Consider the following 72,089-nt stretch of genomic DNA (forward strand, 5'->3'; position numbering starts at 1 on the left):
AATTAATTTTTTTATTTTATTTATACCAAAATTTGCCCGTCAATGGTTCCATGCGAAGTTTATTGAATAAGCTTTCCAACGATATAAAGATTTCCAAAAACGGATAGGTTTTGGATATAATCAAGCACGTTCGAAACTATAAAACGGTGGCCGGGATATTTGGAAATAGTAAATGTGCAGGAAAATTTCCTGCACACAAACTACTGAGGCCAGCCGAATTTTTGGGTCAACTTCGAATGATCATAACTCCCTTAATATAATGAAGTGGGAGAGCTGCAACCTATGAAAAGAAAGATCTTTGAGTCTTCTTTCCAATGCAATTGGTTTCATCCAAATCAAACTCCTGAGTAAAGAGTTATACTCGTTTTACTTCAGCCTATCAAAACAGATTTTTAGGGTCAACTTCAAACGACCATAACTCCTTGTACAGGACGAACTGGGTGGCCTACTTTATATGAAATTAAATCCCTTTAAGTTATCTTTCCAGCGATACCAATTTCACTTCGATCTAATTTAGCTTATCAAAATAGTCCACCAAAGGACAGATTTGACATTATTTAAATTTTAAAGGCATTTTGGCCATTCCCTATTATATTATGGACGGGAATATGTGTATATATATACATGTATATGAGTTCAAAAACTCATTTTCATCATCAATCATTGAGAAAGAACAACCCTAGCCAAATTTGACCTTTAAATTACTTTTGATTCAATCGTAGAAATTCCAAAGTAATCTGATAACTGCGTTTGCCATCTCGAGAGCTTCGAACGGTACCTATTATTTGTGCAAACAGGATTGCATAATCAAGAGGCGAATTCTAAGGTATGAATATTGTTTGCCTTTGTTCTCTTCCATATGTGCATGGTTTGGTTGTATTGAATTGTGGAAGGTGGATATGGTAATTGAGTTATGGAAGGTGGATATGGTGATATACTATTGAATTGATGATTATTTATGTCTATGGCTCAATTTGGTTTAATGGATTGGTTGGAAGGATAAATGAATCCAAACTTGATATTGGAGGATATTGTATGAATATGCATGGCATGTGAATGTAATTGGAGTATAAGAGGGTTAAAGTGACACCCTTTATGGTGTAATTAAGGCTTACTACTTAACCACTAGTTTGGTGAATTCAAATAATTGAATTGTGATGTTTGGTCGCTAATACTAGATTGCTATATATGTTCATTACAGATAAGTAATCCGAAAAGACGAGAAGTCCATTTGGGACTAGTATTGAAGGTTGACAGTCAGGTATGTAAAGCATACTCTATACCATATCTTTGGCATGAAAGTGAACAATTGTTCTATTAAGAAAGTTTCCAAAGTTATTCAGTAACATGTGATCCATAATGGTTTTGTATGATGTCCTACGTTACCAATGAACTTGTTTTCACCCTACAAGATGTCAAGACATTCCAATACTTACTTGTTTTCCAAATCTTACATGTTTATTGTACTAATGAATCTCAGAAGGTATCCGTTTACTCAAACAAGATCCATGTGCTATTAATGACTCCAAAACGTTTCATTGATATACCAATAAGTTCCTACTTCATTGTTATGGCATTGATGACTCCAAAACACTTCATTGATGTGCCAATGAGTTCTTACTTCATTTTTATTGCATTGATGGTCTATTTATATGTCTCTTATTGATGTATCATTGTTTCAAAGTATCAAAAATGCGGTGGCAACCGAAATAACAATCTCAAAGATTAATTGAACTAAGTGATGGAAGTTCTCTCTTATCGGGTGGTATCCCAGGGGCATAAGCCTATCATGGGTCGATCCCTATTTATGTGTTTATGGGTGGTATCCCAGGGGCATAAGCCTATCATGGGTCGATCCCAGTTGATATGTACTGGAGGCAGCCTAATGGTCACAGTACAGTACAGTAATGATTACAAAAATGATAAGAACGAAGGTAAAGTGATTGAATAAATACAATGTACAGGTTGTCACAAGTTTTAGTAAGTATGGTCCACTCCTATTACGATTTATTCACTCACTCCTATTACGATTTATTCACTTGTTTCTGATTTCTATTGAGCTCCTATATCATATGTGATTATCGACAGCTTTACATACTCACTACATATTTCGTACTGACGTTCCCCACGGGGGACCTGTATTTCATGCTGCAGGCACAGGTACCTCAGTTCATACACCGCACAAGTAGGAGCCAGGATATCCAGCTATTTTTGGTGAGCTCCAGTTTGCTTCGGGGCTTTCCGTGTCATATCCAGTCACTTTTGATATTGTATAGAAGTTAGTTATATGGTGGGGTGTGTCCCGACCTTAGTTAAACTCTGTGCATTGTTTAGAGGCTTTGTAGACCTAATGTACAGTCAAGGTGGTGTTTTGTTAGTAGACGTGATGGCTCCAACGGCCAAGTATTGTATATACATATATATGTGTGCTCGAGCTTATACAGGTGATTATTTCCCTTTTTATGCGACATGATGTTGTCCGAATTTTGGGTTGTCATAGAGGTATGCATGGGAAGTATAAGGTTATGAGTTGGTTCTCCCGGGCCTCCTCGGTTACGGATGCCAGTCCGCCCCAATAGGATTTAAGGCGTGACAATATGTCAGGTATTTATAGCCTTAATGTGCCCCTTCAGAATTGATGCATTAGTTCAGCAAAAAGGCACCTATTCAATATAGTCATGTCACCTGTACCTAGTCTGTGCTGGACCTGCGCCTGATTTTCGGCCGCAAGTGACACTGTCCAAATTTTGATAAGTACCTGCGCTGCACCTGCAGGTTATTGAGGTGCGCACACAAATTTCCCTATTGGACGAAACAGTGTGCCTTTTACCTCGAAGGGTTGCATCCCTTCAATGTGCATTGTGCATGCGTTTGCATGGCATCCAAAATATGCCCACACATGGAAAAAATATTTTTATCAGATTCTTTGAATTAAAATTTCACTTGTTCATTGATTTTCAGATAAATTTTATCTAAAAAATAGATCTCATTGATAGATAATTTTCCAAATTCAAATCCAAATCCAAATCCAAAGCTGAGCCGAGGGAGCAACGACGACAGCATGAGGCACCACCTTGTTGTTGCCTAACTATCCATGTGGAGATGTGTTTCTCAATATAAACAAATGAAAGCTTCTTTCTCCTACCAATGCGGGAGAATTTAGTAAGCTTTCCATAAAAGAGTATATTTTTCATTTTAGTGTCTCTCTTTCCCTCTATTTTCTATTCACACGTACATCTTGAACCCAACAATACTACATGAATGGAAAATGACTATTTTTTTAAGAATATACGGACAAGCATGTGATCATTTAACAAAGACTGATTGCATCTGGATAAGTGGGTTTCACTTTGAACTTTTAGTAGTGAACATGCATCGGATACACTCAGTCAATCGGTAGATTTGATATCTTTGAACCGTCGATCCTTAATGTACACCTAGATAACACATGTCACACAACCAGTTTTTTACCATTTATGATTTTTACGGTTTTATTCTTTTCAGCCATGAACACGTCCCTGTTTCATGAGAGCTTAGAGAATAGGCCTTTACTAACATTCTCCTCAAAGCGGCTTCCACTTTGCCCTCACATAGGTGATTTATAAACATTCAATCCTGTAGATTAACTATTTGGTCAAATATGTCAAATTTAGATAATCATTAAAAGACTTCACACCATAAGTTTTATCCTTATTTACTAAACATTGTCTATATCATGAGAATGGGTTGGGTATAATGACAATGTTGAACCTGTCAGACACAACTTTGTTTGATCTCTTTGAACCTAGCTCTTGGATTGCGGCTAGAACAACTTAGAGAATGGGTTGCAGAAAACCTAAACTTATTAGTAAGCCATTCATCATTTTCTTCAAGGTTCGGGGCTGCAGTTAGATTGAGGTGAATACGGGGGGCTATAGTTTGATGGATAATTCCATTCTCTACACATATTTATGCAAAGGGATATTTATATTCTCCGCCTCTATCACTTCTTATCATTTTGATCTTTTTCTCTAACTGATTTTCAACTTCAGTTTTATATTGCCTAAACGCATCGATTGGTTCATCCTTAATATTTAGCAAGTAGACATAACAGTACCTAGTGCAATCATCAATAAAAGTTATAAAATACTTTTTTCTACCACGAGATGGTGTTGACTTCATATCACAAATGTCAGTGTAGATTAAATCTAAGGGATTGGAATTCCTTTCAACCAATTTATACGGATGCTTAGCATTCTTTAATTCCACACATGTTTGACATTTTGATTAATTGCACTCAAACTTTGGCAAAGCTTCTAAGTTAATTAGTTTTTGCAATGTTTTGTGATTAACATGGCCTAATCATTCATGCCATAAATCATAAGACTCAAGAAAGTAAGAAGAAATTAAAATTTATTGATTTCAACATTCATTACATTCATTTTTAATAGGCCCTATTTGAGGTAACTTTTTCTTACATACACTTCTCCTTTACTAAGTATAATTTTTCCGAAAACAAATACACATTTGAATTCGTTCTTGTCAAGAAGTGATATAGAAATCAAGTTCTTTCATAACTTCGGTACGTACAGGACATTGTTCAAAGTCAACACTTTGCCTGATGTCATTATCAGGCAGACTTTTCCTGTTCCTTCAACTTTAGCAGTTAAGGAGTTGTCCATGTATATCTTCTCTTACCCTTGAGCCAGAGAAAAAGAAGCAAATAACTCCTTATTAGCACAAACATGACGGGTGACACCAGAATCCATCCATCATTCGCGAGAATTTCCTACCAAGTTGCATTCGGACAGCATAGCACACAGATCATCCACTTCTTTCTTGGACTCAGCAACATTTTCTTGGTCCTTCTTCTTCCCTTTCTTTGGGGCACGATAATTCATAGACTTATGGCCAACTTGCCACAGTTAAAGCCTCTTTTCTTGAATTTCTTCTTTGGTAGATTGCTTTCATGTCCAACTTTCTTACACTTTTTGGAGCTGTGGTCGTCTTCTACAATATTTGCTCCATTCAATGTAGAATTTCCTCTCGACCTTCTTTCCGCAACCTTATTGTCTTTTTCAATATGCAATCTTACGATTAGATCTTCGACAGACATCTTCTTACATTTGTGTTTCAAATAGTTCTTAAAGTCTTTCCACATGGGTGGTAGCTTCTCTATTATTGTTGCTACTTGAAATGTTTCATTCATGATCAAACCTACAATAAAGTTTATATTAATACTAAGAAGATTTTTAAACTTTTTAACAAAGGTATTTGGCAAAACTATACCGTCCGCAAGGAGATCATAGATGATCACTTGCAGTTCCTGCACTTGGGAGACAACAAACTTGCTGCCTATCATTTTATATTCCAGGAATTTTGCAATAAAGAACTTTTTAGTTCCTGCATCCTCTTTCTTGTACTTTCATTCCAACGCTCCCCACAACTCTTTTACTGTCTTTGTTCTACTATAAACATTACAGAGATCATCTTGGATACCACTCAAGATGTAGTTACTACAAAGAAATTTGGAGTGTTTCCAAGCCTCCACAATCATAAATCGCTCTTGTTCAGAGGTTCCCTCGGGTACCTGATACGGGTACGACCATGAGGATGCACATATGTAAGAATGCGTCAGACCCGTCCAGTAAAATGTCTAAGTGAAGTGTGGAGAAGGCCTTGTATCACACCAAAACCGACCCTAAACTTGTACTCCAAGGGCGCCCTTAGTCACATTTCATTAAAGATACCTTTTGGTCATTTTACCTATTATTTTTAATACACTATAAATAGAATGATGTAGGGTTTTAGTCATTAGTTTTTGTTGAATATGAAAGTGTAACACTTAGAAACATCTCTCTTGAGAGAATGTTCCTAGGGAAATCAACTTGAGTGTGGAATCACTCGTGTTGGATTCAAGCTTGGAAACGTTGGATGCTTGGGAGATCGAGTTCACTCTTGTTCCAATGTAAGAGTTAGGTATTTGTTGTGTGTATCGTTAAAGGTCAAAGAGTGGAATAGCTCTTGGGTTTTAAGATTACACCTTCATTTTGTCTAACTATTTATCTCCTTGTTTGTTGTAATAGTTGTTTCATGTTTTTGTTAATGTAACCCTGAGGTGTTGTTATTGTTACCACTTTGTTGTTGTTCATCTTGTCTTCTTAATTGTTGTTGTTGCTGTTTTAGTGTGATAAACACCTTCTTCATTTCATTATTGTTGTTGTCATTGTTGGATCCGAGTGAGATCTCCAATCGGTCCAAGAATCCTTTTGATTAGTGGACTATTTGGGGTGTGTTTAGTATTCTCGTATTTTTTATCGTATCATTTGGTATCAGATCCATCTTTGATTTTGTTCTAACAAGATCAGTTTTGGGCTTGAGAGTTGAAATTTTTTTAAAAAAAGTTGAAAACTGAAAATTCCAGAAAAGAGAGCAATCTTTCCATTTTGTGTTCTTGGCCAAAAATTATATTTTTGTTGCGTGTTGGCCGAGATTTTTACTTGTCTTTGTTGTCTCTAAGTGTTAGTTTTTTTCATCACTAACACATTGAGTCTATATCTTGAGTTGAACTTAAATTGTTGAGATTGTTGTTATGACAAGTTAATGGCCGTGTATAGATGTTGTTGTTCTTGGCCGTGTGGTGACGTTTCTTGTGGACTTGGACTGGACGTTGTTGGTGTTGTTATTTTCTTGAAAAATTGTTGTATTCTTATTGTTCATCACAATCTTCACCCCTTGTTAAGACCAAAACACCACACTAAAATACTAGGTCATTTGTTGGAAGTTTGTAGTTGACCTTGTTTTTATTCTTGGGAGATTGTTGTTGGATTTCTTGGTGATTGTTGAAGTTTTCTTGCTGTTCTTCATGACCTTCATACCTTGTTAAAATAAGGTGAAATTTAGATTAAAAAAGGTGAATGAAAAAGTATGAGAACTTTGTTAGTCTTGAAAGACTTACTATCACTCACCAACAAGTCAATCATATCTCAACCACTTTCCCATGAAACAAGGATCCATGTTTTAAGGAGGATTACAAGTCTAGTCCAAGACTTTGATTCTTGAAATTTTAATTGAAAAAGAAGCTCCAAAGACTAGTTTGTGTTTCCCTCCATTGAACAAGTTCCACCAAAATCCAAATTGAAAAATTGACCAAGAATTGAAATTGGACAACAAAAGTTGTGTGCAACTAAGACCAATACGTGGCTGCCACATCATCATGTTTTACTATTCACACAACATATTTAAGCTCAAATTTTAGATTTCTTAGTTTCCATTTATTGTTTCTTAGTTTCAATTTCGTTGGTTCCAATACTAATTGGTAAACTAGTACTTATCTACTAGATTGTTAGTTAGTTTTTGTGTCCGTTCATTCATGTTACGCATTTGTTGTGTGCTTTTATATTTTGTGAATTTGTTGTATCTTGTTGGTTCAAGTCCGTAACAAATTTTGCTTGAGTCAACTCAAATGAAAATCTGTTTTGGGCAAGAGTAGACTCGACCCTCAATCACTCGCGAAGTACAAGCCGACTTTCAAAACTTGTGAAACCAAGTGTGAGATGATCAAGTGTGAGACGATCAAGTGTGCGAGAGTGTGGTGAGGTTGTTTTGAACTAACTTCTATTTTGTTTTGTAAGTGTGTTCTTTTCTTTCTTTTTTTGGGTAAAATTACAAGGGAACCCGAAGCTTCCACCTCTCAAACCATGGATAATAATGCCACCAATGTCATTTTGGCCTACCTTGACACTATCTCCCGAGACCTAGCTATGACAAATGAAAGGTTGGATCGTATGGTAGGTCAAAGGGAGAAAGTGGGCTACACGGACACACGTCAAGAGGAAGGTCATAGCTCATGTGAGCTACGATGTAAAAACACTATTCCCTACACTCCTATAAACTTAGAATGTTGTGTTATGGCTAGTAGTGGCCAATTCGATATAGTTACAGATTTACCTAGAGTGGAGGTGTTTGAGTCTCCCTATGGTGATACTCTTGGTGATGTTAGGTTACGTGAGGACCAAACTCTTGTTGTAAGTACGCAAGCACTAGTTGATCCTTTATATGATGAAATTGATTCTTCTTGTAAGAATGATTTATGTCCATCTAGTGCTAGCCCTTATAACTTGAACATGGTTCTATTATCAATTAACAAAAGTACTCACATACTAGTTGACCCTTGTGTGAACCAAGGTGAGTCTATGTTGGTATGTGAGTTGCCAACAACTAGTGAGGATGTGAATGAAGATCAACTTACTCATGAATGTATTCTACTACTTGACCATATGTGTGGCGTGCTTTAAAAATCTCAAGTTAGTGATGGTGTTTATAGAGTTTATCTTGATGGTGAACGTGACTCTTTGAACATCTTGTGTGGTAAAAGCCTTGCTAGTAGTTTTGTTCATAGAGATCATGTGTTTGGAAATGTTGTAAATGATGGCATATGTCTTTTTGAGGTAGGACTTCTAGGTCGTGTCTCTCTATTCTTGAATGTTAGTCTTCTCTTAAAGGCAAATTCCATGCATGGTTGTGTGAGTGACAAACTAGGGGAAGGAAGGGCTAACCTCATCTTAGACCCTTGGCTACTTCTCCCATTTGACCCCGACACCCCCCCAGAATGTGGGAATTTTTGCCCTTCCCACTTGATTCTTAGTCAAGAAGACAAACAATTTTTGATTGAGGGTGCTAATAAAGGAAGGTAAGGTTCTTCCTTGTCTCTTTTTGTTGATGATGACCTCTTCCTTTATGCCATTTATACTAAGGTTTTCATGTTCAACACAAAGGACCCGTGGGTATACTCCAAGTTTGTCTCACCTTGGCATGGCATGTGATGTGTGTATTTTGCTAATACTAACCCTCATGTCATGAGGATGTTTTGCTTATTTATCCTTCTTTGATTTTGCAAGGAGCAGATTTGAGGTCGAATCCTTTTTCAAGAAGGGGGAAATAATACGGGTACGACCACGAGGATGCACGCATGTGAGAATGCATTGGACCCATACAATAAAACTTCTAAGTGAAGTGTGGATAAGGCCTTGGATCACACCAAAACCGACCCTAAACTTGCACTCCAAGGGTGCCCTTAGTCACATTTCATTAAAGGGACCTTTTGGTCATTTTACCTATTGTTTGTAATACACTATAAATAGAATGATGTAGGGTTTTAGTCATTAGTTTTTGTTGAATATAAAAGTGTAACACTTAGAAACATCTCTCTTGAGAGAATGGTCCCCCTTGGCCAAAATTGAAACTACGGAAATCGACTTGAGTATGGAATCACTCGTGTTGGATTCAAGCTTGGAAACGTTGGATGCTTGGGAGATCGAGGTCACTCTTATTCCAACGTAGGAGTTAGGTATTTGTTGTGTGTATTTTTAAAGGTCAAAGAGTGGAATAAGCTCTTGGATTTTTCATATTACACCTTCATTTTGTCTAACTATCTATCATCTTGTTTGTTCTAATCGTTGTTTCGTGTTTTTGTAAATGTAACCCGTGAGGTTTTGTTATTGTTACCACTTTTTTGTTGTTTATCTTGTCTTCATATTATTGTTTTTGTTGCTGTTTTGGTGTGATAAACACCTTCTTTATTTCATTATTGTTATTGTCATTGTCGAATCCGAGTGAGGTCTCCAATCGGTCCAAGAATCCTTTGGATTAGTGGACTATTTGGGGTGTGTTTAGTGTTCCCGTGTTTTTTATCGTATCAGTACCTCTGGAGCTTCCTCAAATGTGAACCTTTGAAGAAAAAGAGTTGTAAGGTAGAAAAATATTTTCTGCTACCACCTTTTGAAGTCAATACCCGCGAACTCTTTGGGTCTCTCCGCTGGTGCCATTGCTGGCAGAGCATTCGTATGACTAATTGTGGCAACACTAGTTACTTCCACAATCGTTTCAACATCATGCACTTGATTATCCGTAGTCATTTTTCTGTCACAACAAGACAATAACTTTAGTATATCAAAATACTATTAATAAAGTTGCAGCAACTTTAAACACCTCTTGTTTCTAGTTTAGCGATGAATTTTTTATTACTTCCAATCATAAACCAAGTATCTTTAACTTGTGATGAAGATTTTATATCTTCAAATCACTAGTTAAGTTCAAACGGAGTAGAAATCTTAAAGCTTTAATCTCCAGAAACCAAGATATACATATTCTGGATTTATTCCTTAAGATTGTTATCTTCAATATTTTCGGGTACACAAATCTGTATGTAGGCACACAACAACTTTAACACAAGTTTAAGTCTAAAACAAGAACACCTATAAAGTTACACAACACCTTCAACACAAGATTAAAAATAATCTATCCAAGAAGTGTGTTATTATTTCAGAAATAAGATGAAACAAAAATTTAAAGCCAAGTCCCCCAACTTCACGGAGTTTCCTTAAGGAATAATTCCCCTCACTGTACCTAAGGTTATGGAATTTTCCTCCCATGGTAAAATGGCTTTCAATCCAACAATAGCGGTACCTCAAATTATTGGATCCGTCGAACTCACTCAACGGCTAATGATCACATTGAGTTTTGTATAGAAGAAGAGTGTTTTTGCTGTCAAAAATCATGTCTATACCTGAGGAATATGTCAGGTATTTATAGCCTTAATATGTCCCTTCAGAAATGATGCATTGGTTCAGCAAAAAGACACCTATTCAATATAGTCACGTCACCTGCGCCCAGTATGTGCTGGACCTGCACGTGATCTGCGGCTGTAGGTGACACTGTCCAAATTTTGGTAAGTACCTGTACTGCACCTGCGCCCGCAGGTTACCGAGGTGCGCGTACATATTGCCTTATTGTGCAAAATAGTGTGCATTTTACCTCGAAGGTTCACATGGAGAAAAATATTTCTATCAGATTCTTTGGATTAAAATTTCACTTGTTCATCAAGTTTTAAATAAATTTTGTCTAAAAAATAAATCTCATCGATCGATTATTTTCCAAATCCTAAGTGTAATACCTCGAGTTTTCATGTCATAAACCTCTCATCCTTTCTCATGAGATCAGATACAGCGCAAAGTAATGATTACTCATAGGTTAACACTCTCGTTTCTATCTTAGCCATATAGTTATTTTTCTTGAGGATTCATGCACTTACACAACAGTTTAGTAGCTCATTATTCTTGAGATCCAGTGATTCAGTTCTATCAGTTACACATGATAGAATGAATGTTAATATTCCTTTGTGTTTCAAGTTAATTATCCACATTCGAGGACGAATGTCTCCAAGGGGGAGATATTGTAATGCCCCGCACTTTCCTAAGCTAGAAAACAAACCGTTGTTCGTTTATCTGAAAACTCCAATTTTGTGAGCCATATTTGGGCATCAAAGTTACCAAGAGTACCCTAGTTATAAGAGATCTTATGATGTGTTAAGTGTGGTTATATGAGTCACTTAAGGTAGAACAAACTAAGAGTTTCGAAATCCATCAAGTTTTAGTGTTTGAATTTGCAAGGGTCATCTTTGAATGAGAATAACTTGATAAATATGTGGTATTTCTGCATATTTCTACCCACAAAATTATAGATAATCGAATTAGCTTTCCAACGATACCAATTTCACCAAAATCCGACACCCGACCTAGGAGTTATGGCTTTGCAAAGTAGAGTGCGTCGCCTAACCAATCGCACATGGCCACTGAAAAGCATATGTGATAGCATATGCGGCGCCTATGTAAATATAGGCGTTATCATATGCGGCGCCTATGTAAATATAGGCGATATCATATACGGCGCCTATGTAAATATATGCGAAAATGATATGCGACGCATATCTTATGGTTTCAAGTTACTTAAACACTCCGTTTTTGGGTTATTTTGAGGGCAATTAAGTCTTTTGGCACTCCTTACACACCCCTAAACTTAACCTTATAAATTTAATAGATTCTAAACACATCATAACCCTGTTATCAGTCTATGTTCATCATCCAAGAGCACTAAAGGAGAAAAACAACTAGGGTTACACAATCAACATTGAGGGTCCAATCTTTCAACGAATCCATTACCATAAAGGTATGTGGGGTTATGTACAAGAACACCCTTTCGTTTTTGTGCCCAAAGTTTGCATTATTTTACAAAGATACATGATTTTTACATGTTTTATCATAAATTTAAAGTGATAAATCTTATCCTATGTAGTTGTTCAAGATACTATGATTATTTTGAATGCTTAGAAAATAAACTCCATGAGTTTGAGATTATTGTTATGATTAAAGGCTGAAATTTTTCAGATTTGCGTATAAATTAAGCATGCTTGTGATATAAAACATAAATGTTGAAATGTTTTGATTAAGTATTGCTATAAAGGTCATTAACCCACATTGAGATTGTTGTTTTGAGAATTTATGTGCTACATGCACCAATGTTTAGACTATTTTTGATGAAGTATAGAAAGATTTGACCTTTTGGTCACAACAGAGTTAAAATCCACTTTATGAAACGAGTTACAGATTTTATCATTTATTTAACTTAAGAAATATGAGATTACCCTTAAAGTGGATTTTTCTTGAGATTTTTGAGCATAGTATTGGGAGTAGTATTTAGCACCGAGTTGGGTATGTTACTACGATTTCATACCCCAGAACTATGTGCCACCGTAGGTTGAGACATTGACTTCCTCTATATGTGGAAAATTGAGATAATGATAACTGAGATGAGATTGTTCTACACCGATGGCAAGGATAGGACAGCCCTAACCTTACGGGGGAAAGTCGTGGGACATCATGGGTGCTCACATGGTGTACATGTCGGTTAGAAGAGCCTTCCAAAGAGTTGTCCCTCATTCTTAGATTGGTTTTACTTATTTAAAAGAGATTTGAAATGCAGATTTATGATGTATTCAATATTCCAGATTTCACTAAGATTGCTTTGATGATTTGGAATCGGGATGGAAGTAAATTGAGATTTATTATGATGACTCACATGTTTCACCTGATATATTTTACTCTCTTATGATTATGATGATTTTAATTTGAGCTAAGTGAGTCATATATATCAGCATGCATAATTTTATAAACTGTGATGAGATTAAGATATTATTTTATATATGCATTGTACCCCCATATGCTTGGTACGTTTCCATGGTACTAATCCACATATTCGTATATGGGCTACATTTTCTCAGAATGTAGGTACAAGGTATAGTGTACATCTTCAGATCCAGTCAGTTCGCAGCATCCAGTCAGCAGGTGATGAGTCCTTTTGATTCAAGTGCTTGAGTTAGTTATATAGTTTGAGAAGTTCTGTATTTTCTTTATTCAGTCGTATTGAGTTGGGTTAGTCGGGAGTCATGACCCAGCTACCTACAGTCAATACTAGTAGAGGCTTCATAGACAGTCAGTAGAAGTTGATGTATTCCGTTTCAGTTTTGGTTGTAAAAGAAGAGTTGTAATCTTGTAAATTTAGTTTTATATCTATCATGTTCAGAAAAGAGTCATTTTCCACAGATTTGTATAGATTTATACTTTTTGTTCAGTTGCTTATGAGTTATGCCAGTAGAAGGGTTAGCTTGGGGTCACTTCTGATCCTAAGCACCATGTGACATCTCGGGATGACGTCACTTGTTCATCAAGTTTTAAATAAATTTTGTCTAAAAAATAAATTTCATCAATCGATTATTTTCCAAATCTGAATCTGAAGCCAAGCCAAGTGACGACGATGGCGCGAGGCACCACCTTGTTCTTGCCTCACATTCATGTGGAGATGTATTTTTCAATATAAACACATGAAATCTTCTTTCTCCCACTAATGTGGGAGAATTTAGTAAGCTTTCCATAAAGGAGTACACTTTTCATTTCAGTGTCCCTCTTTCCCTCCACTATTTTTCCCTCAGTTTTCCATTCACATGTACATATTGAACCTAACAATCCCCACGTGAATGGGGAATGACTATCTTTTGAAGAATATACGGACAAGTATGTGATCATTTAACAAAGACTGATTGCATCTGGATAAGTGGGTTTCCCTTTGAACTTTCCATAGTGAACAAGCATCGGATGCACTCCGTCAATCCTTAGATTTGATATCATTGAACATTCGAGCTTTAATGTATACCTAGATAACATATGTCATACAACTAGCCTTTTACCATTTATTTTTCTCATGATTTTATTCTTTTCAGCCATGAACACGTCCTGATTTCATGAGAGCTTAGAGAATAGACCTTTACTAACATTCTCCTCAAAGTGGCTTTCACTTTGCCCTCACATAGGTGATTTCTAAACGTCCAATCTTGTATATTAAACTATTTGGTCAAATCTATCAAATTTAGATAATCATTAAAAGACTTCACAGCATAAGTCTTATTCTCATTTACTAAACATTGTCTACATCATGAGAATGGGTTTGGTCTAATGACAATGTTGAACCCGTCAGACACAACTTTGTTTGATCTCTTTGAACCTAGTTCTTGGGATCTCCAGTCTGTTAGGTAGAGTTACCGCCATGCTGACTTGTCCTAGGCCTTAAACCCATTCCTTTGGATGTACTTTCAACTCCTTCTCTAGACAGGCCTTTTGTAAGTGGATCCGATACATTATCCTTTGACTTCACATAGTCATCAATGATAATTCCCCTATAGAGAAGTTCTCTCACGGTATTATGTCTCTGTCTTATATGACTAGATTTACCGTTGTACATCATGCTCCCTGCCCAACCTATTGCCGTTTGGCTATCACAATGTATACATACTGGTGCCACTAATTTGGGCAAATAAGGAATATCTTTCAAGAAATTCTGGAGCCATTCTGCTTTTTCATTGGCTTTATCCGATGCAAAAAATTCAGATTCCATTGTGGAGCGAGCAATACATGTCTATTTGGATAATTTCCAAAAAAACCACTCCTCCACCGATAGTAAATACATATCCACTCATGGATTTTACTTCGTTTGATCCGGTGATCCAATTTGCATTGGATCACTATATCCTTCAAGTACCGCATGATATTTATTATAATGCAAAGCACAGTCTTGAGTGTATTTAAGATACCGTAAAACTCTTTTCATTACCATCTAATGAGTTTTGTTGGGATTACTCGTGTACCGACTCAACTTACTAATAGCGCATGCTATGTCTGGCCGTGTACAATTTATTATATACATTAAATATAGCAATAATCTTGTGTACTCCAATTGTTAGTCACTTTCACCTTCATTCTTTCGAAGTGCGAAGCTCACATCCAACGGAGTCTTGGCAATACCAAATTCCATATACTTGAATTTGTCAAGTACCTTTTTGGTACAATGAGACTGTGACAATGCCAACCCTTGTGGATTTCTATGGATTCTTATTTCTAAGATCACATCCGCAACTCCAAGTCTTTCATATTGAACTTGCTCTCGAGCATTTATTTTGATGCATTTATGTCAGAAATGTCTCTACTGATGATCAACATATCATCCACATATAAACAAACAATGACTTGGTGATTTGGAGTATCTTTAATATAAACACATTTATTGCATTCATTAATCTTGAACCCGTTTGCCAACATGGTTTGGTCAAACTTTGCATGCCATTGTGTAGGAAGTTGTTTTAGTCCATAAAGTGACTTAACAAGTTTACACACCTTATTTTTTTTTCCTGGAACCACAAAAACCTCAAGCTGTTCTATGTAAATTTCTTCCTCCAATTCTCCATGTAGGAATGCTTTTTTCACTTCTATTTGATGGATTTCAAGATCATATACTGCCGCCAAAGCAATTATTATCCGAATGGATGTTATCCTCATTACTAGCGAGTATGTATCAAAGTAATCAAGGCCTTCCTTTTGTTTAAAGCCTTTTACGACAAGTCTTGCCTTATATTTGTCAATAGTACCATCAACTTTCATTTTCCTTTTAAATATCCATTTAGAACCTAAAGGTTTATTTCCTAGAGAAAGATCAACCATAACCAACTCCCACGTATGGTTGCTTAAGATGGAATCAATCTCACTATTGACTGTCTCTTTCCAAAAGGATGAGTCTGAAGATGCCATCGTTTCCTTAAATGTTTGAGGCTCATTTTCTAAGAAAAATGTTACAAAATTTGATCCAAACAAAGTTGACGTTCTTTAACATGTACTATGCCTTGGATTCTCATCATTATATACATCCTCACTTAGTTCATTTCGAGGTCGTTTAGACCTCCACTAAATTGTTCATGTTTAGTTTTATATGGATAAATGTGTTCAAAGAATTCAGCATTATCTGATTCAATTATTATATTTTCATTGATACCAGTTGTTTGAATTTATGAACCAAAAACTGACAAGCTTTGCTACTTTTAGCATATCCTATTAACACGCAGTCCACTATCTTAGGTCTTATCCTTACTCTTTTAGGCATAGGAACTTGGACCCTCGCTAGACACCCCCACACTTTAAAATATTTAAAATTGTGTTTCCTTCCTTTTCATATGGAATTGATTGTGTCTTTGTAATGTCTTGAAAATAGTCCCGAGACGTCACACGGTGCTTAAGACCACAAATGATCCCAAGCTAACCCATGAACTGGCATACTGCTAAGCAACTGATTAAATATGTATAAAGTAACTGAGTTTACTGTGCATAAACATGATCATGATGGAATTTGTGAAAATAAAATACTGATACAATTGTACATTCTGATAAAGTCTGAAAAGAGGGACTGAAATTACATGACTGAATCTAACTGACATCTATGAAGTCTCTACTATACTGACTGTAGATAGCTAAGACGCAACTCCAACTACCACTAATCAATACATATGAGTAAGAAAGAAAAGTACATAAATAACATCTAACTAAAGTCCCCAAAGTAGGAGGACTCATCATCTACTGGCTGGAATCTATAACTGCCTGATTTTGATTGTACATACTAAAAATCGCACCTACATTATAAGACAACGTAGCACATAGACATATATATGGATCAGTACTTTAAGGATGTACTTAGTATATGGGGGTGAAATGCATACATAAAACATAATATCAATCATCATCAAAGTTTGTAAAATAATGCATGCTAAATGTAAATGACTCACATAAGCTGGAATATCTGAAATACTGAAATCTGAAATCGTGAGTAGCAAATCATACTTTATAAGTCTAGTGAGTCATAACATTTAGTTCTAAAAGTTGTATTAGTGTTCTTCCTTTAAATCATACTGTCTAAGTGTAGAAAGGACTTACTCTTAAATCTGAAATCTGAAAACTAAAATCTGTAGCTAATATCTTTCTGTAAAGTATAATCTGAATAAAGTTGCGAGCCTTTACACTTAGTTTTCTAAAAGCTTTTCTATTTTTCTTTTTTTGAAATCTATAGTCTGTAGGGAGGTTCTTCTAACTAACAAAAACCATATGAGCTAACATGGAGTCCAACGTCTCATTCCCCTAAGGGAAAAACCTCACGATGGGGAGAGGTGTCATACTCTTACCAAGGAGTATAACCTGAGTTAAGTGATCACATCTGTAACTTTCACCCATATTGAAATGGAAATAATCTGATAATCTGTACCTACGGTAGCTACGTAATTCTGTGGAAGATAGGGCACACTAATCCCACACTTTTCGCTCAGTGCTAAATACTACTCTCTTTAAGTCTGTGCCCATTATGTTGGAAATCCACTTTAAAATCTAGAATAATGGTCCATTACAAAATCAATAATGTTTTTGTCTGAGTCATTCTATAAATAAAGCTGATTTGAATTGTGTAATCTGTAATAAATCTGTAAAGTGGATTCCAAATCTTATATGAGGATCAAAAGATCATAGCTTTACTAAAAATCTATAATTAATCTTATCATAAGATGCTTAAAGAATCATCTTTCTTGAAATATTAACATTTAAACTTGGGTTTAACAACCCATTCATCAAATTCATGTCAAAACATCATAATAATCATGCTAGATAATGAAAACAATAATAATTCATTGCAAAATCTGGAAACTACTACAATAGGCATGAAAATGTGAAAATAGACATGCAATTCAACTCCAAAATATCTCAAAAACTCATAATCTTGAAAATAGCAATAATGGGTATGGACCCTAATTCAAATCTCATTTATATTCATTCGAAATCACATGTTGTAACTAAAACTTGGTTTTGGGCACAAGAATGAAAGAGGATCCTTGTACATAAACTCCACATACCTTGGTAGATGATTAGATGAAGAAATCTTAAATTTTGGATTCCTATTTGAGTTCTTGAAGACAAATTCTTGATTATCTTGTCTTGGAAATCCTTAATTTAGAACTTTCTTGGAGAAATAATGGTGGAATTTGATTTCTTGGAGAAGAATCTTTGACCCTTAGGGTTTTGCTTTGAGAGAGAATGGATGAAAATAAGCATAAAGTGCTTTGAATATGCTTAATCTTATGTTTGGGATGGATTGGGAGCTTGGGTATTAACCAAAATACCCCCTTTTAAACTTTAATCGGAACTAGAAAAGGGAACAAAATTTTGATTTAGCATGCCACCATGATGCGCCACTATCATGGTGGCTCACCGTAAATTGACACCTGGGACCTGGGACTTCAACGCGATGCGCCACCATCGTGGTACTCTATAGAAATGTCATTTAGGTCATCAACGTGACGTGGTACAATTGCGTTGGCCTACTGGAATGTGACAATTGGAAAATTGAACCTCTCCGCCACGCGAGCTTATTGCGGAGGTCCACTGAAATTTGACAAATAGGAATTTAACCCTCACTGCGATGCGGTGCTTGCCCAGATGGCATACTGTTTTACTAAAAATGCTCTAACTTCTCAACCGAGTATCAGATTTAGACGAATTTGGTGTCGATGGAAAGATAATTCAATTTTATACTCAGTGGAGGGTCCAAATCTAGAAAATCCTACATACATAAAAAGGTATTCATTTTTGAAGCAAACCTTTGACATTCTAGGAGCGAAATTAAGCTAAGAAAAAGTATGAGGTATTACAGTCTTACTATGGGGCACTCTATTGAGTATTCGGTTAGCTGTAAGGATAGCTTCCCCCCACAAGTTTTGCGGCAAACCTGAACTTATTACTAAGGCATTCATCATTTCCTTCAAGGTTCGATTTTTCCTTTCCACAATTCCGTTAGATTAAGGTCAATACGGGGTTATAGTTTTATGGACAATTTCATTCTCTACACATATTTGTGCAAAGGGAGATTCATATTCTCCGCCCCTATCACTTCTTATCGTTTTGATCTTTTTCTTTAACTGATTTTCAACTTCAGTTTTATATTGCCTAAATGCATCTATTGCTTCATCCTTACTATTTAGCAAGTAGACATGACAATATCTAGTGCAATTGTCAATAAAAGTTATAAAATACTTTTTTACACCACGAGATGGTGTTGACTTCACATCATAAATGTTAGTGTGGATTAAGTCTAAGGGATTGAAATTCTTTTTAATGAACTTATGCGGATGCTTAGCATACTTTGATTCCTCACACGTTTGATATTTTGATTTATTGCACTCAAAGTTAGGCAAAACTTCTAAGTTAATCGGTTTTTGCAATGTTTTGTAATTATAATGGCCTAATCGTTCATGCCACAAATCATAACACTCAAGCAAGTAAGAAGAAATTGAAATTTTATTGATTTCAACATTCATTATATTCATTTTAAATAGACCCTCATTGAGGTAGCCTTTTCCTACATACACTTCTCCTTTACTAAGTATAATTTTTCCAGAAACAAATGCACATTTGAATCCGTTCTTGTCAAGAAGTGATACAGAAATCAAGTTCCTTCGTAACTCCGGTACATATAGGACATTGTTCAAAGTCAACACTTTGCCTGATGTCATTTTCAGCCAGACTTTTCCTGTTCCTTCAACTTTAGCAGTTGCGGAGTTGGCCTTCTTCAACTTTTCCTATACCTGTCGACCTTCTTTCCACAGCCTTATTGTCTTCTTCAATGCACAATCTTATGATTAGATCTTTGACAGACATCTCCTTACGTTTGTGTTTTAAATAATTCTTGAAGTCCTTCCACATGGGTGGTCGCTTCTCTATTATTGCTACTACTTTAAACACTTCATTCACGATCAAACCTACAATAAAGTTTATGTGAATACTAAGAAGATTTTTAAACTGTTCTAAGAAAGTATTTGTCAAAATCATACCTTCCGAAAGGAGATTATGGATGATCACTTGTAGTTCCTGCACTTGGGAGACAACAGACTTACTGTCTATCATTTTATATTTCAGGAATCTTGCAACGAAGAACTTTTTAGTTCCTGCATCCTTTGTCTTGTACTTCAATTCCAGTGCTCTCCACAACTCTTTTGTTGTCTTTGTTCTACTAAACACATTGCAGATATCATTTTGGAGACCACTCAAGATGTAGTTCCAGCAAAGAAAATTGGAGTGTTTCTAAGCCTTCACAATCACAAATTGCTCTTCTTCAGAGGTTCCTTCGGGCATCTCTGGAGCTCCCTCAAACGTGAACCTTTGAAAACAAAGAGTTGTAAGGTAGAAAAATATTTTCTGCTGCTACTTTTTGAAGTCAATACCCGCGAACTTTTAGGGTTTCTCCGCTGGTGCCATTGCCGGCGGAGCATTCGTATGACTCGTTGTGGCAACACTAGTTGCTGCCACAGTCATTGCAACATCATGCACTTGACTGTCCGTAGTCATTTTTCTGTCACAACAAGATAGTAACTTTAGTATATCAAAATACTATTAATAAAGTTGCCACAACTTTAAACACCTCTTGTTTCTAGTTTAGTGATGAAGTTTTTATGACTTTCAATCGTCAACCGAGTGATCTTTAACTTGTGATGAAGATTTTATGTCTTCAAATCACTAGTTAAGTTTAAACAAAGTAGAAATCTTAAAGCTTTAATCTCCAGAAACCAAGCTGTACAGATTCTGAATTTATTCGTTAAGATTGTTATCTTCAATGTTTTTGGGTACACAAATCTGTATATAGGCACACAACAACTTCAACACAAGTTCAAGTCTAAAACAAGAACACCTATGAAGTTACACAACACCTCCAACACAAGTTTAAAAATAATCTATCCAAGAAGTGTGTTATTATTTCAGAAATAAGATGAAACAGAAATTTAAAGTCAAGTCCCCCGACTTCACGGAGTGTCCTTATGGAATAATTTTCCTCATTGCACCCAAGGTTATGGAATTTTTCTCCCAGGATAAAATGGTTTTCAATCCAATTATAGCGGTACCTCAAATTATTGGATTCGTCGAACTCACTCAATGGCTAATGATCACATTGAGTTTTTGTATAGAAAAAGAGTGTTTTTGCTATAAAAAAATCATGTATATACCTGCGGAATATGTCAGATATTTATAGCCTTAATGTGCCCCTTCGAAAAGGATGCATTATATTGGTTCAGCAAAAAAAACACCTATTCAGTACAGTCATGTCACCTGCGCCCAGTCTATGCTGGACTTGCGCCTGATCTGCAGCCGCAAGTGACATTGTCCGAATTCCAGTAAGTACCTGTGCTGCATCTACACCTGGAGGTTACCGAGGTGCGCGCATAGATTGCCCTATTACGCGAAACAGTGTGCCTTTTACCTCTAAGGGTTGCATCCCTTCGAGGCGTTGTGCATGGCATCCGAAATGTGCCCGCACATGGAGAAAAATATTTCTATCAGATTCTTTGGATTAACATTTCACTTGTTCATCAAGTTTTAAATAAATTTTGTCTAAAAATAAATCACATCGATTGATCATTTTTCAAATCCATCAAAGCCAAGCGAGCGACGACGACAACGCGAGGCACCACCTTTTTCTTGCCTCACTATCCATGTGGAGATGTGTTTCTCAATATAAATACATGAAAGCTTCTTTCTCCCATCAATGTCGGAGAATTTAGTAAGCTTTTCATAGAGGAGTACACTTACCATTTTAGTGTCTCTCTTTCCCTCCATTTTTCATTCACACACACCTTGAACCCAACAAAGCCATCACCTGTTATATCAAAATAAGGCTTTTCATATAGTTCTTTTACGTATACACAACTACTATTGTACTGAAAAATGAATGTAGCCACGATGTTCCAATGATTGTATATAAGATATATATTGTTTGATTTATGAATATTTTTCAAGTAATTAATTTTTCTATTAAATGTTCTTCATGACTCTTGAGTCATTTGATAGCTGGTTAGAATTAGACAAGTAATAGTTATGTGATTATTAGTTTTTTCATCTTCTATCATGCGTAAAAATACATAAATTTCCTCATAACTTAATGCATACATTAGTTAAGCGAGTTTCTAAATCACAAGCCACACATCTTATAATTTGATACATCAATAACTAATTAATGACTTCCTAATTAGCCATCCAACATTATATTGTATAATTTGTTCACAAATCAAAAAACATGTTTTGTTTTTTTGATGGAATACTTGTGGAGACTGTCCAACAATTACTTTCCCTTCAGTTGGATTTTAAAGCTTCACTTTGGTGATAAACCAAAAGTCAGTTATCAAAATAATAGTAGTAAAAATAATTTAAAACCCGTAAGTTTGGATTATAAATTCATCGAGAAATAGCCAAAAAAAAACTCCAACTTTTATCCCAAATCTCAACTACACACTTATACTTTGCGGAGGTCCTATGACCCCCCTGAACATTTTAAAAATAAAATTATTACACCTCTAAAGGCTTATGTGGCAAAGAGAGTGTATCTCATTCTCTTTGAGAGAGTGAGTAGTCCGAAAATCTTAAAAAAATTATTTTTGCATATCTTTTTAATATAAAAGTACATATAGTTTACCAAAAAAAAAGTACATAATATATATATATATATTATTTTTATTTCATTTTATTTTCTTTCTTCTTCATCTCCATCACTCTCTCTCATAAAAAGCTTCAACAACTCTTCAATGGCTATAGAACTATCTTCGTAAAAAGCAACATATTTACTTAATTAAATTGAATGTCCATTAATTAAAGAAGTAAATATGACAACATTTATGCTTTTCGTTTATCTCTTGCAACGTATGTAATGAAACAATTAAAAGGATGGCCATAACGCATAGGGTATAGAACTACAATTAAAACAATCTCCATTATTTCCTTAGCTGCTGCTGCTACCATTCTTTTCTTTTCAAGTTCCAAACAAGCAACACTTGCTCTTCGTCTTTCCATCTTTACCATTTTTCTCAGTTTCAAAATATCAAACACTTTGTCTTCATCATTACACTCTTCTTCAAACTCTTCCTTCTCATCATCCAATTCCAATAAACCACCATTTTTTTCATCTTCTAAGTTCGAATTCATCAACAACCCAGTCTTACAAGACTTTATTTTTTCACTTCATTTCCCATCAAAATCATTTTTGAAACAACACCCATTTCTCAATTCACTTTATTTCCCACAAAAATTACAAAGAAAACGGCTCCAACCCTTACAATACCAACTAAATTACAAAACCCTCAATCCCAAATCAAACAACAACAACAACAACCCCAAAACTTTATACAATTATCCAAACCACCCAAACACCAAAAACCCAAATCCCAAATCCCAAATCAGCATTCAAACTCAAATACTTCAAGGATTCAACACAATCCATGAAAACAAAATCCAAAAATATCTTATTGAATTCAAAAACTGAACACAAAATGAACAAGAAATATAAAAGATGAATAATCTGCATGTGGGTCTCAATTATATGTGACCGTTCCAAAATACATAAATTTAAGCAAAAAAACTAACAATGAATAATAATTCTTTTTTAGTTTCTAAAAAACAAAATTGTTGATTTTTTGTAGTATCCATTTGAGCTTCGCCGATCGGAGCTCCGAGAGACGACCGTTGTCGGTCTAAGTCGTTGTAGAGTTAAGAAAAGTTAGAGAGAAGCTAGAGAAAAGTTAGTGAGAAGATAAAAGGTATATTAGCTTATTAAAGATGTTGAGAAAGAGAATATATATATATATATATATATATATATATATATATATATTAAAGAATAATAATTAATTTTTTTAATATAAAAATATAATATTACGTGGCATGACATAACAAGTGTGTGTTGCTCTCTTTTCATTACATATTTGGGTGTGAGTTTTCGGGGGGAGGGGGGTGTAAAAATTTCATTTTTAAAATGTTGACCCCCACAAAGTATAAGTGTGTGGTTGGGATTTGGGGTAAAGGTTGAGTGGGTTTTTGGCTATTTTCTCTAAATTCATCCAAACAAGCTTGTGTAATATATTGATAAATCACTCTAGTCACAAACCTATTGAGATCATCTACCATGACTTTTCGGGGTAGAGCTTACAAATTTCTAAAAATAAATAAGCAAAGTAACTTAAGTGATTCATAATGAGTTTAAGTTATATACATTATCATTAATAATTAGGGAAAATTTTAGAAAAAACAATTATAGAGTCTTAATTGTAACTTTTATAGCAACAGTTTCATAATTGCGAAAAATAGCAAATTGTATTTTGTATTTAAGTAAACTGTTGCTATACAAATACACACAGAGGCGGATCCAGGATCCGGACTCTCTGGGTGCCAAGTAAACTTATCGACAGGGGCGGAGTCACCTTCGATAAAGGGTGGTCAGATTATAAGCACTATGAAATATGTTAAAAATTATCACCAGATCGTCATCCAAAAGACAATTCAAGTCAAATGCCGAAAGCATCTAATATTTAGCTGCATCTAATAAGTCTATGCATGCGTGAAGCATGATAGACCAATCGGTTCCAAATGAAATAATCCTAGAAAAGGATAAGGAGCAAATAATCATAATAAGAAAGTAATATGCGCTTGAAGAGCCTATGACATAACACTTCATGAAACCTTATGAGAGGTTCAGGTACCTAAAAATAATGAAGTGATGAGATCTCAAAATGTTATGTCGCATTGTGAACCGATACTAAATGATATATTACGAGGATCTTAATTCTATGTTAATTTAAGCATGCTGACGTAGAAACATTTATCAAGTGACATGAAATGATGCATCTTGGTAATTATAAAAATTATTTAATTTGCAGTCCAGACACTTGAAGATGTCACTCATGAAATATTAAATAGTGTCACTTGACAAAATTTATGTGAAAACATTTAAGGATTCAAAATGCTTGAAGCATATAAAAGTTTCTAGAAAACTTATTTATAATCTTTATATTGTATAAGCTTATAGCTTGAAAATCATTGGAACTCTTGGAGAGTTTTCAAAGCAATAGATTATTTGCTGAAATGAGAAATATACCGAATTAGATTGGTTATGAAGTACCATATCTTAGTGCAAGTGGTGCACTCATGTATCTTGCAAATACTACAAGGCCCGATATATCCTTTTTAGTCAATTGGTTAGCAAGGTATATTTTTCCTCTTATTAGGAGACATCAGAATGGGATAAAACATATGAGCTTGTTTTATTCTAAAGATTGCAGTTCCGATCTTACTGGTTATGCTGATGTTGGGTACTCATCTAAACCGCATAAATTTTGGTCTCAAACATGCAATGTGTTCACATATAGGGATACTGTCATATCTGGAGATATACAAAGCAGTCTATCATAGCCATCTCATTGAACCATGCGAGATTATAGCTATTCATGAAGCTAACCGACAAAATGTGTAGTTGAGGTCCATGATACACTGCATAAAGATCGGTATCAAATAGGCTATGTGTTCATATGTGGTGATACTGCCATATCTTGCAGATATACAAAGCAATCTATCGCAGCCACTTCATTGAATCATGCTGAGATAATAGCTATTCATGAAGCAAGCCGAGAATGTGTATGGTTGAGGTCCATGATACATCTCATTCAAGAAAAATGTGGTGTAAAATATGACAATCTACCCACAATTTTATACAGAGATAATTCAGCATACATAACACATCTTAAAGGAGGATTCATAAATGGAGATAGAACGAAGCACGTGCCAAAGCTTTTCTACATACATGAGCTACAAAAGAATGATAATATTAACGTGCAATAGATTCATTCAGCTGACAATGTGACTGATTTATTCACCAAATCTTCTCCAATTGCAACTTTCAAGAAGATGCTGCACAAGATCGAGATACAAAGGTTCAAGGATGTTCTCATTAGGGGAAGCAAATATACGTTGTACTCTTTTTCCCTTTCAAGATTTTGTCCCACCGAGTTTTTCTTGTAAGGTTTTTAATGAGGCAGCCTATATGCGTATTTTTAGAGATGTGTACTCTTTTTCCTTCACTATATTTTTTTCCCACTGGGTTTTTTCTAGTAAGGTTTTAACGAGTGACATTATCTGTCTAGACATTCAAGGGGGAGTGTTATAAATGTATTTACATTATAGTGAATGTCTATCAAGATCTATCAAGATCTACTTTGATATCACTACCAGAAAATTCCTATTTTTCGACTGAAAAAAGTAGTCGGAAATTTCTAACTACTTCAGTCGGAAAATGTACTTTTTTTTTACAAAATATTATTCCAATGGTATTTGAGACTACAACAGTCAGAATATTTGGTGAAAATTTGCAAAAAATGTATATTCCGACTACTGTAGTTGGAAGTAAAAATAATAAAATAAATATATTACTAAATATATAATCATGCCCTTATACGGAAATTAAATAATTAATATATAAATTATTAAATATTCATTTCCGACCATTGTAGTCGGAAATAAAAATAATTAAATAAATATATTATTAAATATATAATCAGACCCTTATACAAAAATTAAATAACTATTTAAATAAATTATAAAATATTTATTTTCGACTACTGTAGTTGGAAATATAAATATAATTATTTAAATAAATAATAAAATTATTTTCGACTACTGTAGTCGGAAATGTAAATAAATAAATAATTAAATTACTAATATATACTCAGAATGTTGGAGGGAAATTGCGGAAAATGTATATTCCAATTACTGTAGTCGAAAATAAAAACAATAAAATAAACATATTACTAAATATATAATTATTCCCTTCTACGGAAATTAAATAATTAAATAAATATATTATTTAATATATAATCAAACCCTTATACAAAAATTAAATATATATTTAAATAATTAGAAAATATATATTTCCGACTACTATAGTCGAAAATTGAAATGATTAAATAAATATATTGTTAAATATATCATTAGACCCTTATACAAAAATTAAATAACTATTTAAATAAATTATTAAATATGTATTTCCGACTACTGCAGTCGAAAAAATATAAATAAATAGATAAATAAATCACGAAATATATACTCAGACCCTTATACAAAAATAAAATAATTTAATAATAAACTTTCAAACACTTAATTCCGACTACCGTAGTCGGAAATATAATTAATTAATTAAATATATTAAATATAACTGACCGTTGTATTCGAAAAATTTAAATAATTAATTTTATTAAATTAGTTACCGAATGAAGTAGTCGGAAATCTTATTATATAATCTATAACCCCTCTCTCTCTCTTAACCACTTTCCCAATTCTCTCTCACTCTCTAACCCTCCTCTCGCTCTCTACTTCAACAGCGACAATGATGACGACGTTGGTCGAGTGGTAACGGCGACGACGATGTCTCTCTCTCACTCTCTACTTTATCTCTCTCTCAATTTGTACTTCGTCTCTTTCTCTCACTCTCTACTTGGTCTTTATCTCTAAGCTAGGGTTCCTGAACTTGACAACGTTCATTGTTCTCTCTCAAAAATTAACGATGGTGGGGTGGTAACGACGGTGGTGAAGCAACGGTATTGAAGGTCAATCAAGAAATTCCCATCTTCACGATAAAAATTTATTCCATTTTCTGCAAAAATTTATGAAATTTAAAAATCTGTGAATCTATGTTGGTGTTGGCTAAATCTATGAATTTATGTTTAGGCGTTTTACATGGAATCTCATTTTTGGCAAGTCTAAAATCTGTGAATCTGCGTTGGTGTTGGCATGTCTCCTTTTAGGTTCTTCAATATCTGGACACAACACCCTATTTTTCTGAATATTATTGCAGAAATTTGGAGGAAAAACTTGCACCAAACGAGACGACACACAACTAGCTTCATTCTGAGCTTGTGATTACACCAAATAAGATAAATTATAAACTAGTGAGATTTAGAGAATCCCAAATAATCTCAGTTAAATAATAAAGTTATTAACTATTGAAATTACAGTAAGTAGAAGTTCCAGGTGTGTGTTCTTTCTGAAACTGAAAGTACCAGGTGTGTTATTTCTCATAAAAATTTATGGTTGGAGATAAAGTTTCAGAAAATAGTTATCAATCACCGCAACTAGTCTAGAATCGTGATGTAGTTGTATATTTATGAACTTGTCAATCCTTAACAAAATGATGGTTGGCTTCTGTAATATAACTTCTTCAAATGATGCTTGCTGTTGGTTTGCGTCATAACATATTTGTGGTGCCTTCATATGAAGGCTTTTAATTATTGAATTGGACATTAAGTCATTAGTATAGTCCAGTTATATGGTGTAGAAACAATGAAAAGAAAATACAGCTACACTTGCTCAAACTATGATGCAGTAAATTTTAAACCAATATCTAAAACTATCTGAAGGTCAACCTAAATCTTACGAAAGCAAAGTGTGCATGCCTTTTTCCCTTTTCCCATCGAAATAAATTCTTCTTAGGTAAATAGATTGGTAGTGGATGTCCATTAGGAAAAAAAGGTTTTATGTAGAAGTGTAGTCATACATACTAACCATATGTTTCTTCGATGAAAGCATTTATTACAAGAAATATTTTTTATCCATGTGTGCTGACAAATATTACTGTTTAAGAGATGATTACTAACCATCTGAGTTGCATCTTCCTTTGTGTGTCTTTTTTTTCCCTTGCAACATATTGCCATGTATCGGAATCATTCCAGAGATCCTATATATGTTACTTTAACTAAGTTGATTGTCCTAATGTGTTGTCAAATATCAATATTACAATGCAATTTGGTGTTTGATGAATCATATGCAAATTTCTATGTAGCTTTTATTCAGAAGTACGAAGGAATGTTTTTATTTTACTTGAATGGCATTGAGAATAAGTTGGATAATGCAGTATCTTCTTTCTCATTTCTTCCTATGGACAGAAACTTCATTCTTACTTTTCTAGTGCTTATTACCACTTCTTTACTTGAAGCTAATTGCTTTTCGCCACATTTTGGCTCTTCACTGGCCTTGCATGGCTCCATAAGCTTACTCAACTTAAGAGGGATCCTCACAAGATTTTCAAAATATCAAACGTCATATTCTAGAAAGACATTTTGTTCAAAATAGATAACCTGCAACCTTGAATATAAGTGACACTTTTTTCATCCTTTGGTTTGTTTTTTACTTTTAGTGTAAGGAAACCTAGCTTATTGCGTAGGGAAGCTCCCCCGTTATATTAGAGCATGATCTGGGATAACCTGTCTGCTGAACATATATATAGGCGTGTAGCTCTGCAGCTGGTGGAGTCGTGGGAATCCTGTGTATAGTGGTTGCTATCACTGTATAATGGAGAACTCTTGAATCTTGATTAGCTGCTATTGCGTTTCTACTGCTAAAGTTAAGTAAGGTAGTGGAAAAGGGGATGGTTTGGAAATTTTGATTGGAGCAGTACATTTATTTTTCCTTCTCAAGATATAGAACTAGAAGTTACTGGTTTATGATAGAACTGAAGCAGATTAATGATGCCCAAGAGTGACTTTTGCCTTAACTGCAGCTACTTCTGTTGTTGTTTAGGACCATGGCCTAAATTTGTGATTTAACTACTGCTGCTATTGTTGTTTAGGACCATGGCCTAAATCTGTGATTTTTATGCTTGATTAGTGTCTAAATTGATGTTGTTTGGGATGGTGGTTGTTTTTGCTGGTGTGTGCATACTTAAGGAAGTCTTGAATATCCAAAATTATTCAAAATTAGTATGAAATGTATGTGCACACCAAGTATTTGGCGAAATTCTCAAATAAACTTCTTAGTAGTTTTCTATATATTTAAGGGCATGCTTTTATATTTAGGAATTTAGTTTCATGTTTTAGTGTCATTTACATGTTAAGAACACAATTTGGTAGAGAAATTTAGATTTTGGATCATGAACTAGCCTTGGACTACAACCTCGAGTACCACAATTGCAGACTTCTAGAGTGTGATCGCTGGTGTTACATCTAGAGACTCGTAATTGTGAGATCAAGGCCTGTCTGGCAGGACTCTCACTTGTCGTGACCGCGACCCAAATAGAGTGCAATTGTGACATCTAAGGCCTGTTTGATAGACCTATTCAAAATTCTGAATTCTTATTTTAAGCCCAAACTTGATTCATGAACCATTTCTTCCTACTAAAACATGGACTTGTTTTTCTTTCTTTTGGTGTTTTGGTAATCAATTACAGTGACACTCTCTTTTAGACTCATTCACTTCAAAAGTTTCTTAAATTTATTAGTCAATTTTTGGTATGAATATTGCATGAGTGTTGTACTATTTTCTAATCAATAACCTATATGATTGCATCATCTAGACTTAGTTCAGCACCATTAACACCATTGTCATAATCATGATTAGCACCATTGTCATATTCATCTAATTTTGCAGGAATATGAAAATGGGGGAAAAGGGTGCCCTTTTCTTGAGGTCTGCGAAGAGACGCATAGGAAGAAAAATAAGGACGGTACAAGAGGAGATTGGGTCAAACCACGTGCTAGGATTGCATATGTAAGATAATAACTTTTACATACATTATTTTATTATTACTCAACTTTGCTTGTTTATGTACTGAAAAATAATTTTTCTTTTAGGAATAATTTTAAAAAAGCATAGAAGAGTGGCGTCAAAGACAACCTATTTTAGAGGATGGTACCATGGTCCAACCATCACCTGCAGAAATATGAATAATATGTGGACAACTGTGGTAGGGGTCCAAAGAAAGGTAGAACCTACGGGACAGGAGTTCTCCAATCCTCGAGTACTCCTTCATTTTTTCCCAGTTCCTCTTCTACTTTGCAAACTGCGGAAGAAATGAAATCGATGAAATAGCGAATTGTGGAATTGACACAAAAATATGCAGCTAACGATGCTAGATTTGCTAAATTTGATAATTTGGAGGAGTTGGTTAAGAAGCACATGCCGCAACTATTTCATGACGAGGAAGATAATGAATCTGATGATAATTAGATTGTAGTTATTGTTCTTGTTTTTGGTTGTAACATTTAGATGCTTAAACTATTTGATTTGATGTTTGTTTCGAATGGTTTAAAGTGGTTGTATTTATAAAATTTTGCCATGTTTGATCCTGTTGTGAAAAATACATTAGTTATGTCATTTATAACCTGAAAGCAGTGTAAACGAATGCAATATAATAATTATTAAATAATTATTTAATAATTTTTCGACTACAATGGTCGAAAAAATAATAGTTATTAAATAATTATTTATTAAATTTTTGACTACTATAGTCAAAAAAATTATAATTATTATATAATTATTAAATAATTATTTATTAAAATTCCGACTACTGTAGTTGGAAAAATTATAATTATTAAATAAATATTTATTAAATTTTCGACTACAGCAGTCAGATTAATTAAAATTATTAAATAAATATTTATAAAATTTCTGACTACAGTAGTCGGGATATTTATAATTATTAAATAAATATTTATTAAATTTTCGACTACAGTAATCGAAATATTTATAATTATTAAATAAATATTTATTAAATATCCGACTACGTTTCCGACTAAAGTAGTCGGAAATTTCCGACTACAGTAGTCAAAAAATATTTTTCGACAAGCTATATTCCGACTACTACCATGTAGTCAGAAAGTAGTCGGAAATACCTTAATTTCCGATCACATTCCGACTACATTGGCCGTCGGAAAATAGCAATTTTTTAGTAGTATCTATTAGGATTTGAAGCATCCGTCTTTTACTCAGATTAAGAGTAAATTTTTCCTATAAATTGAGGGGTTTTGTTCATTGTATTTACAATCTTATGATCTCTCATTCCTCAAGAAGTAATAAGAATTACTTTCTCTATTCTCTCTACTCTTCTTCTTGTTCTTTCTTGTTTTATAACATTTAATACGTTCTACGTGGTTGCTCGTTAAGAAAAAAATAGTTCAGAGTTCAATAATGTTTTATTTCTTAGAACTAATTAAAGAAAATTATATCACGGATTAGGAAATCTTTACGAATAAAGTAGGTGAAAAAATTAATATTATTCTATGCTACTTGGTCTTAAGCCTTTGAAACTAAGTAGGCATTTGATCATGAACACTAAAATTTTTTGGGTGTTGGAGTTGCAATTGGTTTGGAGTTGGAGTTGTGTCTGATGACTCTGATCATATCTTTGTAATTTTTTTTAAAAGACTTTTTTAAATATAATTTTATATCTCAATTTTTTAAAAACTATCAAAATCACCAAACTTAACCAATTTACCTAGAAGATACAACTAAATGTGAAAGGAGATAATAATATTGCATTTGTTGTTGGTGTTGCATAAAGAATCGCAAGAATGGACGGATTAAGATTCCGTTATATCATGAGGAGATTTTGAGGAAGAAGAAAAAATTGAATTTGCCTTCAATTTTGAGGTCTTTTATCTGTGGAAGTGTGGAGAAGCGCATTGTGATAGTTAGACATTTAACTTTGATTTTTGGATGAAATTAATAGGCCAATGGGGCGACTTTGTAAAAATAAGAAAGATGGGGTAAATTGTAACAATAAATAAAGCTGAAATTGAAGTTGGAAAAAAGTGAAAAACTAGTTAAACTTGTTTTTACTCTTCCCAATACAATTTAGACTTGATTTGAAATTCTCAATGGCCAAACACTCCAATTTTCACTAAAGTGAAATAATTTTTTGAAAAAAATGAAAAATTCTAATGACCAAACAGGTGAAACTAAGCTTCTTTAATTTCTCCCTCGCCAAAATTATAAAGGAAAAAACAAATCGTCCATAACCATTTGTCCAAAATATGTCCAAACAATGTAAATAGAGATTGTTACCCCTTAACCCCTTAATCTTAATTGGGCGCCAATTTTTCTCCAAAATTCTAATTTTCTCTCCAAAAACCCTAATTTTTCCTCTAAATCATAATTTAATCATTCATTATAAGGAGAATATTTAGGTGATCGTGATTATGCTTGCCAATAATTAATACATTAAACATTTTAATAATTAATTTTTTAACTTATGTACAAGTTAACTTGCATTTGAAATTCTATCGGGAGCATGCTAAACATGTTGGTTTTAGCTTTATAAGAACATTTGTTTAGGGATGGTGGTGTTGGAATCAACTTGCGCACATCTGATCATTTCATCGGGTACTTATTACCTCCCATCATATAGGAACCAACTAACTTCACAGATGAGACGAAATCATTAAGTGGTTTTTGCTTCCGTTGAAACTTGCACATGGAATAGGAGACCTCATGGTTCTCCCATACTTTATTAATCCCTAGATCACACCCGTGGATGCCCGTGAATATTCCTTCCTCCACCATTTGCTTATCGAATTCGAGCAATTCTCTCATGGATCACCATTTTTCTGCTTCCAACAAATTAAACAATCATCCTTGAACACATTAATCAAAAGCATTGGACACAAACACTATAAACATATGACATTAGGATCATTGGCATACGAATCCTTATGTGAGCTTCCAACTTAGCACTTATGACATTAATCAAAGCTTATCCTCCAATTTGCGCTCTTGATGACTTGAATATGCAATCTTAAGATTGAACGTGCTTACTATTCGAGCAACCTATATTGTTAATTATTTTTTCCTTGTTTATAGTGGAAAATATGTATGGAAACATTTATATATAGTACTTTTCCCACTTAGCATGCCGGCCTATTGTGCAACATATCTTAAAAGACGTAATAAGAAATCCATAAATAAACTTTAAACTTCAGATCAGCTTGTGAAATTACTTAGGGAAAAAATAATATTGCACCATGCCAATATGCTAATACAACTCCTTCTCACAAGTGCAGTAGCTCAATGTAATAACATGCAATATCTCAGTGAATTTGATTTTTTATTTTTGCAGAAGAATGCACTTCTACCCCTTCCCAATAATATGCATCACAATTACAAGAATTTAGACATTTTGAGTTCAATGTATTATATTAGAGTAACTTTGAAATTTTTACGCAGCGTCTTGGACCACAAATACAAGTCTTCAATATTATTATACGTTCACACTTTATACCCGTGGAGACATGCACAATATATGTTGAAATTTATCATGATATTTTTATTACTATCTTTGTCCAATAGTTTTTAATATTCTTTATCATGATATTTTTCCATTTGATAGCGTATAAGAAAAGTATTGCTATCTTTGTCCAATAGTCTTTAATCTTTATCCATATTTATTTATCACCTAAAAGTCAAAAGTGGATTTGGCTAATGTTATATAAATTTGGTACAATATACACATTGAAAAGATTATAAAAACCCATCAATTTTCATCATTTACATTTTCTTATTAAGGTCTAGTTTGACCTCTGAAATATCAAGTCGGACAAACGTTTACGTTAATGACCAGAGTATTTGTTTAATCTTTAATTATGTTCGTATTATCCAATAATGCAGAGGAAATATTAAGTTTACTACACAAATTTTTCTTTAATAATAGCAATATAATATCTTGATACGTTATTCTAGTTGAACCTATCGATCCTCACCAACTGTATATGAAATGAGCTTACTAACTCTTTCTAAAAACAAAGAACTAAAGTAACTTAAGTTACTCCTAATGAGTTTAATTAAGTTACAGTAGACTTCACCGTAAAATATTTATACCATCAGATATTCGAATATGCTCATGTCAAAGTAGGTGTCATAAGAAGATATGTAAGATTTAAAATAGGAAAAATTTTCTTTTAAGTAATTTTATCGATCGTTATCACTGATAGAAGATAATAAATAATTATACACATGTTAACTACAACCATATTATAAAAATATAAACTAATAGCAATCCACATTAAGCTTGAGCAAGCGTGTGCGTCTTCTTCTATATGAATAAAAGTATTGGTATGCATATACTTTTCTTGCACGAAAAAAATTTCCACGCAGAGTTCAATTATGCTTTCTAAATCAATTATTCACTCTGTTTCAACTTATTTATCAAAACTTGAATCTTAGGAATTTTAAACTAAAAATATGTAAAATGCCTTGTGGTCTTAACTCTTAAGCATGTCATGTGAAAAGTTAGTTACCAAAAAGAAAAGAGAAATACTCCCTCCGTCCAACTAGGAGTGGAGCTAGCTTCGAAGAAAAATTACAACTATTTATACATGGTTAAAATTATTTTTTATTTATATATAGTAGATGTTGAACCCCTTTGGTTAGTTTATGTATGCACTTTTGAACCCCCTCAATGAAACTCCTGGCTCGGCACTACGTCCAATAATACTTGTCCATTATTGACTTGACGCAAATGTTAAGAAACAATAAATGATAAGGCAATTTTACTATATTACCCTTTAAATATAATAAATTTGATACCTTAAAAATTACATTGAGTGATGAATAATATGTGATAGATAAGGTAAAATGGGTAAAAAAAGATACATTATTTATTAATTTTTTAAATTGAATAAATATTATTAGACATCTATTTATAATATAATGGATAAGCGAAAATGAATGGAGGAGCACTTCGTTTGAACAGTTGAAAAGAAAAGTAATATAAAAAAATAGAGGGAGTAAAAGAAACTCCTTGGAAAATTCTGTAACGGATTAGAAAATGATTTATGAATAAATTAAAGTTAGGTGAAAACATTAATATTATTCTATACCACGTGGTCTTAGGGTTTGAAAGTTTGAAACTAAAGCTCCTTTAATTTCTCCCCAGCCAAAACTATAAATAGATGTTCTTTGTTCCATTTTCTCCATCATCAAAATTTGCAACAACAAATCAATATGACTACTTTCAAGAAGTTAACAATCTTTCTCTTTCTCTCAATTTGCCTTTCATCATCATGGGCCAACAACACTCATGATGACTTTCTCAAATGCCTTTCTCAAAAAATTATGAACTCAAACTCAATATCACAAGTCATCATCACTCCTAAAAATTCATCATATTCCACCATTTATAACTCCTTTTCAGGTAATCTTAGGATAACCTCCGACTTCAAACCATCTATTATTTTCACTCCTAATGATGAATCTCAAATCCAGGCAGCTATACATTGCTCCAAGAAACATGACCTACAGATCAGAATTCGAGGCGGTGGACATGACTATGAGGGACTTTCATACATTTCTGAAACCCCTTTTGTCATCATTGATCTTAGGAACCTAAGATCAATTTCCATTGATACCGAAGACAAGACTGCTTGGATTCAAGCTGGCGCGACCCTTGGGGAAGTTTACTATAGAATCGCGGAGAAAAGTAAAACATTAGCTTTTGTTGCTGGGGTTTGCCCAACTGTTGGTGTTGGTGGACACTTTAGTGGTGGAGGCTATGGCATGATGTCACGAAAATTCGGTACAGCTGCTGATAACATCATTGATGCTAAGCTAATAGATGCCAATGGAAAAATCCATGATCGAGAATCAATGGGTGAGGATCTCTTTTGGGCTATTAGAGGAGGTGGAGGGACTAGTTTTGGTCTCATTACCTCATGGAAGGTGAAATTACTCGATATTCCAGAAAAGGTGACTGTATTCAATGTGACACGAACCTTGGAACAAAATGCAACTCAACTAGTTTACAAATGGCAACATATCGCGCACAAAGTTGATGATAGTCTTCTCCTCAGGCTCTTCCTGAGGAGTAGTCAATCTCCATTCAGCCGTGGGCAAAGGACTATCCACGCCTTTTTCACTACATTGTTCCTTGGAGGAGTGGATGAACTCCTTCCCGAAATGCAAAAGAGCTTCCCGGAACTAGGATTAGTGAAAGAAGATTGCATTGAGATGAGTTGGATCGAATCTATACTCTTCTTTGCCGGTTTCCCTAGTGGCACACCAATCGAATTGTTACCAATAATTTGGAAATTCACCACAAATAATCAAACCGGATTCTTCAAAGGGAAATCAGACTATGTCCAACGTCCAATTTCTATCAATGGACTTGAAGGTATATGGAAACTATTCAACCAAGTAGGCGAAAATGCAGCCGAATTACAGTTTAGTCCCTATGGAGGAGAGTTGAGTGACTTCTCAGAATCTGAAACACCTTTCCCTCATAGAGATGGAAACATATTCATGATCCATTATGGGGTGAATTGGGAAAAAATGGAAAGTTCTGAAAAACATCTATCTTGGATTCGAAAACTTTATGGATACATGGCTAGGTATGTGTCAAAATCTCCTAGAGCTGCATATTTCAACTATAGAGATCTTGATTTGGGAGTGAACAACAAAGGAAACACAAGCTATGCACAAGCAAGAATTTGGGGAGAGAAATATTTTAAGAACAACTTTGATAGATTGGTGCAAGTGAAGACTAAAGTTGATCCAACAAATTTCTTTAGGAATGAACAAAGTATTCCTCCTCTATTGTCTAAAGCTTAGTGGTAATTTATGCTCTCTACAAATTAAAGCCATCACCCATTATCTCAAAATAAGGCTTTTCGTATAGTTCTTTTACGTATATACTACTACTATAGTGCTGAAAATTGTTTGATTTATGAATATTTTTCAAGTGATTAATTTTCTATTAAATGTTCTTCATATAGTACTGAAAATTGTTTGATTTATGAATATTTTTCAAGTGATTAATTTTCTATTAAATGTTCTTCATGACTCTTGGGGTCGTTTGATAGCTGGTTAGAATTAGACAAGTAATAATTATGCGATTATTAGTTTTTTCATCTTTTATCGCGCGTAAGAATACACAAATTCTGTCATAACTTATGCATATATTAATTATGCGGGTTTCTAAATCGCAAACCAAGCATCGTATTCATTTTATATCTCAATAACTAATTAATTACCTCCTAATTAGCTATCCAACATTATATTGTATAATTTATTCACAAATTAATAGGTGGATCCATTGAGTTTTTTCAAAGAGTGCTAAAATGTGGTACGTCGGTATGATTTAGGTCGAATTTGACTGTTTTTAAAAATACCAAGTCAAACAAAAAATAATCATTTTTTTTTCTAAGGCCAAACCAATCCAATCAAACCACACATCGGCTTTATTTTTTCGATTTGACTTAGTTCTTCGGTTCGATTTTGCTTGTTGTTTGATTTGTACACCCACAATAAGGGGGCAAAGACGGTACCTCCAAAAAAGTAGCCCATGGTTGTAGCTTACAATTATCTGAATAACTGGAAGAAGAAATATATGTCTTCCTACTACCTATATAAAGACTATACATTAACTAACAAAAATATTGGATCAAAATCACCTCCTCATGTTAGAAAGTTGGCTTTTATCCAGTTGAATAAATCCCTTTACTTCTCTTGGCAATTGCGGAAAAGAGGAGTATAAGGTGATTCTTCCAATAGATGAAGCCATTTTACTAAAAATTCGCAACACTGTTAAATTCTCAAACGCAATGAGAAACATTAAAAACTCAACACTCTCGATGGCTTGTGCCGTGTCTCTGATTATATATCATCCTCTTCAATTATAGATTGTTCGTGTGTTTGTTTTTTAACATATCAACAATGATCTGTGAGTCAAGCTCCAAGTAAATCCTGTTAAAACCATTATGAACGTATCATTTCCCCCATAGTTATCGGTTGTCAGCAACAGCTTCAGCTCGATTGTTACTCCCATATTGAATAGGAATAGAGAAGGCCATAATAACTAACATTAATAACTAGTCAACTTATCCGCCGTGGTATCATAGTACTTGTTATTTTGAATATAATGATCTTTTAGGAATTTTGACCTGAGATATAAGAGAGAACTTTATATAAATGTATAACATCACAACTATTTATGTCACCAATTCTTATGATTTTTTTTTTTCATTCAAATAGTTAAAAGCTCATTATCGTCGATTATTGATCATGCAACTTACTAATTCACAAAACAGAACATATACAACAATATATCTTATAAGGACTATCTCAAACCACAATGAACCTTAGAAAATGCATAAGAAAACCTACTATGATTAGAGAAAATGTTCCGTCTAAACAACATAATCTAATCTGCTTCTATTATCACTAAAATAATTATTTGTATGCACCAGATGACATAGAATTCACATTTTTATTTTAGAGAAGTATAATATTGACATGATTTCTTCATCTTTTCTGTCAGAAAGCTGGGAAAAAAATACAAGATCATTCAAAGTTACTTTAAGAGTCACAAATCTTAACTTGCAAATAATAATAAACCAGTTACGTTGATTACTTATTTAAACTAGCTGAATTTAAAAATTGGATTTGCAAACACAAGATAACAAATTTAGATTTGTAAAACTAAATTTTAATAACCTTAGTTTAACTTGAAACATAAAGAATGAAATTGGCTCCATAGAATGGAAAGAACATATACAAGATTCAATATTTTTTTATTGTAACTTTCCATTTTGAATTTAATATTTTCTTTTCTTTTCATTTTTTTTTTTTTTGATAAAAAACACAAATGAAAATTTAATTTTATAATTGCCAATTGTGACACTGAACAAAGTTCAATTATCCTATATCGCTACTTAAATTAAATAAAACGCTTATCAAAGAAAGTACATTCACATAATGATGAGACTAATTATATACTTCGCAAATTTTTCTCTCTAAACGTCATGACTAATTAGCCAACAAATAACACGAGTAACTCTTTGTATTGCTATTATTAGTATTTCCTCCATTTCTTTTTAAGTACTCTATTTAAATTGTGTTTTAGTGTTTGTATTTCTTTTTAATCAGTGCTTTTCTTCTAATCTTTTAAGAATAATTTGGTTAAAACTTTCCTATTATACCCTTGTTCAAATTATCAAAATTATTAATTGAGAAGAAATTAGGGGTGGATCCAACCTAAAGTTAGTTAGGGATATAATAGTAAAAGTGCTTTAAATTTTATAGGATTAAGAAATTTATCATAGGTTGTGACCAATTTAAATAAACACTTTAAAAGAAATGGAGAAAATAGTAAGTTCAAATTTTCATTGATTTTTCGTCCTAGACAACATTCTTCATCCATATGTTGAACTACCTTTCTTAGTTTTTAATTTATATGTATCTCTCTTTTTTTTTTTTTAGAATTTAGTTTATATGTGTTGGTAGTGTAAATAATTTGAATTATGCAGAGCTAAAGATAAAGAAACATAAACTAATATGCGGCTAACAATACAACCCACAATTTCTTTTTAGATATTATGAACTCTACTTTTTTCATGATCTCGTTACACATGAACTTAAATTAACCACCATACATTCAATTGCTAATATCTCCTCTTTTTCCTCTGTCTCAATTATGATATACTAACTTACAACTGGTTTAGTAAACTAAAAATTAAAGAAATTTAAGAAATTCAGAAAAAGAATTTTTAAGAAAAATCTATGTGAAAAGTATTTTTTCCTCTCAAAGTATAGCTATCCAAAAGTGTTGTAGAGTTAAGCTCAAGGAAATTGTTAGAGATTGCTACCCCAAATGAACACTACCGACCTGAATTGTTAGAGATTGCTACCCCAAATGGACACTACCGACCTGAATTGAGATTAATGAAGTTTTGACACATATATTGAACATTAAGTGAATTTCTTTTAAAGAAAGAGTTAAGAAAATTATTTATATGGACAGAACAATGAAAAGAATCTAATTACCACAATTAATAGAATTCTAGGATACTGAATACACAGACACATGAATTTTCAATCAAATACAAAAAGGAACAAATCCAATATAAAAAAAAATAAAAAAAAAAAACCATTACCCTTGAAAAGTAGGCGAATGCCCATATAATATCTAGCAAAAGTGAGAATAATAAAGAATAAACAATACATGAGCACCAATCAAAACTGAAACAAAAAAAAAATATCAAAAAAAATTCACCTTGTGATTTGAGAAGAACAACAAGACATATAGAGAGAGGAAAAGGAAGTGAAAAAATAAAGAGGAAGATTTGAAAAGATAAAAGGTGTTAATGAGGAAGGGAAGAGGTATTAACGAGATTTTTAATAAGATGAAAGAGCAAAAAAAAAGGAATAGAAGAATACTTTAATACAGAAGTCTTAATACGGGAGTCTTTAGAATATTAAAGCAAACAACTAATTGTAATAAAAATTTTAAAAAACTAAAAAAAAAAGCTCAAAAAAAATAAGAAAAGAGATAAATAACATTTCTGGATCTAAGGCATGCCACATAAGCATGAGTATATTTCTCCTTTATTTATATACTAGTTTAGGTGTAGGAGTCTTGCGCGTATGCCTTATTTTATTGAGTTCAAACGTTACACTAAATAAGATATTTGTTTAAATAATAAAGATGAATACAAAAATTAAATTCAACATCTTTTGGAGAATTTATTTAATTAAACCTAACCTTTACCAAAAAGATTTCTTAAAGCCGATCAACATTCATCTACCACCTGTAAACTGCAACAAAATAATATGATGATAGAGACATCAAAACAATATAATTAAATCTAGCCTTTACACAAAAATTTTCTCAAAATCGTCTGACGCTCATCTACCACGTGTAAATTATAACAAAATAATACGACAATAGAGATATCAAAATAATACAATTAAACTTTACTTTTACACCAAAAAAATTCTCAAAACAGAGATATAAAAATAATACAATTAAACCTAATATTTACCTAAAAAAAATTCCACAAAGTCGACCAACATTCTCTACCATCTGTAAATTTATCTATGACCTGTAAACTACAACAAAATAATACAATAGTGATCTCAAAACTTCAGTTTTGTTGAAAATAATTCTTGTTTGAGCGAAAATTTTGACACTAGAAATGACTTGAATGAAAATAAAGAAGATATATATATACACACACGTTGAATTTTGTTATGTTGACATAGTGAAGAAGTCGAGGGTTAGAAAATTAAGCATCCACCAATCTAGACATGCAACCTAATCAAGTTAGATAAGCATCAGTCATATTTTCCCAATAAGTAAACCAATTTTTTTCTCTAATTTAACGTGCATCTTAATATTTACAGTAATATTTTCTAAATAGAGTCTTATTTTAGGAGTATTTTTCTATCCTATTTTAGGAATATTTTTCTAATTGATTAGTACAAAGAAAAATATTAATTGATTATCCTTCCATATATTTTAGAAGTCCATATATTTTAGGAGTCTAGTTAATATGATAAAAATAATTAAATAATAAATTAAAAAATAGTGAAAAGATAGTTTTGTCTAAAGAAGAGTCTTTTAATGAAGGACAAAAAGTTAAAATCACTTTTGTCTTTACACTTTTAATATATTATAGACTATAGATTATAGATATAGATTATAGATTATAAATTATAGATTATAGATATAGATTATAAATATACATAGATATAGATATAGATATAGATTGCTTTTGATGTTAGTTTCTTTGTTTTGTTTATTGATGGAATACTTTTGGGGACTGTCCAACAATTACTCCCCTTCAGTTTGTTTCTAAAGCTTCGTTTGGTAATAAAATAAAAGTTAGTTATCAAAATAATAATAATAATAATAATAGGTTAAACTCTAGTTGTTGAATGAATTTAATAGAGCGTTTTTGTAAAAATAAAAAGGGGGTAAATTGTAACAATAAATAAAGTTGAAGTTGAAGTTGAAAAAAAGTGAAAAACAAGTAAGATTTGTTTTTATTTTTTTCAAAATAATTTATAATTGGATTTGAAAGTTTCATTGCCAAACACTCCAATTTCTACTAAAGTAAAATAATTTTTCGAAAAAAAGATGAAACTAAGCTTCTTTAATTTCTCCCTCACCAAAATTATAAAGGAAAAAGCAAAACGTCCAAAACCATGTGTCGAAAAAAATCCAAACAGTGTAAATAGACACTGTTAACCCTTAACCCCCTAAGCTTAATTAGGTGTCAATTTTTTCTCCAAAAATCCTATCTTTTCCTCCAAATCTTAATTTAATCATTCATTATAAGGAGAATATTTAGGTAATCGTGACCATGCTTGTCAATAATTAGTACATTGAACATTTTAGTAGTAATTGATTTTTTTAACTAATGTACAAGTTAACTTGCATTTGAAGTCCATTTCTGTTCCTCAATTTTTATCCTTCACTAAACATCAAGAACATCAACAGTAACTCTATCGATTATCATATTCTTTTTTTGACGAAAATAGTATGGAAAGCAGCCACACGAGATGCAGAAGATTTAAAAAACACAATGATGGAATTGTTTTGGATTTTTTGATGATGACAGTCTTCTCAATGAATACGAAAATGTATCTGCAGAAAATATTTTTGCGGATAATCCTGAATTCGTGCATGATCTTAAACAAGGCCAAGTTGAAGGCATGCAATTTTCTAGTTTGAAAGTAGTGTTTGCTTTCTACAAGGAACATGCTAAACATGTTGGTTTAGCGTTATAAGAACATTTTTTTTAGGGATAGTGGTATTGAAATCAACTTGTGCACGTCTGATTGTTTCATCGGGTACTTGTTACCTTCCATCAATATAGGAACCAGCTAACTTCACAGATAAGACGAAATCATTAAGTGGTGTTTGCTTCCGCTGAAACTTGCACATGGAACAGAAAACCTCATGATTCTACGATACTTTATTAATCACTAGACCACACCCTTAGGTGCGCATCAATGTTCCTTCCTCCACCATTTGCTTACCGAATTTGAGCAATTCTCTCATGGATCACCATTTTTCTACTTCCAACAAATAGGGCCGGCTTCAACATGAAGCCACCGAAGCTAAGGCTTTAGGCCCCCATTTTTAGTAATTATGGATTTATAGTTTTATAGATTTTTTATTAAAAAAACATTGAGTACTTTTTAATATTTTAAATTTTATTTTAATGTCATTTTAGCTCAAACAAATTATCATTTTAAGAATTCAAGACTAAAAGTGACAATTATTTCCAACTTATCTTTAACATTAAAGAATATTCTTCTTAATAATGCCCAATTATTAAAAAAATTAATAAATAAGGATAACTTAGTTATACCTTGTATTTATTATTTGCCTATTAAACACGAAAAAAATTAAAATAACAGTTAAAGTGGGATAGAGGGAGTAGAAAGGTAAGCAATATTTTAGGAATGATACAAAAATTTCAGTATTATTTTTTAAATGTGTATAGTGCTTATAAAGATCCCATAAACAGTGTCTCAGTCGAAACTTTCCAAAACTGAAATTGATAAAAGCTCACGATCAACAAAGTATTGAAAAAAATTGAATGAATTAGGTATATTATTATTTGAAAAGAAATTATTAGGAAAAGTCCATTATAAACAATTTTATTCATACCTTTGCATCTAAAATAGCTATAGGAATAAACTTCAAATAAAAAAACATAAGGCATCATTTTGAAGTTTCGCTTTAGAACACCGGATATATTGAGTCGCCCCTGCCAACAAACAATCATCAATCCTGCTGAATGGATCAAAAGCATTGGACAGAAACACTATAAACACTTGGCCAACATTAGGATCATTGGCATACAAATCCTTATGTGAGCTTCCAACTTAGCACTTATGATATTAATCAAAGCTTATCCTCCAATATGCGCTCTTGGTGACTTGAACATGAAATCTTAAAATTGAACGTGTGATACGAGGTAAATGGCCATCTTAGTCTTTGAAGATATTATTGGAAGACAACACATAAAGACTCAAGACTTGGTCACCTCGAGGACACAGGAGCATGCATGGAGGACTCGTTTTGAGCATGCCATTATACAAACCCATGTGCAAAAGATTACGTGGGGGCTTACATTTGATGCCAATTCGAGACTACAAGTTTTGAAGTGTGATCCCACGATTTCGGAGCATTAAAGAAACACCTTTCATTAAGGGTATCTTGGTCCATTATACTATGTAATAAGCTAGGCTACATATAGTTTCTTTTTAGGTCTTTTCTCTTTAGTTTATGGATGATGAATTTGTGAAAGACTTTCTTCTCTCTTTTAGAGTGTAACACCTTTAGAGTAGGGCTTGAAAAATTCAAGTAGTTAGTGTAGGGCTTGAAAAAGCCAATATTGTTCTTTTGCTTAGAAACGGTGGTTCATGAGGTGAGTTGATTCCCTTAGCGGTCATCGTAAGAAGATGGGTGTTTGATGTTGCAACTTTGAGGGCCTTTACGTTTGATATACGTTTCGGTTCTCTTTGTTTCGTAAATCTTATGTCATCTTAACTATCCTTTATTTTATTGCATTATTTGTGTGTTTGTATCCTTTTGTTCTTGTCTCGATTTCTTTGTGTTGTTGCTGCCTGTGTGTTGTTCATTGTGCTCACGAGTTTGTCTTGAGTTTGTGGACTATTTTTAGCTTTCGTAGATCGTTCGTTATCAACGTGCTTAATATTCGAGCAACCTATATTGTTAATTACTTTTTCCTTGTTTATAGTGGAAAATGTATGGAAACATTTATATGTAGTACTTCTTATTTTATCCCTTTTCGAAATTCACTTAAAAATATGGTTTTGACTTTTCAAACTATTTCGAAAATTCAAGAAAATTTTGAAATAACTTTTAAAACAATTTACAGAGTCTCCTTTGATTTTTATAGAAAAATATCAACAAAAAACCTTAAAGAAAATTTCAAAGATTCAAAACAGAAATAAATCTTTGAAATTAGAGAAACCAAGTAAAGGTCCAATTAACGCCCTAAGAAGGTTTTTAAGGCACTTAGGAGCGTCCGTTTAAAAACGGTTCACCAAAAGATCAGTTTTGACTAACTTAATAAAGGGTGACTAACTTGCAAAAAGGGTTGTTTTTACAAAATCACATGTTTATAAATTGACATTTGCTTATTCAAACGAGAAATATCCTACTGGAATTGGAAAAAGTTACAACATATTCCTTAATTTGATATTAATTTTTGAAAAAATCACGAAATATTCAGTTTAGACTAATTTTGAGAAAAATTACAAAATATTCTACTTGAAAATTTTCTTTTTTTACTTAATTCATAATTAACTGCGACAAGTTAGAATTTTGAGAAACAATCAAGGAGTATGCTAAGTGAAGAATTTCTACTTGTTAATGATTATTTCTAGAAAAAATTATGGAAAAAGAAATCTATCTAAGTTAGGTTGCACATTTGAATTTAAAGAGGAACTACGTTGATTTTTTATGGAAAAAGAGGACTATATAATTATTTACTATTATTTATTATTATTATTTAAAAAAAAGATCAATTTTGTTATAAACAACACTTTTGAAAAATGTTATGAAGATATCATGTTAAGAAGTATTTATCAATTATGGATGGTAAAATTTATGAGAAAAAGTTAACTTCTTGAGTTTGAAGAAAATTATTTTAAAGTAAGCAGGCTATTAGTCACGTGAACAAAACAAATGCTATTTTGGATGAAAGTACTCTTATATATATATATATATATATATATATATATATATACATACATACACACACACACATATATATTATAGAGACTTGTTTAAGAAAAAGTCAACGGAGCCAATGTAATTCATTTTTTAAGATAGGATGAATCACGTGAGAAGAATTATAAAATAAGCAAGGAATTCGAAATAAATAGAATGGCAACAATGTGAGAAAAACCACTAGGTTAATTAATTAAAGCTAGTGCTAATACAAATAAATAAGTATAAATTGCAAAATAAAAGGGAATAAAAGATTAAAGTTAGAGTTGGGCCCCTTTTGGCGCATCAGTGAGCTGCCCAGCCTTTGTGCTTCCCATTTTATGGTCTTTAGGCCCATTTTCCTGCACGTATATCAGCTGTATATCACAACCCTTTTGTACGCGTTTTTCTGCATATCTTGTGCATACATGGCCGTATATACATGTTTTTTAGTCCTCCACTAGTACGATCAACTTCCTTTTCTCATATTCTTCGTATATCACTTGTATATTGTTGTACACTTGTATACAACTTTATTTCTTCGTGGTTTTAGTCCATTTTTGGACTTGGAGGAGGCTTAACTCGATGATAGTGGTGTCACACCCCTTTTTTAACTCGAAAGATTATCATTTTAAAATTCAAAAGGATTTTATTATTAAAGTGATCAAAAATGAAAATTGTTTTGAAAAGGATTCATTATATTCAAAACTCAGAGTCGTCACTTGGCATAAATCGAGTCGCCACCTGCCAGTTGAGGGTTGATGAGGTGGATTAACCTACCAGTTGAGGGTTCCCACCGTTATCATTAGAGTACCTGCCAGTTGAGGGTCTCTCATAGCTTATCCTTACCAGTGGCACGGTATTGACACCCTTCTAATTGGGGTTACAGATTGGACTCCAACTCAGTTATCTTATTTGGGGCATGTCGGTTAGATGACTACTTCCCACAGTTTTAGTTTCAGATTTAGGACTGTCAGATACAGTCACTCAGCTCAGTAAAGAACTAAAATAGTTCTTCAGATTCAGGACTGTCATATACAGTCACTCAGCTCAGTAAAGAACTCAGATAGTTCTTTAAATTCAGGACTGTCAGACACAGTCACTCAATTATTACTTCTCAATATTATAGTATCAGTAGACTCAGCTACCAGTATTACAATATCAGTAAACTCAGATATCAGTTAATCAGTTATCAGAATCCAGCATTCAGTCCCAGTTATAGTTTCAGTTACAGTCTCAGTCACAGACTCAGTCCAAAAATTAGATCAGTAACTCAGTTCAGTTTCAGGTTTGTTTGACCATAGCGTACAATTATCAGTTATTCAATCAGTATTTTAGTACCTCAGTTACAGACTATTTCAAAATCATATTCTATGCTTGGTCATGCATTCTCAAATAGTACAATTTTTCATGAATTTATGCTCAGTTACCTCATGTTAAACAGTCAGTCTCTCTCTCATATGCATAATACTCAACAGTTTCAGTCTAGTTTTTCAAATAAGTGCAGTCCAGTTTTACATATCCAGTATTCAGCTTCAGTTATACTTATATCATTAAAGTATAGTTTTGTCGAAACTAAGTGTAGAGATTCACCATCTTATCAAAGAATGTTTGTTTCTCATGTTTTACGATATTTTCAGTTTTCAATTTATTCCAGCCTATTGGTGAGTCTACTTACACTTAACATCTATGTTTTACGTTTATGTATGAAATCAGCTTTTACTTATTGCATCCACCCCTGCATACTCAGTACATTCTAGAAGTACTGATCCATATATACGTCTGTGTGGCTATATTTTCCCATAATGTAGGTACCAGTTGTAGCCCACATATCATGATCAGATAGTTGTAGATTCCAGCTAGCAGGTGATAAGTTCTCCTACTTCGGGAACTCTAGACAACTTTCAGTTTATGTACAGTTCATTTACCTTCATGTGTATTGATTAGTGGTAGTTGGAGGCATGTTCCAACTATCTATAGTCAGTATAGTAGAGGCCTCATAGATGTCAGTCAGAGTCAGTCATGTAATTTCAATTTCATCCTTCGGATGTATCAGATTATAAAGTTTTAGCAGTAATCAGTATTGTGTCTGTTATATATTTTCAGTATGATTATGTTTTCACACATCAGAACAACTATTTATAATGTTATAATTCAGTTGCTTAACAGTATGTCAGCTCATGGGTTAGCTTGGGATCACTTGTGGTTCCAAGCACCATGTGACATCTCGAGACAGATTTTTGAGGCGTTACAATCGGGTTCTCCTCTTCTTCAGGTATTTTTCATCTTTTGACTCCTGCTTTAACTCCTCGAGTTGGTGGGTGTAAGGCAAAATTAGAGCATAAATTAATTTAAAGTAAGTATTCTTACAAATAATTGAATTTTTAAAAATCTTTTTATAAGATTGGGAGGAGTCTCTGTCAAATAAGTCATGTTATATACGAGATTTAATGAACATTCTTGGCTTGAGGCATTGAGCCTTTGTAGCTGAAGGTCCATGAAGTTGACTCCACTCTTTCGGCACCGAAATCTTTATTGTCATCTTTGAACTCCTTAGTACATTATGATGTAAATTTTGAGGTTTGCCTCAAAATTTTTTCCCCAGGTACTAATGTATCTCTCAAAATCTAATTTGGCTTGCCAGAGGATGATCTTCTTCTGTTGATTTTTTTGAGATTCCTTCTCAAAAAATTTTGTCCCATTTTTCATTTCCTGGGGTGATATGACCGAGCCATTATGGTGCCTCCATATCTCGTTGACTAGTAATCAGGTCAAACGTAGTTCCCACAACATAAAAGAGAATAAACTATAGTTAAAAGGGTGATCGAAGCTGACAATGGCCGCCTATGTAAACTATCCTTAGGAATTTAAGTCATCACATAGTTCAAGATAAAAAAAGGAAATTTTCTCCTAAGAGGTTGACCGAAGCTGACATAGGCTGCCTACATATATCATTCTCGATAATTCAGGTCAAATGTAGTTTGTACTTCAAGGAATGGGGAATTTTAAAGCTACTACAAAGCATAAAAACGATTACAAATGAGAAAGCAATTACAAGGAAATAAGCACCAAGGAGCCCCATATCAGACATAGTATTTCTTTACCGCCTCAAAATTGATTGTCTTGGTCCACTTCGGCCATCCATTTCAGACAAAATCAAGGCCCCTCCCGATAACACTTTGCAGACTACACACAACCCTTGCCAATTTGGAGAAAACTTCTCGTTATACTTCTCTTGGTGAGGAAAAATATATTTGAGCACCAGTTGTCCAACTTTAAATGTGTGAGCTATTATTCTTTTGTTGAAATCATGAATAATTTGTTGTTGATAAAACTTTCTATGGCATACAAAGATCATCTTCTTCTCACCGATCATTATAAGTTGTTTGTGACAGGCACAGACCTAATCTTCATTACTCAATCCCATTTCTTGGGTGATCCTTAAAAATGGTATCTCGACCTCAGTGGGTATTACTTCTTTTGTCCTACAGACTAGAACATAAGGAGTTGCGCCAGTTGAAGTTCAGACTATCGTGCGATATCCCAGCAAGGCATAAGGCAGCATATTATGCCATGATCGGTGATTATAAATCATTTTTCTTAAGATTTTCTTGATGTTCTTATTTGCAACTTCTACTGTTTCATTCATTTGAGGGCGATATGCGGTTGAATTTTGACGAGTGATCTTGAACTATTCACATACTTCTTTCATCAAATAGCTATTCAAGTTTCCCCCATTGTCCGTGAGGATCAACTTGGGTATATCGAATTGGTAAATCAAGTTGTTCTTGACAAAATCTGTTACTACCTTCTTAGTTACTGCCTTATATGAGCAAGCTTCTACCCATTTGGTAAAGTAATCAATAGTAACTAAACTGAATTTGTGTCCATTAAAAGTCATTGCCTTAATTGGGCCGATAACATCCATGCCCTGAGCTTTAAACGGCCAAGGCGAGCTCATAACGTGAAGTTCATGTAGGGGCACCCATATATCTGGCACTCATGACATTTTTGCACAAACTTGCTACATTCGCTTTCCTTGGTCATCCAGAAATAGTCTGCTTTTAGGATTTTCTTGGCTAGAGTGAATCCATTCATATGAGGTCCACAGATTCTAGCATGGATTTGTTCGAGTAATTTCTTAGCTTCAATGGAATCAACACAGTGTAGAAATCCCAAATCGGGGGACCTCCTATAAACGACTTCCTCATTCAAAAATAAATTATTGGCCATCCAACAAATTTTTTTCTTCTGATTGACGATTGAATCTTTGGGGTATGCTCTGGCTTCTAAATACCGCTTGATGTCAAAGTAATTTGGCTTTCCGTCTAGTTCTACCTCAACTTATGCGAATGTGCAGGTTGCTCCTTCACACTTATTTCTAATTTATCAATGTAACTTTGATCCGGATGTTGAATCATGGAGGATATAACGGTTAAAGCATCGACAAACTCATTTTGTATTCTTGGAACATGCTTAAATTCCACTCCTTTGAATCTTCTGTATAACTCTTATACGACCCATTCACCCTGAACCTGGTGAACTAATAGATCAGAATCTCCAATAACTAGTAGCTCCCAAACATTCATATTAATATCCAGCCTAAGACTGAGACTACAAGCCTCGTATTCAACCATATTATTGGTGTAAGGGAAGTGTAGTTTGGCGGTAATCAGATAATGTTGACCAGTTTCTTATATTAGGACTGCCCCAATTCCCGAACCATTAAAATTAACCGCCCAATTGAAGAATAATCCCCAAACCTGGTATAATTTAGCAATGTCTTCGCCTACAAACAATACCTCTTCATGTGGGAAATAAGTTCATAGGGGCTCATATTCTTCATCAACAAGATTCTCAGCTAGATGATCTGGTAGAGCTTGCCCTTTGATCACCTTTTGAGTCACGTATACAATGTCAAACTCACTCAACAGAATTTTCCATTTGGTTAGTTTCTCCGTGGGTATGGCCTTTTGGAATATGAACTTTAATGGATCCATTCTAGAAATGAGATACATTGTATATAGCGTTAAGTAATGCCTCAGCTTCTGGGATACCCAGGTTAATACCCAACACGTCCTTTCCAGTAGTATGTAAAGAGCCTCATATAGAGTGAACTTCTTACTCAAGTAACAAATTCCTCTCTCTATCTTTCCAGTCTCATCATGTTGCCCTTAGGCACATCCAAATGCATTATCTGAGACAGATAAATACAATAACAGAGGGCTTCCTTCTCTTAGAGAAACTAATACTGGTGGACTGGTGATACGAGAAAAAGCTATAAATCAAAACTAATCCTAAAAGAAAGGGATATGGATATGAAACAAACACACTAGAAGCAAATGACACACAGATTAAGCGACAAAACAAAAATTATATTACAATAAAATAAAGATAGTCAGTGAGACATAACCATCACAATACAATAGGAATCAAGGTGTGTATGAAACACCAAAACCCACTAAAGCTTGCAATGGAAACACCACACTCTTATGTTGACACAAAAGGGACTCACACCAACCCAAAGTACCAACGTTTTAAAGCCGATTTTCACTATAAGTGATTTTACTCTCAATGGTGCCTTAGTTTCAACGGCTTTTCTAAGCCCTATACTACAAACACTCCTCACAAGAGAGTTCAATCAATATTCATCAAAAACTAATGAAAAATAGAAGCCTAAATATCTATTTTTAGTTATTACATAAAGACTAAATTACCCTTAGTGAAAGGGTGCTCCTATGGAGTGTAAAAGAGAGACATCAAAAGACCACAATGCCCTTAGTGAAGCTTAAAGGCGAGGAGCCTCTTGAGTGTGAGTTTTGAAGTTTAAAAGACCAAAATGCCCTTTAAGTAAGGTGCCTATAAAGTGTAAGGCTCCTTCTCATCTCTTTAACTTGGGAAATCCTTTGGAATGGTTCAAAAGTCCTTTACCCATCTTGTAAGCCCGAGCTTGGTCCTTTGAAAGATCTTATACTCTTTGTACTCGTATCAAATAGATAGAAAATCCTTGATCCGATCAAAAGCTCAGTGGCATTCCTCGATCCATTTGTTTGCCACATCTTTCTTTAACATCTTGAGAATTGGTTCGCAAATTACCATTGACTGGGCTGTGAACCTGCTGATGAAATTCAATCTTCCTAAGAAACTCATGACTTTCTTTTTCATCTTCGGAGGAGGCAGTTCCTGGATCGCCTTAATTTTTGAGGGTCGAGCTCGATGCACCTTTTGCTAACTATGAAACCCAATAGCCTCCCAACCTAAAAGCACATTTGGCAGGATTCAACTTCAAATTATACTTTCGTAACTGATCAAAGAACTTTCCCAAATAAGCTAAGTGGTCCAAGCTCTTGCGAGAATTGATGATCACATCATCCGTATACACTTCAATCTCTTTATGTATCATACCATATATGTAGCACCAGTATTATTGAGACCAAAGGACATCACCTTATAGTAATAAACACCTCGGGTGTGATGCATACCATTTTCTCTGTATCTTATTCATCCATCAGTATTTGATGATACCCCGCAAAGAAATCAATGAATGAATGTATTTCATGCCTTGCACAGTTGTTAATAAGAATATGGATGTTGGGTAATGGAAAGTTATCTTTAGTACTGACTTTGTTCTAGTCTATATGATCGACACAAATCCTAACCTTTCCATCATTCTTTGGCATTGAAACAAATATTGGCTAGCTATGTTGGATATTTTGTGAATTCAACCACATTAGCTTGGATTTGTTTAGTAACCTCTTCCTTGATCTTTAGACTCAGATTTGGCTTGAATTTTCACAACTTTTGCTTCGCCGGATTGAACCCTATTAATTGGCAACTTGTACGATACAAGATTTGTACTTAATCCTAGCATGTCATCATAGGACCAAGTAAATACATTAATGTATTTCTTAAGCAACCCAACGAATTCTCTTTTTTGTGCTTCTGTAAGATGAACACTGATTCTAGTTTCCTTGACTTCTCCATCATCACCTAGATTAACTACCTCAGTTTTCTCTAGATTGGGGTTTTCTCTATCCTCAAAATCATTTAGTTCTCCTGCTAATCGATCTGGGGCCATTATTTTTTATTCATAGTCCTTTTATTCATCATTGTTTGCTTTGATCTGTTCATTTAGCTCTTGACATGACATGACATTGGCAGGTTTTAAATTATTATTACTAAAATCGTAAACAACATAAGTTAGATTAAAATGATCGAATAATGCGAAAAATAAGTAAAACATATTTGCAAAAAGGGAGGCTTTCATTAAGATTAAAAGCATTATAGACACTGGCTATGATCCGCACTAGTACGGGTCTGAGCCTTTTGGAAAACATAAAAATATAAAATGAGGTAAATAAAACTTAAAGGGTTGTTCTCAAGACTCATTCGAGCTACCACCAATTTTTCAAAATTTGATTTTCATCCTTTTATCTACCACATCAACCGGGGAGTCATGATTCGAGTGGAAGTCCAGTTTGACAGCTTCTCCCCTGGTTTATCTTTCTTGATCTCAGTCTTCTCAGGGAAGTCTTCTATAATAGCATCACACTCTCCTAACAAGTTCTCTATTCCATTCTCGAGAAATCGATTGTAGTCTTTATAGATACAGGAAATGACTGGTAGAGTGAAAGTAATTTCTTTGCCTTTTCATCACTATTACCAGTTATTCCTTCCTCTTTAGAAACTAAGCAACAATCAAGGGAGGAATGTTTATCTCCTTGGAAGTATTGATGTTCAACCAACTTTTGTTAACGCAAATCAATTTCTACTTATTTTATTACTTGATAAAGTATAAACGACTCCAAATTAAATATGTTTGATCCTATCAAAAGTAAGTAATGCAAGATATCTAACATATAGTTTCTTTCATCTTGGGTAAATTGATCCATGGGTGGGTATTGACTCAAAAGAAATTAACGAGCTGTACTTTGTCCATTGATTTTTGGATGAATGGGTCTTAACGGGATTTTTTTCAAGTCTTTTGATCTTGAACTAATATGATTTCCTTTTGACACAACGAGGTACACCAATTTTAAAGGATAGAGGTTGGGCCGAGAGGCTGCCTACATAACTCACTAAGGAGAAATTAGGCCATATGTAGTTCAAATAGGTAAGGATAAAACTTCATTTCACTGAAATCTTATTGGAGTTTGTTACATCAAAAGAAAATGAAAAAGAAAACGACTACAAGGCGAAACTAAATGACTTAGTCTTAGATAGATGCGGCCATTTCCATTTTATTCTGCTTCTTCCACATCTTGATTTTCTATGGGTGGTATGGTAGAAATTCCAGCATGACCCTTCCTGTATCCACCAGGCTCTCTAAATTCATCTTAAAAGCATGGCAAGTCTTCAAAGCTCCGATGCCTCCATGATAGTGACAAAGCTCTCTGAATTTCTTCTAAGCCTTAGACATCATTTAAGGCTTCCTTTCCACTAGTTCTAAAATTTTAGCGTGAATGAGCTTTGAATAGATTTCATGGTATGTATCTTCAAACCTTGTAAACCCAGGAGAGGCTTTTGGCCTTAGAGATTCAGTGTTTAGCTTACCAGATGGTTAGGCTTGATATTTCGACACCGGGGTGTGTTTTGGCATTTGTGGATGCTATATCTTCTTTGATTTAGCAGATTAGAGCTCATTTGTTTGATGATATTATATTGAGGTTGATTCAAGATAAAGTATTGAGTGAGGAGGATAAGGAAGTCTCACTTAATTCAGATGGAGTTTTGAGGATTGAGGGCTGAGGGCTGAGTTGTGTGCCGAGAGTGGTGATTAGATTAGCTTGATCTTGGAGGAGGCCCATTGTTCCATATATTTTATCCATCCAGGTGTGACTAAGATGTATCGTGATTTGAGACAGCATTACTAGTGGGGTGGTATAAGGCGAGATATAGCAGATTTTATAGGTTGTTGCCTTTATTGCCAGTAGGTGAAGTCCGAGCATATGAGACCTGGTGGGTTGTTTCAGAGGTTACCCATTCCAAGTGAAAGTGGGAACTGATCACTATAGACTTTGTCACTGATTTTCCTCGTACATCTCATAGTTCTGACAGTGCTTGGGTCATCTGGATCGATTGACCAAGTCAGCTCATTTTATTTAGCTTCAAGTATCATTCAGTGTTGAGAGGTTAGCCCATATCTTCATTCGTGAGATTTGTAAATCTGCACGTCATTGGTGATAGGCATGCCTGGATCTAACTGATTGCAATAGCGAATGGTTTGTGGTCCCCACAAATTATTTATTTGATCATCGTGGATCATGTTGCAAATCCTGGCCTTCAGAGAAAGACACTCATCAGTGGCGCAGTTGCATTAGTTAGGGTGATAATGACATCTCTTGGGAGCATCCTCGGGAAAGCAACCAAATCCTTTCGTCCGATCAGGCTGGAAGACCCCCATATATCACAAAATTTGATAAACTGTCGAGCATGTCATAATCTAGGGGCACCAAGAGTATCCTCTGAAGTGAGCTCTAAGGGTGATTTTTTCACTTCCTAACCTAATCCTAGTTGGCCAGATGACATCTCTTTTAATCTTAGCCCGACAATCCTCTCTTAAGTTTGAAGGTGGAGCTTGCTCAAACTTTTTCTTTTCCTACGCGATCAACTACTTGACTTTGGTAATTTCCTTGTTGGCTTGATCAACTCTCTTAATTAGTCTCTTGATTTCCTCTTTTTGTATTTCCTCCACTCGAGCTAACTCCATTATTTGTCTTTTCAGTTGTGCGGTCCTTGAATCCATGACAAACTTTCCTGATAGAATACGAATACATTTAAGAAGAAAGTTAATGAAGAAACTCGAGGACCTGGAATATTTTGGGCGGTCTTTCGATAATAAACGTATATTTTTTGCCTAAAGGGTTTTCTAAGGCTTTGTTGAGGAGTACAACACACATAACATATAAACAGTTATATCACATAAGACAGTTATATCACACAACAATAGAATAATATATAGCGTGTCCTAGTTGGTGACCCTTTTGAGCCAAGAGTTGGCCTAGAAAACTTGAAGAAAATATGTCTTTTAAACTAGTCAATTATCCCCCCAAATTTCCATAGATATATAAAAAGCTATAAATTCTTACAAAAATTTCATAAGGAGATACAATCTTTAGGGAAAGGGGAAATGATATGAAAAGAACAAAGTCCTGCACAGGGTATAAAAACTAACTCCTACATGCTCCTCCGTTGGAATTTGCTCTCTTAACTTTATCCATCTCTGGCCATATGTGATATATGTTGATGACCATGTGGCTCCTGAATAATTGTTCTTTATTCTTGTAGGTCATCTCCACTATGCAATCAATTTGAGAAGCCATGTGATCATCCAAATTAAGCAAAAATTGTCTTGCATTATCAACCTCTTACCTAGCTCGCTGTAACTCCTCTCTCAATTGATGCATAGTTGAGGCATCCTCTATATGCATCTGCTGGTCCGCTATTTCACTTCTTCGGAGTTCGTCCTGAAGCCTGTGGAGCCAGATCTGGTATTCTAATTCTACATCAATGATTTGTATGGGTACGTTCAGGCCCGGGATCAATGTTCTAGCAAGATTCTCCTTCAACCACTCTTTGTAGGTATCACTAACCTCGGGCTTATACTCGATATGAAAGGAGACTTCTTGTGTCTTTCTTCTTCTCCACCTATCTACTGTTTGAGTGGAGTTTCACCTTCTCCATACTTAGTGATGAATCTAACCATAGGCACCGTTTGTGGTGTTTCCTGCTTGATTTTAAACCGCTTAATAACCCTCTTGGGGTTATAAGGACGAGTTCCCCTGAGACCTGGAAGTACTAAGAAAGTCTATTCATTTTCTTGAGTGATGTAATTTATCGGGCGAAGATATTTGACAGAACACTAGAACGTTGTCCTCTCTCAGTTTCATGAAAATCTTGAACCAAAATCCTGGAGATTCTATCCTCTTAAACCTATGCAAGGACAGCCAAATGTTATATGATGATAAAATATCTACCCTTGTTCGAAGGTCCGGCTGCTCTACTCTGGGATATTTTAATAAATTTTTCATCATTCACCATTGCAAGATAAGGTTGCACCCCTGGAAGAAACGATGCCTGCCTTGACATTTTCCTAAAGCCCTATCTATTTCAGCAACGATCATGGGAGCTAGAATATGGAACACTTTAGTGGTTTTGTAATATATTCCATAGAAAAGGTTGTGCATCATCGTAATGACTCTTGGATAAATGGTTTCAGTCTCTCCTTGTGGGAACACCATAGTTCCGAGCAAGTCCATGGCAAAAGCAAATGCTCGTTTCTCCCTCCACTTTGACTCTGATTCAAATTTGTGTCCAAACTTCTCAAAAGTATTATACTTGTCAACCCGGCGATACAACTCATGAAAAGGTATTTTATCTCCATTATGTTTCCCCAACCAAGTATTATCGTTGATCGAAAAGGTATCCTTGATCTCCTGACAGTTCTATACAACATGGACTAGGATACTTTTGTCGAGTGCACTCTTTCTTTTTCTACACATGTCGAGGCTCTCATAACAAGTCATCACTTCTTCAATAGTGGGGATCAATTCATCCCCGAATCGAAACACCATGTTGTCATCATCCCAGAATGTTGTTATCATATGGATTATTTCAGGCTAAGCTTCCATCTCTATAAGTGACAGTAGATGCTCAATATGCGTGCTAACAATCTCCTTATCTTTTCCACTCATATGAGTCCACCATACTTTTAGAAAGTTATCTAGTCTGATAACCATCTTGAATTGTATAAAGGGGGATGATTGATTCATTCCTACACGAAAGCAAAAAAAATTAAGCCTTCCCTAACCCAAAGGATAATTGATTGAATTAAGAAGACATACAATTTTTTCAACACATAAACATGATTCGTCTGTAATTGGCTTATGGCCAATAGATGCAGGGCAGGTTTTCTAATGGTCCCAATACCCCCTCGGATATTGTGTCCTCCTAGGCTCATGGCTAAAAGAGGATTTTGTTTTAGCATTATCCTAGGTGTCTAGAGTGAGCTTTTGATCAGTTCTCAAGCAGACAACTTGAGTTTGGAAATACGAACAACCATTAGACGCCTAACATGCTAATAAACTGTCGTATCTCTAATATTTGATTTGGAGTTGAACAATAGAGGTTGGGACATCCACGAAATCCCAAACAATTTATATATTTTGAATGCGAAAATATGCCATGAAATGCAATAATTTAAAATTTATGAAAATTTAAACACATAAGCAGACAAACAGTTTAAATGTTACAACCCAAATAGTTAGTCAAAGAAGTTAGCACACATTTGGTTAGAACCTAAAAAATTTCTACCAGAGTCTTCATTTCTGTTTTATCCCTTTTAGAAATTCACTTAAAAGAAAATGGTTTTGACTTTTCAAACTATTTCAAAAATTCAAGTAAATTTTGAAATAACTTTTAAAAGAATTTACAGAGTCGCCACTTGATTTTTATAGAAAAATATCAAGAAAAAACCTTAAAGAAAATTTTAAAGATTCAAAATAGAAATAAATCTTTGAAATTAGAGAAACTAAGTAAGAGTTCAATTAACACCCTAAGAAGGTTTTTAAGGCACTTAGGAGCGTCCGTTTAAAAATGGTTCACCAAAAGATCATTTTTGACTAACTTGATAAAGGGTAACTAACTTTGCAAAAAGGATTGTTTTTACAAAATCACATGTTTAAAAATTGACATTTGTTTATTCAAACGAGAAATATTCTACTGGAATTGAAAAAAGTTCATGTTCTACTTAGTCCAATATTAATTTTTGAAAAAAATCACGAAATATTCCATTTAGGCTAATTTTGAGAAAAAATATAAAATATTCTGCTTGAAAATTTTCTTTTTTTACTTAATTCATAATTAATCGCGATAAGTTAGAGTTTTGAGAAACAATCAAGGAGTATGCTAAGTGAAGAATTTCTACTTATTCATGATTATTTTTAGGAAAAATTATGAAAAACGAAACCTATCTAAGCTAGGTTGCACATTTGAATTTAAAGAGGAAATAAGTTGATTTTTTATGGAAAAAGAGGATTATTACTATTATTTATCATTATTATTAAAAAAAGGATCAATTTTTTTATAAACAACACTTTTGAGAAACGTTAAGAAGATATCATGTTAAAAAGTATTGTATCAATTATGGATGGTAAAATTTACGAGAAAAAGTTAAACTTCTTAAGTTTGAAGAAAATTATTTTAACATATGTAGGCTATTAGTCATGTGAACAAAATAAATGTCATTTTGGATGAAAGTACTCTTATATATATATATATATATATATATATATATATATATATATAAGTCAACGAAGCCAATTTAAGAAGAATTATAAAATAAGCGAGGAATTTAGAATAAATAGAATGACAACAATGTCAGAAAACACTAGGTTAATTAATTAAAATTAGTGTTAATACAAATAAATATGTATAAATTGCAAAATAAAAGGGAATAAAAGATTAAAGTTAGAGTTGGGCCCCTTTAGGCCCTTCAGTGAGCTGCCCAACCTTTAGTCTTCCCATTTTATGGACTTTAGGTCCATATTTTTGCATGTATATCAGTTGTATATCACAGCCCTTTTGTACGCGTTTTCCTGCATATCTGGTGCATACATGGCTGAATTCATGTATACATAATTTTTAGTCCTCCACCAGTATGATCAACTTCCTTTTCTCATATTATCCGTCTATCACCTGTATACTACTGTGTACATGAGTATACAACTTTGTTTCTTGACGTTTTTAGTTCATTTTTGGACTTGAAGGAGGTTTACCTCAATGATATTGATGCTAGCTTATTGGAGAGCGAGAGATGGGAGTCCGATGGACTCAAAGAGAGAGTTCCTATTTTCGTCCAGGAACGGGGATAAATGAGCCTATCACGACGGAACTCCCCCAACTGAAGTTTCAATTTTTGGTTTGTCGGAGTTTTAACCTTTCGTTGAAATTGGCTTTTCGAGTGTGTTCGTAGAAAATTTCAATTGCATGAGGTTGGAAGCATGCGCCTCTCGAACCTCCAAGTTTTTTCCCAAAAATCCCCTCCTTCCACCCTTGTCCTTCAATGGATATTTATAAGAGATTTTAGATTCATTTTTTTTTTTGGGGGGGGGGGGGGGGGGATAGGGGGGTTTTTTGGGGGTGGGTGGGTGAGGGAGGGTCGGCAGAGGGGTATTTGAGGGATTTTAAGAAAGGCATTTTTTTTTCAAATTTGAAATTAGAAATCACTTTTTGAGATAGGTTTTTGTACGAAATCTGGAATCCAAATGTTGGAGGGTGAGTCTTATTTGGTGAGCTGGCGTTAGCCGTTGTATGTATTGTTGTGAACATTGTTGTTGATTTTTGTTTTTGCTATTTGTACGCAAGTGTTGTACGTCGTATTGGAGAAGAGGATATTATAGGGGTGTGGGCTGAGTTGAGTGGCTGGTGTCGGGCTGACCAGGCTAATTGTTGTTATTATTTTGTTGGGCTGCTATTATGGCCCAATTGTAAAATAAGAAGGAAAAATTACAGAAAGTAGCATACTTAAGACTATAATTACAATAAATAGCAACACTTCTGTAAAATTACAGTTTATAGCAAGAGTAGCATTATTTTACTCATTAACTAGGCAAGTGCATGTTTTACTCTCACTACTTTACATTTTTTCTATTTTCACTCCACTATTTCACCTCCCCCAAATATAGCAATATCTTTTACCCTTTTTTTTCATCTTATTTTCATTATCATTCTATTTTTTTATTTTATTTTATTTTTATTTTTTTAATTTTCACTTTATTTTCTCTCTTATATTTATCTTCTTTTTTCCTTTTTCGTTTTTCTAATTTTTTGTTTTCTTTTTTTTCCTTTTTCATATTTGAAGATAATTATCTTCATAATCTTTAAGATTTTAAAATAAAACATCATTACTGTCTTTTACTATCTTATGTCTCTATCTTTTTTTTTCTTGTTAGTTTTTTTTATCTTATTTTTTTATCATTTTATTTGTTTATTTTTATTTCTTTTTTTTTTTCATTTCCACTTTATTTTCTCTCTTCTATTTCTCTTTTTTTCTTTCCTTTTTCGTTTTCTTTTCTTTTTTTCTTTCTCATATCTTTTTTTTCTTTTTCTATTTCGTTTTCTTCTTCTTTTTTTTTTAATTTTATTTTGTTTTTTTTTTAATTTTATTTTTACACTTCTATTTCTCTTTCTTCCTTTTTTTTTCTTTTTCCCTTCTGTTTTTTTTTCATTTTTTTCTTTTTATATTTTTATTTTTTTCCTTTTTTTTACTCTTCTATCTCTAACTTTTATTTTGAAAAGACAAATATTATATTACATACACATATTCAAAAAAACATATAAAATACATAGTCATATAGATCTAGATATGTATTTACAGTACAAAACATAAATATGTATTTACGATATACATATCATATTCATATTACACAGTAACAAACATGACTATACTATATATCTTCATATGTATTTGTGAAATACAAAAGTGACTCATGTAAAATAAGAATATACATATGGATCAGGTATGTATTCTGTAAATACATATGTAGAGTTGTATGTATTTTATATGGTGTTGGATTTGTCTTTGAACTGTACATACTATGTCATTTTAGAGGGTAACATATGTACTTATTTATTTTCTTTTACTGTTTAAGATATTTATCATGTATTTTTTTATTACCTTTATGTATATGTACATAATTGTCATTTTATTATAGAGATTTTGTGTCATATATGTTAATTATATATACATGTGAGTCAGATATGTATTTCTGTAAATACATATGCAGATATATATGCATATTTCTTTTACCGTAAATACATATGCAAATTTGTATGTCTATTTATTTTGTATATTTTTTGAATATGTCTATATCATATAGATATTTATATTTTAAAAAATAAAAGATAAAGATAGAGGAGTAAAAAAAAAACAAAAAAACAAAAAAAAAATTTTAAAAAAAAAGAAGTGAAAAAGGAAAAGAAAAGAAGAAAGAGAAATAGAAACTAGAAATAGTAGTGTAAAATAAAACGAAAAAAAAATAAAAAAAAGAAGAAGAAAATGAAAAAAAAAAGAAAAAAAAAAAAAAAAAAAAAGATAAAAAAATGAAAAAACTAAAAAAATAAATAGTTAGAGATATAAGAGAATGATATTTTGAAATTTTGAAGATCATGGAAATAATAATCTTCATATTTGATTGTGATTTGAAAAAGGAATCTACTAATATAAATAAGAGTAATTTATGGGAATTTAATTAGATGAGATAATTATTCCTTATTTAACTCAATTAATTTGAGTAAAACAAGGACAGTAAATCTTGTTGTATATGTATTTGTATAGCAACAGTTTACTTAAATACAAAATACAATTTGCTATTTTTCGTAATTATGAAGCTGTTGCTATAAAAGTTACAATTAAGGCTCTATAGTTGTTATTTCTGAAATTTTCCTTAGATTTAGGGGGTTTAGGGGATTAAACTAATTTCAATTAGGATTTAGCTTATTTTATTTAAATTTTGACAAAACTGAAAATTAATCGGCCAATTTCATTGTAATTGTGGTCAATTTAATGTCGATTATGGCCAAATTTCATAGATAAACTAAACTAAATTGAAATTCAGTACGAATTAATACCTCGTTTAATCCTGAGCTTCTTAATTTGATAAAATCAAATAAATATTTTTCAAAATAAATTATTTTGATACTAAATTATATTTAAATCAAAATTTTAACCATTCGAATCAATTTTAAAGATAATCCTTGATTAAAATCCAATTTTTATAAAAATGATTATTCAAGTAACGAAATTACACAATCTCGTATCTATGGATACGAAAACATATAATCACTACTTAAAATGATCAAATTACCTAGATAATTACTTGAAAGAATTTTTTTATCCGGATAAAATAAATATTATAATTTTATTCAAAAGCGAAGAAACTCGGGAATAAACTTAATCGTGAAGGGTAAAAATCAGGTGTCAACACTCCTCCCACCTAGCATGCCGGCCTATTGTGCGACATATCTTGGCTCTTCAAATGCCTACAAGATGATCTAGATCACATGTTATGGATTTACACGAACTTAATAACTTTAGTTTAAAATATGCATGTGTATGAAGAAATTTACTAAAATTTAACGACTCAATTATTATTATATATTAATTTAAAAGGCGAAATAAAAAATTTATAAACTTTAAATTTTAGATCAACTTGTGAAATTACTTAGGCTAAAGATAATATTGCCCCATGCCAATATGCTAATACAACTCCTTCTCATAAGTGCAGTAACTCAATGTAATAATATGCAATATCTCAGTGAATTAACTTATAGATTTTTAGTTTTGCAAAAAAACTACCCCTCTACGTACTCCCTCCCAATAATATGCATAATAATCGCAAGAATTTAGACATTTTGAGTTCAACGTATTATAGAGTGACTTTGAAATTTTGGCAGTGTCTTGGAGCACAAGTACAAGTCTTCAATATGATTACGTTCTCACTTTATAGTACCCATGGCCTATTCACATTTATGCTGGAAGTTTATCATCTAAGCTAAGACATAAAGAGCCGTGCCGACATGAAACCAACATACATATGCTATATCTTTTATGATATTGATAAATTTTTGAAAGCTAATTAAATTTTTATATGATTTTTAAATATTTTAAATTGTTGATTATAATGATATATATTACTTTTTTTTCTAATAGATTTTAGATAATATATGTTTTTCTCGTCGTTTTAATTTGTGTAACATTGATAAAATTCGGAGAGTCAACCACACCTTTTATATAATTTTAGGATTTTTGTATGATTTTTTTTAAAAATATTTTAAGTTGTTAATTATTATTGATTTATAATACTTTTGAAGTAACTTTCAAATAATATATGCTACTTTTTCTGTTCCAATTTTTGTGACACTGATGAAATTAAGAGAGTCAATCGAATATTTTATACATAGTCTTTATATATTTCTAGTTGTTAATTATTGTGATTTATAGTACTTGCTATTAATTAATTTTCAAAATAATATATGTTACTCTCTCTGTCTTATGTAACTGTGATAATATTTGGAGAATAAATTCATTTTTTATATGTTGTTAAATATTTTAAGTTGTAATTATTGTGATTTATGATTTTTTTTTTACATTATTTTCAAATAATATATTTTACTTCATTTATCACAATTTATGTAGCAATGACAGAGTTTTGAGAATCAACCAATATGTTTTTTAAAAAATTTTAAAGCTATTAATTATTGTAATTTAAAGTAATTTTATGTAACTTTTAAATATATATAATTAAAAAATAAAATAAATAAATTAAAAAAAAAAATAAAACATTATAAAAAAGAGATGGCGAAAGCTGGCCGAACAACCTACACGTGCTTTCTACCCCTCATCTAAAAGTCAAAATGAATTTGGCCAATGTCATAGAATTTTGGGACACTATACACATTGAAAAGTTTGACATAAAAACCCATCAATTTTCATAATTTAGATTTTCTTATTAAGGTCTAGTTTGACATCTGAAAGATCAAGACGACAAACGTCTACGTCAATGACCAGAGTATTTCTTTAATCTTTAACTCTCTTCGTATTATCCAATCATGCAGAGGAAATACTAAGTTTTCTACACTAAGTTTCTTTAATAAGAGTGATATAATATATTCATAATAAGAGTGATATAATATATTGATACATTAATCTAGTTGAACCTATCAATCCTCACCAATTGTATATGGAATGAGCTTACTAAGTCTTTTCTGAAAACAAAGAACTAAAAGTAACTTAAGTTACTCCTAATGAGTTTAATTAAGTTATAGTATATACATTAGCGTAAGTTGCTTGGACTCGAATATAGGTGTTTGATACGGGTACGGATCTAGAGGTCGAATCCTTTACGGTCTCAAATTAAAGATTCGGGGATATGAATTAAGGGATGGATATGAGTGAAGGGATTCGGGAGAAAAATAATTCAAATATTTAAAAATAGAGCTATAAAAAATTAATTATGAGATATTATGTAGAAAACTTGAAAAGAAAATATTGTTGAAGAAGAAAATCCTAAAGATAGATAAAAAGAAAAACAATAACATAGAAGTTTCTATATACAAGGTATTTCATTTTCTTCAATTTTTCAATTTCACCCTAGCTTTTATTTTGATTACAGAATTTTTTAAATTTGTCTGGACTTTCGCAATCGATTTTGGTCAAAGTACTAAAAATCGATTGATCAAATCGGATGTGAATCCCACACCCATATCCACACTCATATCGTGTCGACACGGGTGCGACATCAAAAGTAAAGAATCCGAATAACTTAGTAGTATAAACACTTCGCCAAAATTAAGATCATTGGCATATACAAATCCTTATGTGAGCTTTCAACTTAGCATTTATGACATTAATCAAAGCTTATCTTCCTACTTGCGCTCTTGGTGACTTGACTATGAAAGCTTAAGGTTTAACATGCTTACTATTTGAGCCACCTCTACTATTAATTATTTTTTCCTTGTTTATAGTGGAAAATGTATGGAAACATTTACATGTAGTACTCGTCCCACTTGGCATGCCGGCCTATTGTGCAACATATCTTGGCTCTTCAAATGCTTACAAGACAATCTAGATCACATGTTATGGATTTACACCAATCTAATATTGTTTAAAATATGTAGGTGTTGTATTAAGAAATTCACCAAAGTTTAAAAGCTCAATTATTACTACATATTAACTTAAAAAAAGTAACAAGAAATTCATAAACTTTAAACTTTAGAGATTGGCTTGTAAAATTACTTATCATAAGTGCAGTAACTCAATGTAACAACATGCAATATCTCCGTGAATTAAATTATAGATTTTTAATTTTGCAGAAGAACTGCACCTCTACACCCTCCCAATAATATGCATCACAATTACAAGAATTTAGACATTTTGAGTTCAACGTGTTATAGACTTTGAAATTTAGGCAGTGTCTTGGACCACAAATACAAGTCCTGAGAAAATTGAAGGAAAGGTGTCTTTTAAGTCTTGAATGAAGGATTGGTGACATTGACCAACAAATAGGTCAAACATCATTAGAAAACTTGATTAAGTTAATTGTGGACTTGATTAACATTTTCAAAACTTTCTAATCTTTTCAAAAATACAAATCAACCCAACTCACACCCCTCTTTAATCCAAATCAACCACTCTCTTCTCTCTCTCTAGCTTCTCTAAACTCTCTCCCAACCAACAGTTCTGCAAAATTTCTCCCTTCAACCCCCGACGACTTCTACATCCGGCGATAAATAGTTGGGCTTCAAGTTCCCCTCTTTTCTCCCTTCAACCCCCGGCGACTTCTACCTCCGACGATAAATAGTTGAGCTTCAAGTTCCCCTCTTCAATTCAATCAACCTGTCTCTCATCCCTCTCTTGACAACTTCTCTCAACTCTCTCCCAACCAACTGTTCTGTAAATTTCTCATTTCAATCCTCAGTGACTTCAACATCCGACTATAAATAGTTGGGCTTCGAGTTCTTTTTCGACTTCAACCTTCAATCGACGTGACAGCCTTGCTCTCCGACCACAACAGCTTTAAATTCTTCATCGTTGCTTGTCTTCTTTCACAGGTAAAAATTTATGGCCTTTTTAGTTTTGAAAAAAGGATGAACTTGAGCCAACTTCTCTTATAGTATTGGTTAATAATTTCAATATTTGTTACACTAATTTGAAATGTAGTCTGAAATGGCCTTTTTATTGTTTGTGTTTATAAAAACAAAATGACAATTTAGTTTGATTTGTTCTGTTCTTGTTCTTGATAACAATGGTGAAATTGTTGTTTTTTGTTAAACAAAATCGTGCTACTATTTTTTGTTTTCTCCGACAGATATCCATCTGATGCAACATATTAACCATCTGATGTAACATATTTATTATATGATGCACCTCCTTGTTAGCCTGCCTATGAAGACGAGAATCTGAGTGATGTTCAAGCACTCTTTCGGTCGAGTGAGTCACGTGCGTTCAAGTCAAACCAAAACAAGAGAAATCGACCTTAGGCAGAGGTTTTCAAACCATTCTGTTTGGAGTCCCATCATTCAGACGGACAAGACAGATGCCAAGGCAAGAAGCCCCGCAAATGCAATTCAAGAGGGAAGTGCGCCTTCCACCTTTTCTCATTTGAGTGTCTTGATGTTACGGCCAGTGCCACGAGAGTTGAGTTGAGAAAGGCAATGAAGTGGAAAGGGACGTGTCCTATTGAGAAATGAAAGAAGATGAGCTCAAACCCGCACTAGAATGAAAAGGATAAGTCGGAGCTCCCTAAACAAAAACTCAGTCGGTAGGTATAAGCTGGTAGACTGAAATTTTGACCCACCTTTTTAAGTAAGATTGTTTGTTTAAACTGTTGAGGGAAGCACAACGAGTGAACCAGATCGGCCTGAGAGGGAGTCCCAGGAAAGGGTAGACGAAAAAAGGTCTCCGATACGGGGATGGAGATCAACCATCTGATGCACTAGAGGAACCATCAAATTACAATTCTGATGCAACAGATTCATAATCTGATGCAACAGATTAACTATCTGATGCAACAACTTTACCATATGTTGCAACAGATTAAGCATCAAATAAAAATTTTGATGCAACTAATGAACCATCTGGTGCAATGGAAGAACTATCAGATTAATGATCTGATGCAACGATGAATCTTCTGTTGGATAAAATCCTATCAACTCTTCCTCCAGGAATGTCCAAGACTTGATTTTTCCAAATGATCATTCATCTGCCGTGATAGAAGACCCTATGTTGGAAGAAATTTAATCAATATTGACCGTTGATAACTGTTCCAACAGATCACTCATGTGTTGAAACAGATGTGTGACCTGTTGCACAGACCATTCATCTTTCTCAATAGATGAGTGATATGTTTTTTCGTAATAGATTACTCAACCGTTGCTGCAGGTTAGTTAACTACTCTAACAGATCACTCATATGTTATAACAAATGTGTGATCTGTTGCACAAACCATAAATCTTTCTCAGCAGATGAGTGATATGTTTTATATTATCACAACAGATTATTTAACTATTCTAATAGATCACTCATATGTTGCAACAGATGATGACACAACAATTATGTGATCTGTTGAATAGATCATTCATCTATCTTAAAAGATGAGTGATATGTTTTGTATTGTTGCAACAGATTACTCATCTGCTGCAACAGTTTGGTTATATGCTGCAACAAATATACTACCTGGTGCAATAGATCGGTTGCAACTGTTATTTTACTGTTTTGCTTGTTTGATTTACTATTATCCTTTTTTAACGATGCATTAATCAACAATAATATATTATTTTATGTTCCTGCTAATTTTAGATAATATGGTTCCCAAAAGAACAGAAACCGAATCAAGTCCAAGTAAAGGAACAAGTGAAGCAGCTAGGCTATATCCACCACTCCATAAACTTGCTTTACAAGCGTTATCTCAATCGGGAGCAGAATATAATGAACACGAGGAGGAGGGATGTTTCAAAAGAGATGATGTAGATTCTAATAGACCTTCCATCAAAGAACTGGTCAAAGCCTTCAGTATTGATCATTATTCAGTGAGAATGCAGTGCGATGGTGCCGTAGATTTAACAGGTGATTTCGTGGTTAAGTCAGCCATGGGAAAATCTTTCGATGCCTTCAGAAAAATACTTCGAGAACAAAAATTGAATTCTTATTTCAAGGACAACTGCTTTGGGAAATATCTTGATTTATCGGAGGACAACAATGCTCGTTTTCAAATAAAAATGGTATATGAACTACTCAAGCATAAGTTTATGTATGAAAACAAAGATAAGATGGATGAGGTATGGATAAATTACTGTGGCATGCCTATTTGTTTTGGTTGAAAGGAGTTTGCCATAATTGGACTAAAATGTTATCCTTTTTCTCAAGTTATACCTATTCTAACCCAAAAAATAATCACCCCGCACACCCAAAAAAAGGCAAAGGCAAGTCGTGTAATCGTGATGACCTGATGTCCATTATTGGTCCAAACTTCAAAAATAAAAATTTGATAGAAACGTTGAAAGGTAAAGAACTTTCAAAGAATCACAAGAAGTCATTGTACTTGATTTGGTTTGTACATAATATTCTTTGGGTGAGAGACGTTAACAACAATCTAAGCCTCGGTTTAATAAAGGTCTCCGAGGATTTTGATGCGTTTAACAACTATCCTTGGTGGTATGAAAGCTTCAAAATGACTGTCAAATATTTTTTGACTCCGTTAGCGCCAAAGACAGTCAACTTATATGGCTTCCCATGGGCTTTCATGATAAATATTTCTTTCTTCTATTATGATATTATTCATTTTTTTCGCTCAATAATGGTTTTGATTTATTGGCGTTATTTTATAGGCTTGGACGTTTGAAGTCATTCCTTATTTGAGACAACAAGTGAACTACCAGGAAGGAGTTTCCTGTCCAAGAATCTTAAGATGGTTGTCGGCCAAAACTGATAAAAGTACAAAATTTCTTGATCTCTTCAACCCCCCGAAGGATGCAGTAAGTATAATTATAATTAATTTTTTCTTTTAATTAATGATTTTTTTTGAATGATCTAATCATCATTCTAATATATGTAATGATTTATGTTAGATTGTGCATCCGTCGCTAGTTCCGACCAATCGAGAGTTGGAGATGTTATTTTTTCTTACTTTACGATCTTTGCAAACTTTATCAGACCCTAAGGTCATCGACAGAATAAAAATGAATTTTTTTGGAGCAACAACCATTATAAGAAAAATAATTTTGGAGGGTGGGCTTGTTGTTGTTATTGATGGTCTTAGTTGTGATGGAGCTGTTGGTGGTGGTAGTGGTGCTGCTGTTAGTGCTAATGATACTCCTCTTATAGTATTTAAAGAAAATCATTATGAGTATGATCATACTGGTTATACAGATTTTACCTCTCCCAGCGAATGTTCTGTATGCAAATGTCAAGACTACAGGGCGAAGCATGATGTAGTGATTAAAGCTATTAATGCATTAACTACTTCTGTAAAGGAATTGACATCTAAGAGGGGTCTCATTCCATCCAAAAGGATTTTATTTCTATCCACTCAATTAGAGATTAGGGCTAAGAAGAGAAGGAGAGTGATTTCCAGGGCATTATCAAGCATCCAAAAAAGCAAAATTGCAACTCCTCTGTCTGTGTATTGCACTGAGCAATGTACAATATCCAAAGGAGAGCAGCACAAGCCGAAGAAGGTGAATATATTATGTCTTCCAACTAACAAAACAAACAGACAGATATCTGTTTCAACAAATGACACATCTGCTGAAAATTATCAAACAGATATATACATCTGTTGCAACAATTGACTAACCTATTGCACCAGATACTTTATCTGGTGCAACATATGTCTTGTCTATTTTACCAAATCAAACAGCTCTTCGTACCACTTTTATTTGTACCAACAGACGACCTATATGCTGCAACAGATGATTCATATGTTGCAATAGATGGTTCATCCCTTAGAAATTATCACACAGGGTCTTCCTCATGTAGAAATTGATCCCAACAGTTGATTCATTGTTGTAATAGAAATATAATCTATTTGGGATAATTTAAAATGGGAGAAAGACCTGTTTAATTAGCTAGAAGAGATGAGTTATACTTTTTTGTATTGTTGTATCTCCGTGATTAGCATTGACCAATTCTGGCTTTCCAGGTGGATGTAGAAGAAGCTACTGCTGAACAGCATTGACATTATGCTACTCTTTTTATGGAAATACGAAGAACATAAAGCGCAGAAACCGTACGTAAGTGACAATAAAGATCCATGACGAGCAAATCCGAATCCCATAACATTGGATGAAGAACAACTCTCCCATACTGAGTAGACCTTTATATCTTGAGCTTGTCAAATTAAGTAATCCTTGGCAGTATACTTAAATTGTTGTTGATGTATTTGTTAAGATATGTACCCGTAACAATTTTTTTACATTTTATTTATTCGTTGACTTATTTCAGCTAATTTATGAAGGATTAGATTTATTTTATTTTGTCTACAAATTTTATTTATTCCTTAGATTTGAACTTATTAATTGAAAAGGAATACTAGATTCAAATATTGCAATAGATAATGAATCTGTTGCAACAGACGACACATCTATTGGAAAAATCAAATAGATTTAGACATATGTTGCAACAGGTAGGTGATCTATTGGAATTTATCAAACAGGTCTTTCCACTATTACAACAGATGGACTTTAGATAAAAACATCAAGATAATGCAACAGATGACCAACCTATTGCAACAGATAAACTATATGTCAGAACAGGTAGGATAACTGTTACAACGGATGGAGAATCTGTTGCATTATGAAATTCAACTTTTGTTGGACATAAAAAATTGCCACTACGTGTTAAAAGGTTAAAGTGAATTGAATTAAAATAAAAAAGGCGTAACCGATCGATGGTGTTCAGTTCAAACACCTAAAATAAGATAGGCATCAAATAGACAGTATTCATTTTAAACATGTAAAATAAAATAGGCATCAAATGTGTCAGTGTCAGTCTGACACATTTCGCTGACTTGCCGTCACTTGGCCCCCAACGGTCATTTCCCCCCACTGTCTTATATATTCATCTTCCTCCTAAAATTTAACCCTAAATTTCCAAATTTTCTTCTTCATCGTCATCTTCTTTTATCTATTCAAATTATTTCTTTCCTTTTTTCCAACTGAGCTTGACAATGTCGAGCGCATCTTCCGCAGTTTTTTGTGATAAA

The 72,089-nt window shown here is 33.4% G+C and overlaps 1 protein-coding gene and 1 pseudogene across 1 annotated transcript; one reads left to right on the forward strand and one right to left on the reverse strand.

The window, feature by feature from the left end:
• Positions 1-22,881: 22,881 nt before the first annotated feature.
• LOC124895963 lies at positions 22,882-23,574 on the reverse strand (annotated as a pseudogene).
• Positions 23,575-35,769: 12,195 nt separating this feature from the next.
• On the forward strand, positions 35,770-37,551 carry LOC107859065 (berberine bridge enzyme-like 22). Its single transcript, XM_016703946.2, has one exon. The coding sequence runs from the start codon at positions 35,805-35,807 to the stop codon at positions 37,404-37,406; it is 1,602 nt and encodes a 533-aa protein (XP_016559432.2). The 5' UTR covers positions 35,770-35,804; the 3' UTR covers positions 37,407-37,551.
• The last annotated feature ends 34,538 nt before the right edge of the window (positions 37,552-72,089 follow it).

The sequence above is a fragment of the Capsicum annuum genome, chromosome 2, assembly GCF_002878395.1.
Source record: "Capsicum annuum cultivar UCD-10X-F1 chromosome 2, UCD10Xv1.1, whole genome shotgun sequence".
Classification (NCBI taxonomy): domain Eukaryota; kingdom Viridiplantae; phylum Streptophyta; class Magnoliopsida; order Solanales; family Solanaceae; genus Capsicum; species Capsicum annuum.

Bases quoted from the DNA above. Each gene is read 5' to 3' on its own strand.
- LOC107859065 (XM_016703946.2), top strand. From the start codon at position 35,805: ATGACTACTTTCAAGAAGTTAACAATCTTTCTCTTTCTCTCAATTTGC.